We start from the raw sequence: 72,089 nt of genomic DNA on the forward strand, positions 1-72,089 counted from the left end.
CCATCCGGGACCGTGGTGCACAGCAGCAGCACGCAGCTGCTCTAACAACACTGCCTCTGCCATACTGAGCGAGCGCGGGCAACGGGGAGCTTGTCTCTCCCTGTGTTACTCCTCCCGCTGCTTCCGGCTCAATGCCGCAAACAGCGGGAAGCTCAGCAACGGCCCCCTGACTCCTCCTTGTCCCTCCTCCACCTCCTCCTAACTCTCCCTCCAACTCTCCCCTACCTATTAACCCTTTCCCTACCAGTGAGGTCATGGAGGCTTCCCCTTAAGCCCTGCAGGCTGCGTCCAGCCTCTTCTGTACAATACACTGCACTACTTCTGTATGTACTTGTGTAATGCAGTGTATTGTAACTGTCACTTTACAACTGACAGTTGAGCCTATTACATCCTGCCTTGGGCAGGACCTAATAGGCTCCCGTACCTGGCAACCAGGAAGCCGTTGCTAGTATCTCCCGTTTTGTCTTGGAATCTGAAGTCTGCTTCAAAATTTCCTGATGCGATTAGGAAAAAGGTTTATAAGGAGGTAGAGCTGGGCCGGATCGCCGGCCCATTTACTGAATTGCCATTCCCCAACCTTAGGGTTTCCCCCTAGGTGTTGTTCCTAAGAAGGAACCCGGTAAATTTCATCTTTCTTATCCTAGTGGGAGTTCGGTGAATTATGGCATCAGTAAGAATATTGCGGCTGTGTCCTATGTGTCTTTTGATCGGGCAGTTAATCTGGTGTGCCAGGCGGGACAAGGCGCTTTTTTTTAATCCGCAGCATGTCAATATATGCTGCGGGATCGCTGGTTTTCTTTTGCAGGTTTTCCCTATTGAATTCATTGGGGAGGTAAAACCTGCAACAATTAGCACATGTTGCTATTTTTGCAGCGGAAAAGCTGCATACCATTTGTGTATTGTATATATGTACTGCTATCAATGTATACATCTGTGATCCGTACAAGGATTTATTTTAGATTCTCTGTCTATGTCATTTAGTGTATTTTATGTTATCAATAAAGATGTTTAATTCTTTCATATGTTGATATGTATGGACTCTTTTTTCTTTTGTTTATCATAATTTGACCTGCGGTGCGTTTTTTTAATCCGCAGCATGTCAATATATGCTGCGGGATCGCTGGTTTTCTTTTGCAGGTTTTCCCTATTGAATTCACTGGGGAGGTAAAACCTGCAACAATTAGCACATGTTGCTATTTTTGCAGCGGAAAAGCTGCGTTATCCGGGGTGTCCGCACTAAAAGTGCCTAGGGCAGCACGAAATCCAAACATGGCCCTGCCTATGGGTCGTATTTTTTCTCTGCGTTTGTCTTTGGCTACGGCCGGGGTCTCTCTTCCGTCTCATTATGTGTGCATTACATCTTCCATTAAGGCTGACCTACGCGTCTGGAGGATTATAATGTGCTTGTGGCGGGCGATAGAATTCTTGGGGAGGATCCGGCATTGCGTACAACAATTACTCTTGAGTATTTGACAGTTTTGCGCGAACAGGGTGTTTCTAGCCTCGTCGCTCAGATGTGCCTTGCCGGTGTGGCCTTCTTTTCTAAGTTGCGGGGTTGGGCGGATGTTACAAAGTCCTTTTTTATTTTACAGGCTTTGAAGGGTTGAAAGAAATCTGCTAGAAGGCGGGAATCGTGGCGGCTGGTGTCTTATATTTCAGAATTGGTCCCCATGGATGCGTCTCGCCCCGCCTCCTACTCGAGGATGTGGTTGTTTCCACTGCGGGCATTCGCATTCGGATACATCGTTCCAAGATGGACATTTTTGGACAGAGATGCTGGGTTTCGCTTCGGCTGGTACCAGGGGTTGCTTGCCAGCTTACAACGGTGTCTTCCTTTTTCCTTTGCGACGGCCCGGCGGCCAGTTTTTGCCGCATTTGGATAGCAAATTGCTCAAGCGTTTTCAGTTTTCGTCGGCTTTAAGAAAATACTTGCGCATGCGGGTTTTCCCCGAGTGAATATGGTACTCATTCTTTTCGGATAGGTTAGGCCACCATGGCTAGCAAACTTGGTTTGTCCGACGCCGAAGTGCATCGTATTGGTCGGTGGTGCTCTGATTGTTCTGTTCGTCCCGATTTGATTTTACACTAATTTGTTTTATGTTTGCGCCCCGCTGTGTGGATTCTAGGGCATTCCTATGTGTTCTGGGTAGAGCACAGGGTGGCTATTGGAGCAGGAGGTCAGTCGTTGGGCTTCGCAGATGCCAAAGTTTATTGGAGAGGCCTCCGGGCCTGCGCTGGCTGCAGGCTTTGCCCAAAGTGGTCGAAATAAGCCGGCACCGGCTGGTGCCTGCAGAGTTGTTCGTGCACTTAGGTGAGAACGATCTGTGCTCGGTCCGTTTGGGGGAGTTTATTTCCCTTATTCACTCTGATCTGGAAAGGTTTTCCTCCTTTTTTCCCCGTATGGTGTTAGTTTGGTCCGAGGTTAGTTTGGCTAGGGATGTTGTCGTAATAGAAAGGGGCAGACGACTTTTGAATACAAGGATGTCTCGGTTCGTTAGAGCTAGGGGTGGAGTGGTAGTTCGTCATCGTCAGTTGGAGGGAGATAATAGGCGTTTGCTCTTTTATATATATAAAAGAGGAACGGTAATTGCAGTTGGTTTAACACAGTTATATATAATAAAAAAAAAACATTAAAAAATAAAACATGGTAAAGCTGGTGATGGTGAACATTTGGCATTTACTTGGCACTGCTGGTGCCTTTGGTTATTTTCAGTATTTACTTTATTTCTTTCTGTATATTTGTTGTTTTATTGTCACAGTTGGCGGGTGTTAGAAGGCGTTTACCTACATGCCCTTAGGCCTCATTCACACGACAGGGTCCGAGTGTCGGCCGGGAAAATCGGCCGTTTTTGGCCGATTTTCCCGGCCGGTTTGCATCCGATTTGCATCCGTTCCGATTCCGTTCCGGGCCGAGTTGCCGTTTTTACCGGCCGATTTGGACCCGATTTGCATCCGTTTTTTTCCCTGTCCGTTTTAAAATCGGATGAATTTCATTTAAATTTGTTGCCACACACAGCCCTTTGTAGATAATGCCACAGCCCCCCTGGTAGGTAATGCCACCCAGCCCCCTGTTGGTGATGCCACACAGCCCCCTGTAGGTAATGCCACCCAGCCCCCTGCAGGTAATGCCACCCAGCCCCCTGTAGGTGATGCCACACAGCCCCCTGTTGGTGATGCCACCCTGCCCCCTGTAGGCGATGCCACCCAGCCCCCTGTAGGAATACCACCCTGTCCCCTGTAGGTAATGCCACCCAGCTCCCTGTAGGTAATGCCACCCAGCCCCCTGTAGGTAATGCCACCCAGCCCCCTGTAGGTAATGCCACCCAGCCCCCTGTAGGTAATGCCATCCAGCCCCCTGTGGATAATGCCACCCAGCCCCCTGTAGGTAATGCCACCAAGTCCCCTGTAGGTAATGCCACCAAGCCCCCTGTAGGTGATACCACCAAGCCCCCTGTAGGCGATGCCACACAGCCACCTGTAGGCGATGCCACACAGCCCCCTGTAGGCGATGCCACACAGACCCTTGTAGGCGATGCCACACAGCCCCCTGTAGGCGATGCCACACAGCCCCCTGTAGGCGATGCCACCCTGCCCCCTGTAGGCGATGCCACCCTGCCCCCTGTAGGCGATGCCACCCACCAGCCCCCTGTAAGCGATGCCACCCACCAGCCCCCTGTAGGCGATGCCACCCACCAGCCCCCTGTAGGTGATGCCACCCACCAGCCCCCTGTAGGTGATGCCACCCACCAGCCCCCTGTAGGTGATGCCACCCACCAGCCCCCTGTAGGTGATGCCACCCACCAGCCCCCTGTAGGTGATGCCACCCACCCTGCCCCCTGTAGGTGATGCCACCCTGCCCCCTGTAGGTGATTCCACCCTGCCCCCTGTAGGTGATTCCACCCTGCCCCCTGTAGGTGATGCCACCCAGCCCCCTGTAGGTGATGCCACCCAGCCCCCTGTAGGTGATGCCACCAAGTCCCCTGTAGGTGATCCCACACAGCCCCCTGTAGGTTGCACCCATCCCCCCCCCCTTCCAGGAGAAGTCACTGACTTCAATGTCCATATATGGACAGTGTAGTCACTGACTTCTCCTGAAGAGGAATTCCCTGCCACAGGTCGGGAATTCCGCTTCAGAAGTGAGTGACGTCACTGTGTCCATATATGGACAGTGTAGTCACTGACTTCTCCTGAAGAGGAATTCCCTGCCACAGGTCGGGAATTCCGCTTCAGAAGTGAGTGACGTCACTGTGTCCATATATGGACAGTGTAGTCACTCACTTCTCCTGTAGCGGAATCCCCGGCCATAGAGTCGGGGATTCCGCTGCAGAAGTACGTGACTTTGCTGTGTCCATATATGGACAGTGTAGTCATGCACTTCTCCTGTAGCGGCATCCCCGGCCATAGAGTCGGGGATTCCGCTGCAGAAGTGCGTGACTTCGCTGTGTCCATATATGGACAGTGTAGTCACGCACTTCTCCTGTAGCGGCATCCCCGGCCATAGAGTCGGGGATTCCGCTGCAGAAGTGCGTGACTTCGCTGTGTCCATATATGGACAGTGTAGTCATGCACTTCTCCTGTAGCGGCATCCCCGGCCATAGAGTCGGGGATTCCGCTGCAGAAGTGCGTGACTTCGCTGTGTCCATATATGGACAGTGTAGTCACGCACTTCTCCTGTAGCGGCATCCCCGGCCATAGAGTTGGGGATTCCGCTGCAGAAGTGCGTGACTTCGCTGTGTCCATATACGGACAGTGTAGTCACGCACTTCTCCTGTAGCGGCATCCCCGGCCATAGAGTCGGGGATTCCGCTGCAGAAGTGCGTGACTTCGCTGTGTCCATATATGGACAGTGTAGTCACACACTTCTCCTGTAGCGGCATCCCCGGCCATAGAGTCGGGGATTCCGCTGCAGAAGTGCGTGACTTCGCTGTGTCCATATATGGACAGTGTAGTCATGCACTTCTCCTGTAGCGGCATCCCCGGCCATAGAGTCGGGGATTCCGCTGCAGAAGTGCGTGACTTCGCTGTGTCCATATATGGACAGTGTAGTCACGCACTTCTCCTGTAGCGGCATCCCCGGCCATAGAGTTGGGGATTCCGCTGCAGAAGTGCGTGACTTCGCTGTGTCCATATACGGACAGTGTAGTCACGCACTTCTCCTGTAGCGGCATCCCCGGCCATAGAGTCGGGGATTCCGCTGCAGAAGTGAGTGACTTCGCTGTGTCCATATCTGGACAGTGTAGTCACGCACTTCTCCTGTAGCGGAATCCCCAATCCCCGGCCGGGGATTGGGGATTCTGACTCCTACAGCGAGCAATAAAAGACCCTCCTCCTCCTCACATGCACTCTGCACTGTGAGGAGGAGGAGAGAGAGTGCGCGAGCGACGGTAGACCCGGCCATCACTCGGGACACATTCCGGTGATGGCCGGGTATTACCCGGCCCCATAGACTTCTATGGGGGCCGGGCGGCCGGGCACCCGGCCGAAAATAGAGCATGTCCTATTTTTTGACGGCCGGTTTTCCCGGCCGTCAAAAAATCGGTCGTGTGAATAACCCCATTAGGGGTCTATTATTCCTAATGCAGCCGGGTGCCGGCCGATTTATGAACGGCCGGCACCCGGCCGGGAAACCCTGTCGTGTGAATCCCGCCTTAGGAATAGACAGACATTGAGGTTCATTGACCTCTGGTTAAGGTCCTAAAAATGTAAGAAAGTTAATTTTATATTAAGAAAGGTTATTTATTTATTTATTTATTTCTGTTACTTATCTTATATAGCGCCAACATATTACGCAGCGCTGTACAGAGGTCCTCTTTTACTGTCCCCATTGGGGCTCACAATCTAAAAATATTTAAATATTTAATGATAAATAAAGCTGTGGCCGACCCCCGGGTCAACCGCACATTCAAAAATAAAGTAAGTGTTTCATTTTATTTTAAGGTATTTATTTCTAGCCTACTATTTGCTTTACCTAGTTATGTATATGCACAAAGTCATATTTATCCCAAATACAGATTTCCTCTTTTCTGTGCATAGATCAGCACTGACACAAGGTGGGTAATGTGTGCAGCATTATATGAGGAAAGACCAGTTATATGGGTGCAGCACGTGCAATCGTGATAAACTATTGTTGTGGCCATGACTGTGCAGGTTTTATCATATTATCTCGTCACATGAGAGTAGGTTACATACTGTTTGTCAATTCAAAGTCCTACAGATGAAAAGTGAGGCAACCAAATGACATGACCTGCCTAGGTAGAGTCGTGTGTTAACCTTAAACCATACTATCCCCCACCCCCATTTAGTAACGACACATGACACCGAGGTTGGATGTGAAATGGCCACAGCAGCCGTTTATTAATTTCACAGTTTTATAAAAACAATTTAAATCCGAAACATTCGGATAACTAGTTAGGAATCCACCAGAGAATTCCTCCTAATAATTCACATGACCCAACATGGGTCAGAATCATAAATAACAATTAAACGTTAACATTAACCCGAGCAGAGGAAGTCCTTGAAGCCCCTTCAGATGTTCCTTTCAAGAACACACCGAATTAGCCATCTGCAAACCACTAATTACCTCCAGCCGTAAACCAGCTCGGAAGCACCGTTCACCTCTGCAGATGGCTCCAACCACTAGAAGTCCACTTCGAGGGGATAACACCCGTTGAAGCCCTCAAGTGATATACCGACCACTAGAAGTCCACTTCAAAGGGATAACACCCGATGAAGCCTTCAAGTGACATACCTTCTACCAGAAGACCACTTCAAAGGGATAACACCCGATGAAGTCTTCAACCATGTACCTTTTTTGGGGGACGCATACCCCCGATGCGACCCCCCCACCATTTTGTACTGACTGGCCTCAAGGACTCCCCCCGCCAGCTGCCATGACAACAGAACCTACTCCGGAAAAAGAAAAACATGTTAAATAAACACACAAAATAAAACACAACGCTCATATACGGACGTACAGAAGACCTAAGGAGTAACAAAACAAGGGTGGGAGGGTGGGAGCTTTGCTTCTTGTGTATTACTCCTCCCGCTGCTTCCGGCTCAATGCCGAGAAACAGCGGGAAGCGCAGTAACGGCCCCCCCGTCCCCCCTAGCTCCTCCCCGTCCCTCCTTCAGCTCCTTCACCTTTCCCTCACCTCTTAACATTAACCCTTTCCCTACCAGGACGGTCATGTCGGCTTCCCTCAAGCCTGCAGCTGCGTCCAGCCTCTTCTTAACATGAGTTGTAATGTTGCAAATGGTTGCAATACATGAATCCACACCTAACAAATACATTCACAATTATGGACTGATTGAGATACCAGATTTGCTATATAAAATGTTAGCGGAAAAGCTGCGGAGTTTCCGCACGTAAAATCCGCAGCATATTAGTGCTTGTCCACATGTAACGGATTTGCTGGGGAAAATTTCCGCAGCATTTACGCATCAACTAGCAGACAATCCACTGCGGACAATCCGAAACCATTTGATGCGTTTTTTTACTGCAGAAAATAGCGCTGATTTTTACTGCGTTTTTTTGGTGCATTCTTTTCAAGGACTGTGTGATGGTGATATTTCTTCTTCCTGTCATGTAATTTCCTCCCCCTCTAAAAAATTCTGCAGCGTTTCCGCAGCAAATTGCACAGTACATCAGAAAAACTCAGGAAATCAGTCCACTTTCCCCAGCAATAATTGAAATGCTGCGGAACTAAAATTACACACCACAGGTGAATTTCTGGACTGAATTTTTCCTTAGCGTGTGGATGACATTTGTTAAATCACACCCACTTTGCTGCTACTGTATTCCTTTGCATATTTTCCGTCCGCAATTCCGGACGGAAAATATGCAGCATTTCCGTTACGTGTGGACAAGCCCTTAGAGTAGCAGCAAAGCGGATGAGATTTGAACAAATATTGTTTGATAATATTATATAATCTAATACAACCTGTTAGAGATTATCAAATGTTATAAAATCCCCCACATCGTCTCAAGAAATTGATGGGCTATTCTCAGTATAGGACATCAATATCTGATCGGTGAGGGTCTGACTCCTGGCACCCCCACTGATCAGTATTTTTGAAGAGGAAGCGGCGCTCATACGCCCTCCATTCCAGCCTCCATTGCTGTCTGGCTGTGCACCATGATAGCCTTTGAGAGCAGTGGCGTGTGGTCAATGAAATACCTGTAGCTGGACGTCTGGCTCTTAGCCCAATGTCGTGCTTGTGTCAACACTGGTTCTCGCTTAGGCTTGGGATGTGACGTCCAATTTCACTTGCAGTACAGAATGGACAACAATGCGCCATTTTTCCAATCAGACGATCCATCCATGTAGAGGTTTGCCTGCGCGCACCTCATACTGTCATTCCCGTTCGTTGTTGCTCTCCCAACCTCTGGGACACACAATGTTGAACGTTGCTAACATCTTGGCCTAGGCGCGTAGCGATCTGTCAGAGTGATAAACCAAGATCTCCCAGTTCAAGGATTCTGTCCATGTCAGTTTGCGACAAGTTGCCATAACTGTCAAGTCGACGAACAGGAGGCGTCGCACAATCATCCCACACCACTCGATCTGATTTTTGAGGTTTTATGTGGCTAAAATACTTTGCTCTCAATCTGGTTTTATGCCTCCCACATGCCACAGATTGGAGCTAGGTGCTTAAAAATGTGATTCTCTTGTTCCTTCTCTCTCCCGCACCCCCCTTTTTTCCTTTTCTCTTCCCTCATCCTTTATTTTCTTTGCTTCTTTTTCCATTTTCTTTTTTCATTTTCTTCAGTTCTCTTTTTTTCATTTTCTCTCTCCTCGTCTATCATCTTTCCCTTTTTCTTTTCCATTTTTTTCTTTCCTCGGTCCACATTGTATCTTAGGCAATACTTTATTATTGTTTGATACTTTTTGATCCGTCTAACAACTATATGCTCCATGTTGGATCATTTGTATTTATTTTTAATTTAATCTTTGTAATTGGATAGACAATTGTCTACCCTATTTATGTTCTTCTACACTATTTCATATTTATGCACATCATTTTATCGCCCACTATGTATAATATATCTTACACTTGTCACAAATGTTTTTTTAATGTTTCTCTAATGTTATTAGTTTTCTATTTGTGTATTTGAATATATATGATAGAACTGGGAGTACCAATTCAAAATCATGAAATAAAATGTATTAATTTGTTACTTTCACTTATTCACTTGTGTGTTTATTTCAGCACTATCACTTTTATTTGCGGCACATTATATATTATATATCTTATTCTATTTCAAATGTTGGGGATTTTGATCCTCTCCCCTTTCTAAACATGTAAATAATATATTCTAGGTTTCTATCATTTGTTCCTGCTACATACTGTGTGCTCGCACTATTCTGCTTCCAAATATCTAAGTGCCGACTGCTCCTCTCACTCTGTGACGTGTTTAACACGTCGCTTAGCCTCTATGCCCACCTCTAGTTATTACGATGCCTAGTTGGCGTCTCCTATTCTGTGACAGGCGTCTGGCACCTAGATGTCACAATGCCCGTTTTCTGCTCCTTTGATGCCTGTGCATTATTTATGTACGGCATCTCTCTGCACCCCTCCCATGTGCGTCTGCTAATACACGTCCACTGCGTCATGACGTTTCTCGTCATGACATACAGGTTACTATGGCATCCTCACATGGGCGGTCACTTGTTTTTGATTTCATCTCATGGCGGCCATTGCAGTATTATATTTCCACTCAAATGAGCACACACTACATGATCAGGTACTTTGTTTAAATCAGGTTGAATGGTCTTCTGTGACAGGCTGATTACTATTTAAATAGTATGTGATCCTCCATCTTGGTATCCCCCGGACGAAGCTTTGGGCGAAACATACGTTGCGGCCAGGTGGTAGGCTGTGCATGTTATTCATCTTCTTGTCTTATGATGTTGCTACATTATCCCTATTCTGATAGATATTTGTACTAAACCATGCATGCAGTTTGTAGCTGTTTACTCAGCATCAGCAGGGGTTGTGAGCACATGTATACTTAGGAAAAATTACGCACCGCAGGTGAATTTCTGGACTGAATTTTTCCGTAGCGTGTGGATGATATTTATTAAATCACACCTACTTTGCTGCTACTGTATTCCGTTGCATATTTTCCGTCTGCAATTCTGGACGGAAAATATGAAGCAATTCCGTTACGTGTGGATAAGCCCTTAGAGTAGCAGCAAGGTGGATGAGATTTGAACAAATCTCATTCACATGCTACGGAAATAATCCGCCGAAAACTGGTGCGGAAATTGACCTGCGGTGCACACTCTCAATCTCCATCATGTCAATTTATTTTGCGTAAACGCTGCAGAATTTCCACACCAAAATTTCGCAGCATTTCTGTCTTGTGTGCAGGAGGCCTAAATGGGTTTATGGGATTAGAAAAAAAGGGACTGTTATTTTTTCCAGAAACCGCACGACTCAAGTGAATGGGGCTGAGCTGCAATACCAGACATAGCACATGGACAAGCGTGCTGCCGTTTGATAATATGATATAATCTAATACAACTTGTTAGAGATGATCAAATTTTATAAATCCCCCACATCGTCTCTCCTGATCAATAAGCCAGACTGAAGCCTGCAGTCTGCAAATTCTGGATAATTTAAAGGGTTTTCCAGTTTTAAGAAATTGATGGCCTATTCTCAATATAGGGCATCAATTTCTGATCGGTGGGGGTCCGACTCCTGGCACCCCCATTGATCAGCTGTTTTGATGGGGTAGATCTCCATTCCAGCCTCCATTTCTGTCCTGCTGTGCACCATGATAGCCTTTGAGAGCAGTGGCGTGTGGTCAATGGAACACCTGTAGCTGGATGTCTGGCTCGTAGCCCAATGTCGTGCAAACGCCTTCTCATGGTTTGTGTCGAAACTGGTTGCCGTCCTAGGCTTGGGATGTGACGTCCAATTCTTCCAATCAGACGGTCCATCCGTGTAGAGGTTTGTCTCTGCGCACCTCTTGCTGTCATTCCCGTTCGTTGTTGTTCTCCCAACCTCCGGGACACACAATGTTGAACAGTGCTGACATCTCGGCCTATGCTCGTAGCGATCTGCCAGAGTGATAAACCAAGGTCTCCCAGTTCAAGTCCCTCTCAGTTTGCGACAAGTTGCAGTAACTAACTAGCAAGTCGACGAACAGGAGGCATCACACAATCATCCCACACCACTTGATCCGATTTTTGAGGTTACATGTGGCTAAAGAACTCTGCTTTCATTCTGGCTTTTATGCCTTTCACATGCCACAGATTGGAGCTCGGTGCTTAAAAATTTGATAATTTGCAGATCTTAGCGACATCTGCTACTTCCTCGATTTGCATAACCTTACGGTTGCAATTTCAATGTTGAGGAGTGTATACAGATGTAGCCAAGTTCATCTTGACATAGTTTGCTGCAGCGTGATATCATGCAACAAAAGCCATTGAAAAAGTCTAGTTAAAGTTTCTTTACGCTGTGTATTTAATGCGTTAAAGTCAAGATACAAATGGCTACATCTGTATGCCAATGTCTCGCTATTTGCATCAAAATATAGATTTATAACCAACAATAATAATTTTTTTTCAAAAGTTATTATTTTTTACACATGGGGAAGTTGAAGGTGAGGGAAATAGCATGACGAGGGATAATAGAGTGCGGTCTTGTCTTACCTTACCTCTCGCTACTGTACCAATTCACCCGTTTTTGCCATAAGCGCCCCCTTACCGTACTGCTTAACCCAATCAACTGCCGCATCAAATGAAGTGTAAACCACTGAACGACGATGCCATCATTCACAGAAGCCCCCTTTGGATGTGAAGGTGATGAATAAGCCGAAACTTGTTGGGTTCCTTCTTGGGGACCACCCCCAGTGGGAAAACCACCAAGTTCGAAAAGGGGGGGGGTGAAACAAAAGGCCCTGCCATTCTACCCAGCCCCACCTCCTTGCTCAATTTTCTGTCACTATAGATGGGAACTCCTGAGCCGACTTTAAGTTACGCAATGAAAATGGGAACTTAATGCTGCAGTGGAGGTATTCGAAACCCATTCCTAAAACCTGCCTCCAGCAACTTAGCCCCCTCCCTATCCGGATATCTACTTAGATACGGCAACATCTCTGCCAGCTTCACCGGTGTCTCCCCCATGGGCACCTGCACTGGTTTCCTTTCCCTTTCATTTTTTGAAGAAGCAGGATGACCCATGGGACGCCCCCCCCCCACGCAAACGGAGCAGGAGTGCTTGAATTGGCATCCTGCGCCGAACTTACATTGGCCATCATTAAACTGCCAGCACAAATCCGTTTTGCTGTTTGCAGCCCCGCCCGACTGAGCCCACCCCCCTGCAGTCCATACTGACCAGACCCCCGGCCCCCCCTGGAAAGGACTCCCTGCCAAACCTCACTGGTGCCATTACCCTCAGCCATAACCCAATGTCCTTCTGATCCCACCGTATACTCGGGCGGACCTCCTTACACTGTCTGAACTGCTCGTCATATCTGAGCCAGGTCATCCCCCCGTAAACCCTGTACGCCTCACCTATGGCATCTAAATAGCAGAAGAGGCCGGAGCAATTATCCGGCGCCTTCTCCCCTATGACACTTGCTAATATAGCAAACGCCTTTAACCAGTTGAGAAAAGTTTGGGGTATTGATCTATACCTATGCTTCTCCTCTTGCTCTTTCTTACTCTCCACCCGCTTTGGCTTATCCAAATTAAATTTCTCCAGTGCTAGCAGTAAAAAAATCTCCACATACTCGTCCTTCCATATCTTCTCCTTAACCTCTGGTTTTAAATGCGCTCCCAGAGGGCCCTCAAAGCAAACATAAACCTCCCCTGTGCCTTATCATCTAACCGTAATAGAAGTAACAAAGAAAAAGGCGGATATCTCTCTGGCGCAGCCGGTTCGTGTGTGGTCCACGGTTAGAATTGTTCGTTCATCCCAGTCACGTACACAAGGTAAGTACAAAAGGATTTTATTAAGTACAATATACAACAGCAAAGTGTTTCGAAACCAAACTAGCTTCTTCTTCAGGTAGTGTACAAATGATCGATGTATGTGGGGTACAGGTTATATAACCGAGAGTAAGGTCGGCTAGAATAACGACTACCGGGTCAGGGTTACAGGTCATGTTTACTGGTGAACACATAGACATAAATGAACTAAAAAATATATGAACGCATTAAGATCAATTTGTAGTATCCCAAATATCAGATGTTAATCTAGAAATACATTAATGACTTATGGTCTAAAATAGTATGATCTATGTCATCATAAAAAACATTTAAACTATATATATATATATATATATATATATATATATATATATATATATATATATATAATATATATATTTGTTTATTTATTTATCTATGATGTAATCAAATACATATGTAATTAAAGCTCGTATGTAATTAAAAACTGGAATAAGATAAATTTAAAAAGTAAAAAGGATTAAGAAGATGTAACTGTGAGTGCAAATCATATGATAAGAAGACAATGCAATCATCAATATAATATAATTAGAATGAAAGCCGCAAAAACAGATATTATAACAAAACTAATGATTAAAACCATACTCTTCTTATCATATGATTTGCACTCAGGTGTATTTTTTGACATGTCCTATAAAGATCTATATCAGAGGCTGATATAATGATAAGATCAATATTTTAAAAGATCGTGTTTTTATAAAGTTTTGTTGTAAAACTCTGTGCTCACAGTTTAGGACAAATACTAATGTCCAACCCCTGCTGACTACCAAAGTAATGACTTATATAGTTAAGTCTATTATTTATTTCACTGTGTTAAGAATAGTAAATGATTTCAAAACATAGCGCCATATCTGCCACGCCTAACTCTCGAACTGTAACCCCCTGCCCCCCAGTGCCTGACCCTGCGACCTCTGAGCCGCGCATGCGGCTCTTGCCCACGCATCAACCGGCGACGAACTCCCCCATAAACCGATATTCTCGCACCGCGACAATAATACCCGTATATATCCCCCCAACAAATCATGCAAACTATTGTCCTGCCCCGCCCTAACCCACCCGCACATTATTCCTTTCATAACCCCCCTTGTGACGCCCCGCCCTTGGATGCTAAGGCTAGCATGAGTTATAAACGGACGGGCTGCGTAAGAGCTGTAGGCCCACCAGCCGGGGAAACCGGATCATCCCGTTGTCCTCCTTCAAATGCTTCCTGTTCTCCCGCATGGTCCTCCACGTAGGTCTCGTAACCCGTCTCAGCCGTCCCTGGAGGGCCCCTCCTGTGATGTTCGCGCCCTTTTGTTCTCCATCACCGAGCCCTTGGGGCGCCGCCCACCGCCGTTGCCCTGCACGACCACAGACTGTGGTCGCCGAGCGATGTCGCCGTCAGCGATGTCATCACGGAGACAGGCAGGCTGCCCGACTGGAGCATCGCCAGGTCGGCCTGCCGCAGATCCTGGCACCATTATCCCCCGCCTTCTGGGGACCAGACCCCCTGGCCCCGCTGGCTCTGGCTGGGAGACTGGATTCCTGCCAGCCCGGGGCCTACGCCCAGAATAAGAAGGTTGAAGGCCTCCCGGGTCCCAGGTGGGGCTCCCAACCCTGCGCTGGGGCTGGTTGTTCCATCTGGGCTCAACCTTGCTGGCGGCCTGGCCCTCCAGGACCGCCGTGGATTCCCCTTCTGGGGATCACGGTCCTGCGATCCCCCATCCGCCTCCGCCTCTCCTAGCGATACCGTGCCATCTGTTATGGGCGCAGCTGCGCCGATTACCGGCGGTTCTCCCGCCTGGCCGGCCTGCAGGGACCTCAGCCAGTCCGTGCCCCACTCGGCCACCATTCTCCCGAGCTGCTCCATCAATGTATGTGCGTCCGTCATCACTGTTAAGGGGGGTGGCCGTTAGTTTTCTTATGCACGTGGGGAGAGCTAAGGGACACAACCTGCTTGGGTTACTTCCAAGTTAGACTGGCGCTCAGTACGGAGTGCCATCTAAACCCACCCTCGTGTCCCTTAGCTCCTCCCCTTCCTCTTCCCCTCGTCGTGGGGCCTCCCCCCTAGCCTGCGGCTTGGTACGGCCGTTCTTAATGCACTTTGCACCTGCGCCTGAAGAGACGAACATTCATCTAGTTGCATCTGAGGGGGCAGGTCTATAAGAAAGTAACCCATGCGATCGGCATATGGATCGTCATGCAGTTGCACTAAGTGCAGCATTTAGTTCCTGTCACGGGGAACAGAGCAGAGCACTCAAAAAGATTTAGAAAGTGACTCCTGTGAGTTACAAAAAAACCTGCTCATATAAACACTTGTATTTGGACTCGGGAAGATTTTTTTTCCCTAAGATGAGAAAAATTGGCTTCTGCTTCATGCGGGTTGAGATGGACTTATGTCTTTTTTCAAACTATGTAACTATATTACTCATTTTTATTGCTTACTTTTGTCAGATATTATATGGGTGTGTCCACGTAGCGTAAACACTGCAGACTTTCTGCAATGTATTTAATTGCGGAAAATTTGCAGTATAATACAGTAGTAGCAGAAAAACTGTTCATAAATTGACCCGCGGTGCGTTCTTTTAATCAGCAGCATGTCAATTTATGCTGTTGAATCGTTGGTTTTCTGTTGCGGGTTTTGCTCATTGCATTCAATGGGGAGGTAAAACCTGCAACAAATAGCAGATTTTGCGACTTTTGCGGCAGAAAAGCTGCAATTCCGCCGCAAAAATCGCAACTCAGAAAAAAAAAGTCTATATTTACCCAGATCTCTATACTCCTGCGTCTAGTCCGGCCTCCAGGTATAACAATTCATCCCATGTGATTACTGCAGCAATCACAGTTTGCAGTGGTCACATGGGATGAAACGTCATCCCACTAGGCCGGGCTGCAGTACGTCAGAGGGATGTGTCGAGGGATGTGTCGCCATGACTACGCGTAAGTATGGACATTTTTTTTTTTTTTCATCTGTCATTTTCTGCAGCGGACATTCCAGACACAATTTGGTGCAGTTTTTCAAGCAAAATTCTTTGCGGGCTCCAGGGAGGATACGCAGTGTGTGAACAAAGCCTATAGGTTCACAACTCCTCCACAAGGTACCATCTTTTTCTCCATAATGCTTCAGGCATAATGACCTCAGATCTACATACCCAGCAGAAATGTCTAAGTTTGTTGCATTGCTTTCCAAGAACCTTTAACTAGTTGCCTTGTACTTCTGTCCACTCCCTATGTTTATTTCATAAAAAGGGAAAAGGTGACAAATTCTCCTTAACACCACTGTGATTCAGAAGGTTGAGGGTTAAAAAAAAAATCTCATTTCGAGAGACCATTTGCTATAGATGGGAATTCCACTGAATAAGCAGAAAAGAGAAAATATTGGCTGCTTTACCTCAATTAAGAAGATGGAATGTGTTGGTTAACTGGTGACCTCAATCTCATGACATCGGTCCGTGCTGAGTGATGTCACTTTTTTGGATCAACACTTCTTTAATGGACTGGGTGCTGCGTTTCAGAAAATATTAGGAAAATAATTCAAAGCTGAGCTAACATAACTCATTTGGAAAATTTAGATCATTCAGCAGATTAGCTTTGAGCCTGAAATTAGCCGCGGAAGCAATGTGACTTAACTCATCAGCTTCTTTACCTGCATCTGGCAGAACCTGATACTTTTGGCACTGAATTCATGACGCCAATAACATTTATTGTAATCTGGCATTGCTTCTAAAAATGCCTTTTAGAAGTGGAGAGGCAGATACAATTGAATGTGGCAGCTGCTAGCACCAGGGGCCCCCTGGTGCTAGCGACACCACCGGGCATGAGGGAGCCCATGTCGCACAGCCCATAAATGTTTAGTGCCAGGCGGAACAGGCCCCCTCATGCCACAGGCCCCGTAGCAGACGCTACGGCTGCTATAGTGGTAGTTCCGCCACTGGGCCCTGGGAGAATGGAGGCCCGGGGCAATTGCCCAATTTCCCACCCTAACGCCAGCCCTGGCTGTCAATACATATAAATTTATGTACAACTATACTGAATAAAGAATTCATGTTTTTTTTTTTACTGTTTAAGTGATCATGTATCTGCATTGTATTTTTTGTTTTTGTATGCACATTGAACAACTTATACTGCGATATCACTCACAATAGAGGGTTATGATTAATGATCATGTGAAGTGGAAGAGGTTAAAGGTAACCTGCCATGTCAAACACGCAGTCCGATCAATGGGTTATAGAGAAGAAGGTGCTGAGCAGATTCATATATGGTTCTGTGTGAAAAGATACAGGATAACATGTCATTTATTTATTTAAGTCCCTTCGCACTGTGGTCTTAAGAGTTCAGTGGGCGCTCCAAACTGAGTGATTGACAGCTATTTCAGCATTTACACTCAAACTGGGAAGACTGTCAATCAATAAGTGAAACCGCCCACTGGACTCTTAAACCCACAGTGAGCAGAGATTGAATAAATTACAGGTTATCCTGAATCTTTTTGCACAAAACTACTCTACTCCAGTGGCGTAACTACCGCGGTAGCAGCAGTAGCGGCTGCTACGGGGCCCGGGGCTTGAGGGGGCCCGGTGGCGCCGCTAGCAGCCGTTATGGCTACTACAGCGGTAGCGTCGCTACTGTGGGGCCCGCGACGCCGAGACTTACACAGGCCCTCTCATGCCTGTAGGTGTCGCTAGCACCGGAGGGGGCCCCAGTGCTAGCGGCAGCCAAACACATGTATTAGCACTGAATGGCCGGGCATGTTCCGTGCCTGACCATCCAGTGCCTTACAATGACACTGATTGGCTAGCGGCGCGATGACATCATCGCGCCGCTTCCATGCTTAGAAGGTGCTGATTGGCGGGGCAAGTCATTCTGCCCCGCCAATCAGCGTCATTGGAGGACGCTCGTTCAGCTCCTGCAGACATGCTCAGAAGAGAGCATGTCTGCATCGCCAGTGAACAGCGTGGGAACCGGAGAATGTGAGTATGTCAAGTTTTTGTTTTTTCCCCCTCATAAAAATGTGAATGGCATTATCTATAGTGGGGGGGGGGGGGTCATCTTTATGTGGGCTATTATATATAGGGTTCTATATGTGGGGCAGTAGCTACAGGGGGGTCTATATGTGGGGCAGTAGCTACAGGGGGGGTCTATATGTGGGGCAGTAGCTACAGGGGGGGTCTATATGTGGGGGTGTGGGCCACTATATACAGGGGGCTCTATATGTGGGCCACTATATACAGGGGGGGTCTATATGTTGGCCACTATATACAGGGGGCTCTATATGTGAGCCATTATATACAGGGGGCTCTATATGTGGGCCACTATATACAGGGGGGGTCTATATGTGGGCCACTATATACAGGGGGGTCTATATGTGGGCCACTATATACAGGGGTGGGTTACCTGTGGGGCACTAGCAACAGGGTGGCTATATGTAGTGCACAGTCTACAGGGGTGGGCTATATGTGGGACACTATATACAGGGGGAGCTATATGTGAGACACTATGTACAGAGGTGGGCTATACGTGGAGCAAGAACTATAGGGGAAGCTATATGTAGGGCAGCACCGTGGCTCAGTGGTTAGCACTATTGCCTTGCAGCTCTGGAGTCCATATGTGGGCACTATCTACAGGGGCTTCTATGTAGGTCACTATCTACAGGGGGCACTATCTACAGGGGGCACGGTGTGTGTGTGTGTGACAGTTATATTTAGATGTGTTGAGAATTTTAACTTTGTTTACAGGTGCAGAAATGTTTTAAAAGTGAGAAGCTGAAGACATCTGAGCGGAAAACTGCAGAAATGGGTCATGGCCGGTAGAAATCCATCATAGATGTCTGAACCGGAGGGAGAAGAAAAGAACTAGAATCTGAGACGTCACCGGTGAGTCACTTAATGTAAATGTTTACTCTGCCTCTAATCAGTAATGTAGTCACTGTATGATCTGCAGCGAGATGATGGTGATAGGATTTTTTTTGTGAAACCGCATCTCCCAGCATATCCTTATCATTGTTCAGGCCATGCTGGGAGCTGTAGTTTTACGCCGTACAAACCTATACGCAGTGGCGTAACTACCGCTATAGCAGCCGTAGCGACTTCTACAGGGCCTGCAGCATGAGGGGGCCTGTGCCACCCGCCGGCACGGCCCCCTCCCATGGCAGCAGGCTCCGCTAGCAGCCGCTATGGCTGCTACAGCACGACGCCACTGAAGGGGTTGTTCCTACATAAGACATGTATCCCCTAATCACAGGATAGGGGATACATGTGTGATCGCTGGCAGCGATGAGGAGAACGGGGGACCGAAAGTCCCCCCTAAGTTCTCCATGACAAACCTCGGACTTCCGGGGTCTGTGTCGGCAGCTCCGTAGAAATGAATGGAGCGCCGGTCGCGCTTGTGCGCATGCATGACCAGCGCTCCTTTCATTTTTATTGAACTGCGCAGACGCCGGAAGTCCGAGGTTAGTCATGGAGAACTTCGGGGGACTTTCGGTCCCCCATTCTCCTTATCGCTGCCAGCGATCACACATGTATCCCCTAGCCTGCGGAGATCCTGTGGATAGGGGATGCATGTCTTTTGTAGGACAAACTATAGGCCGTTTTTTTTGGAGGGGGGGGTACATTGCGTTATCTACAGAGGGGTTCTGTATGGCATTTTCTAAAGGGGGGGATGTATGGCATTCTCTATAGGGGGGACTGTATGGCGTTATCTACAGGGGGGCTGTATGGCGTTATCTACAGAGGGGGTCTGTATGGCGTTATCTACAGGGGGGCTGTATGGCGTTATCTGCAGGGGGCTGTGTATGGTGCTATCTATAGGGGGGCGCTGTGTGGTGGAATCTATAGGGAGGCACTATCTACAAAGGGGGGGGGGGTTGCGTGATACCCAGCAGAGGGGGGGCCCTAGTCAAAAGTTTGCTATGGGGCCCAGTCTTTCCTAGTTACGCCCCTGCTCTACTCCTACTCTATAGCAAGCTGCTTGCAGATATGAGAGCATGTTCCATGTGACAGGTTCCCTTTAATGATCCTGCTGGACACTCAACATCAACTGTTGACAATTAGTAGGATTAGCATGGACGCCTATGGATAGCATTGACTTTAATGGGATTTGTCAAATTTCCCTGGGTGGATTAGCGTACTATTCTATTTTTCATGTAAAAAACAATGGAAACTTGATGAAATGTAGGCATTTTCAATCCGAAAAAAGAATTTCAAAAGAATACTTTCCTAAATATAGTTTAATCTTTTATAGTGGCAGCCAATGGTTTTATGGTGATTTTTGTTGTCTTTTTCAGTAAGACTGCCCGGGTCTTGCAGCCGTGATTAAAATACTGCCATGTTATGATCTTAGATTTTACAGGTAAAAATGGGGTCTTCCTGGGCTCTGATATTCTAGAATAAAGTTGAAGGGGTTATCCGGGAGCCAAAAATTGCATTGCAATAATATATTTATGTGAAACGAAGTAACTTACTAATATACTTTAATTTAAAATTCTGTACTAAACGGTGCAATTCAAACCTCTTGAATTGTTCCCAGAAGTGCTGGAGCTTTTCTAAAAATGATGACGCTCCGACACGGCCCCACGTGACTGAGGGCTTGCCTTATGTGCTGTTCGTGAACATGACTGCAAGGGGATGTCACATTGCCTATTGCTTGGGTCCCGTGCAGATCATCAGCTAGCACTTTGCTCGCGACTCCAGCCCTGCTGCCGACATTTGGTCAATTCACTATGCTGTTACTGAATAATATCACCACACAATAACCACATAGTGACTGATTAATACCACCATACTGTTACTAACTAATACCTCCACACCATGAGCACATATTACCACCACATATTGACTGAATAATACCACCATACTGTTACTGAATAATACCTCCACATCATTACCACATATTACCGCTACATAGTGACTGAATAATACCACAATACTGTTACTGAACAAAACACACTATACAAAGACCAATATTAGCACCACATAGTGACTGAATAATACCTTAACACCATGACCACATAGTGACTGCATAATACCACCATACTGTTACTGAATAATACCGCCACACCATAACCACATAGTGACTGAATAATACGCCCATACTGTTACTGAATAATACTGCCACATCATAACCACATAGTGACTGAACAATACCTCTATACTGTTACTGAATAATAGCACCACACCATAACCACATAGTGACTGAATAATACCCCCATACTGTTACTGAATAATACCACCACACCATAACCACATAGTGACTGAATAATACCCCCATACTGTTACTGAATAATACCACCACACCATAACCACATAGTGACTGAATAATACCACCATACTGTTACTGAATAAAAACCCCTATACAAAGACCAATATTACCACCATATAGTGACCATATAGTGGTAGATGCCAATTATACACAGGAGCTCTGAAGACGATATAAGTAATTACAGCATATTTATATCCAGTAACTCACAGGTTACTCTGATTAGAGTGGTTCACTTTCCCTTTTTTTCGCCATTCGGCCCAGATCACTGTGACGACTTATTCCCATTAGCCATGAGTCGTCTCTGCAGAATTTGACACAAAGACATGTTGGTTTCTCACTTTTCCAGCATCCTCCACACCTATACCCCATCATCTAAACTAATTCTTAATCCACAGTGCCCCATATGGTAATAATGAGCCCTCAGTGCACGACACAATAAAAGTGACCCCTTAGGACCTGTGCCCCCTTTGTGCCGCATGCAGTAATAATGCCCCCCTTTGTGACCACTGGATATAGAGCCACAGTGTACCCTGTAGATAGTGCCACACACACAGTCCCCTGTAGATAGCACCACACACACAGCCCCCTCTTGTAAATAGTACCACACACAGCCCACATTGTAGATAGCGCCACACACAGCCCAACTTGTAGACAGCGCCACACACAGCCCCCGTGTAGATAGCACAATACAAAGCCTCCCCTTGTAGGTAGTACCACACAGCCCCCTCCTTATAGATAGTGACACACTCACCCCCTGTATAGTGCCACACAGCCCCCTTAGTAGATAGTGCCCCACACACACCACTTGTAGATAGTGCCACATAGCTCTCCCCCTGTGTAGTGCAACACAGCCTTCCCCTTGTAGATTGCCACAGACCCCCTGTATATTGCCACACAGGCCTTCACCGTTATAGTGCCAAAAAAAACCCTAGTACATAGTGGCCTTCACTAAATTGCCAACAATAACCGTCTTGCTGTGTGCGCCGACGCCGACTGCCCAGTGGCAGAGTCTCCGCCCCTAAGCAAAAAGGGCTGAGGAGGCAGCCGAGGCCGCACCATCAGCCGCATCCATAAGCTGATGTCCTTATGGCCCCAGTTTATGGAATGGCACACAGCTTTTCTCTGACAAAATTGTTTATCATAGCACAGCCACGCAGTGCCCTCGTAAACCTGATAAGCTTCTCCAACAGAGTCCGGGTATCAGTAAAGGGATGAACAATCTTAGGGGACATACTCGCCAATAACGTTGGAGAGAATGGCGAAGGTATGGGGAATTATTCTATTCCTTCGTTTTTCATTATCTTCTATTTTGGAGTCAAGTGGTTTTATCTTATCTAGGTTAAATTTTTCAAGTGGAAGCATAAAAAATATTTCCACGTACTTATCTTACCATATTTTGTCTCTGACTTCCTGCTTTAAATGTGTGCTGAGGGGGCCATCGAAGCAAACATAGACTTCATGGCACCGTGTCATCTAGCCGAACTGTATCCATATGGGCATCGGGTGTAACTGCTGCGGTGACTTGTGTGGAGGGCAACTGAGCGGGTGTCAGCGGAACTGTAGTGGCACTAGCTGGAATAATGGGCGGATCTTGTGAACGATCACCTAACTAAGCATTAATTGGAGATTGCAAACTAGTGGGGACCCCTACACAGATGAAAGCAGGATAGACCCTAAAGATTCATCACCCGGCCTATCAGAAGAAAAGCTGAGCTGCTACTGTGTGAAGACCCGGAACCTTTTCATCAGACTCATATTCTAAAAAGATAATCATCTTTCTATGGGCTTCATATAGGACTCCATGTTGTTAGAGCCGCAGGTTAAAGAACACTGCACTATATAAAAAGCTCCACAGATTGCATAGATCACCTACCAATGTCATCATCTCTCCACAGTTTACTCATACTATTTTCTGACAATACACCTTATGATTACATGCCTGTTTAGGGCTTGGCTATAGACGTACCATATCACGAAATGTGTTTCTATGCATGGAAGTGATATCTTTAGACTTGTAAAGATAACTACTACTTTTCACAATAGCAAGTTACTTGAAATTGCATTATGTGTTGGGCTGTGATTTCTTGCCAAACCATGTATTGAAATGGGAATGAAGTGTTATTCTACTTGAAATGAAGAAACCCGCTTTCTGGGAGACTATTTCTCCTCTACCGCACTCTCCTTCTTCCTCCACCAACTAAAGCATTAAAAATAAATAAAACACATACGCACCATAGAGCCCAGACTCCAGCCGGGGATTCCAATGAAGTGCAGGGAGCAGAACTGCTGGTGGTGTGTATTCATTTTTCCCATCACCCTATCTGCTATATACTGAGTAGCAACTCTTGATCTCCACAGGAATATGGATATTGAGTGGTATAACCCACTGATAGAGTGCCTGTAGCAAGGCAGCCAACCAAATTTATTTTGGTTTTGCCTAGCAAGCATATCACTCGATGAAATAAATATTTAGAGACCTCTTAATAAAGAAATAACATGAAAAATTCTGGTTATCATCTTCATTTTTCTTTAAAGAGTTTAATGCCACAGCAACAAGATCTTGAACAAGATCTTGTTGGAATTTTATAGAACTAGTATTTTACAAAGCCATAATCGAGACAATTTAGAGAACCCAATCCAAGAGTAATTCAAACTGGCACAGGAACAAGCCAAACATCTGAAATTTATTGGGGGATAAGAGGAATATTCACATCGTGCAGACATACAGAGTTGTCACATTGACTCCATGACTAAATGGCGGCTTTGTGTCTCACATAACTCATTGTAAAGACTTAAAAGTTTTCAACCCTCTTATATATACTTCAGATGCAGTAAATGCATTACTTATAACAATTAAGTAGCAAATACATTGTAGCAATTCACAAACCACTAAAGGAAGATTACAGTAGTCACCCAATTTTATGAAGATGACCCCACTTCTACCACATGATAGAAATAGAAAACCAGTGATGAGAGAGCTCAGAAAATGTAGAGTTATTTCTCTGTCATACGAAACTTAAGATATATGTCACTTATAAGTAAGTAGCAGAGGCGTAACTTGAGGCCCCAATGCAAAATCTGTAAGAAGGCCCCCAACTATCATGTGCCATTTATATTACTGGCGCTTTTTTATGTGGCAGGGGAGCCTTTGCGGCCTCTGCAGACCCGGGTTTAAAGGGTACTGTATGTAAAATTTGGGCACCATGTTCCGGTTTATATATAGGTATATTCTACATTAAAAGTTGAGTAACTTTATAAATACATTGCAATACTTATCTTGTACTGACCCTGATTTATATATTTTATTATACTCCAGAGCTGCATTCACAATTCTGCTGATTGTCATTGGAAAATCCACGAGCCGGCTGTCATACATATTTTTTAAATCTTAGCTGAGTTTCTATAATGCAGCAAAGTTTATTTGTATTTAGTGCATTAGCTAACTGCACAGCTCTGTACTGGAATAGAGGCTGTAACTCAGTACCAAAACATAATAAGTATTGCAATAAACTGTAAAATGGTATTCCATGGTGGTGATACACATTTTCAATTGGTTAAACACAAAACAAGTGGCAGCTAGAAACCTTCTGATGAAATGTTCTGTGGATTTTATCTGGCCAAGAAAAAAATAAATTCAACCCATGTTCACACTGGGAAGTCTGCTCTATGCAGTCAATGGGAAGTTGAAGGTTGTAATATAACACCAGCAAATACCTCAAGCTTTTCTTCTGGGAGGGGGAATGTTCCTGGTTTACTTTGTCTATATGATATCTATTATACTCAATAAGCCAATTACCCACGTGGTTGGGAGGGACTGGAGGGTTCTTATAAATATGCTGGAACCACAGTACATGAAACCTCTTGCTTAGGCTTGAAAAAAAATATTGACTTTCCAGTAATCAGAGTGAGACAACAGAAGTGCGGGCATGATGGAGCTTGGAACAATTCTGTTGCTAGGACTTGTTGTTCTGATTTTTCTCAAGTGGAAAATGTCTGCACCAAAGAATTTCCCTCCTGGTCCTCAAGTCCTGCCTCTCTTGGGTAACATACTGCAGCTGGACTTCGCCCACCCCCTGAAGGACTTCGAAAAGGTAAGCATCGATGTGGAAGTGTCTATTGTTTTTTACCAATGTACAATTACTTACCCATAAAACAGTTATTACTAAACAGGTTTTCTGGAAAGGTAAAATCCCACTACACAGTCAATGACCATGCGGCTCTCATATAAACGATGGGGCAAATTTACTCAGACTGGCTTTTCATATGCTAGTCCAGGGCAGGGACGAGGTATTTTGAAGCCCTAGGCAAATAAGGAAAATGGCGCCCATGTAAATTAGATTGAAAACAACCTAAAAGCGAACCTGTCACCAGCATTTCACCTATTGAACTCTACTCACCCCTCGCTGGCCGCTGCTGTCAAAAGTTTGTTGCCGTTATCCCCTCTCCTAAACTCCTCCGATGACCGTAAATAACGGTCTGCAAACATTTTGTGCCTTTTATGGTAATAATCTGGCAGCCTGGTTCGTTCTACTTATGCCTACCCACCGCCAAAAACTAGCCCGCTCTGAATGCCGAAATCTCATCTGAGATAATGCGCATGAGCCCATCTTGAATGTTCCGACACCCTTCCCTGCTTCATCCGGGCCTCCAATCTAGTTAATGTGCATGTGCCGCTATGGTGTCTCCCGTTGTTCACACGCTCCAGAACAGGACATCGATGCGCAAGCCTAGTATTCCTTGTGTGCCGGGGGAGACGAGGAGCTGTCAATCAAAAGTATGGAAGCGGGGTTAACACAGAAAGACTTGAGGAATGAAGATATGACTCTTTTATGCTCATTAGCATAGGGCACAGGAACACTAAAAACTGAATACTGAAGTTAAAAGCTTCTTACAAGATAATTATAGGTTACATTAAAATGATTTTTCACCCGCTACCAGCAGAGAACTTTAATCTTCTCAACTTGACATTTTCTTTAAACCATAAATAAGGTCAGAGGGGGAAAACATGGGAGGACCTCTCCTACATCTGAACTACTTTTGGTCACTATTGCAACTGAGAATTTTAAGGTACGAACGAGACAAAAAAGCTTTATTTCAGGAAAAATAATGCACATTGCAGAGTCGAAGCTGGACTTTCCTTTACCCAGGGCAAAGATTCAGATCACCACCATAGCCCTAAACATAAGTACCCGGGCCAAGGAAAAGTGGCTTGTTTGTGCTATCCCTGGCACTCAGCACATGGGGCACATGCCCTGCCAGCCCCCTCCCTTGCTATGGCCCTGCACCAGGTAAAGTGAATTATGGGATACTTTATAAAGTCCTAGAGGGTTAAAGTTGGCGGGATGGTGCTAGGTAAATATTTCAGATTTTAGTTGTTGCGTTTTGTATCAGCTATTTGTGATTCCGATTACTTTATGTAATACTACTGTCAAAAGGTTAACAGGTCCAGCAGTCTACATACTAGGTAAGACCAATTATATGTGTGCAGCAAGTGTAAATAATTGTACAAGCAATGACTATGCACATACTGACATCTGATCCTGTCACATGACAATATGTAAAATACAGTCATTCCGCAGTTTTCTAATAAATCCTGTGCTGTACATTATAAACAGACAAATTATAGCAGATTCAAAAGGGGGCAATTGTCCTAGGACATCCACCAACTAGGGACGTCTACCACCCATACTATAATGTGCAACCCGGCTGCAAAAGATCCATTTAGGACAAGCAGTGGACCACAATGAAGAGCCAAACACTTCAGCTGTTATTTTCTATATGGCGGTATTATTTAGTCACTCTATGGCACTGATATTTGAGTACTGTATGGAGAAGTTATTTAGCTGTGTAATTTTCATATTTTTATGTATACAGCATAGCTATTATTTTGTCAACAATACAACATATTCAAGAGAAGATACAAGGCTTGTGAAGTTAATGCCAGACTAATAGTCAAGCCATCTTTAAAACTGTTGTTTGTTTTTTTCTAATGTGAGAGTAACACCGTGATACTGTTGTATCCATTTTAAAGGCTAAGTAAATCTTTGTTCTCAATTATTAATTTTTTTTAATGTGATTTTAAGCAAGTTTTAGATTGTTTTTTTTTTAAATTAAAACTGTGTCAGACACGCAGGAATAGATTTCTGCCGAGCTTTCTGCCGAGCTTTCTGCCGAGCTTTCTGCCGAGCCGTCAGTTCGGCTGACATGACGGATTCGGCTTTGACAGCAATTTAATAAAAAAAACTATTTAAAACTTGCTTAAAGGCTATGTAAACCTTTAAAAGCCAAACTTTTTTGGAATAAAAATAATTTGTACTTTTTTAGCTACAGCTGCTCTGTATCCTCTATACAGAGCAGCAGTTTCCGTCGCTATTCACTGAATCCATCAGTCCTGCGGACCTGACGCGTTCAGTGTCGGTGGATCCTGCATGTCTCTGACACACACGATCCTCCTGTAAGCTATCAAATTTGTAACATTTACAGGGATACCAGACATGTTTGTATTTTTTTTTACAGTTATTAAAATTAAAAAAAAAATGAACACAGATTTTATAGTATGCATTAGATTTGGGTATCAAGCATCTAGATCTATTGGTAGAGCATATGTTTGTAAACAAATGAAAAAAGTAATGTCTGTATATGGGAGAAGTTGCTATTATAAGTTTTAACATGGGCATTTCTATGTCAGCTCTCCAAGGTGTACGGTCCAGTGTTCAGCATCTACCTAGGATTCACTCCAACTGTGGTGGTTCGGGGCCTCAAACATCTTAAAGAAGTTTTGGTGACTAGAGGTGTTGATTTTGCCGACAGGCCTCATGACAGACTCAGTGAATCCATCACAGGAGGCAGAGGTAATTGTTTTACACCCCAAAATTATCTTTATGGACTAATCTTGTTCTTAAAAATTCTATTCAGCTCTGCTTTAGGTCTTTCTGTATCTCGGAAAGCTCAATGATAGACTATATGACTAGCACGATGGCTCTTACAGATCCCAAAAGACAGCAGCCCTGTGTAAATGAATACATGTGATGGGTGCAAACCACATAGATCCTGGATCCAGATCTCATCGAATATCCAAATCACAAAAAAAGACTGGCAGCACTCTAAAATGGCAAGTTCAAAATAAGGCTTCATTCACATCTGCACCAGGGTCCCATTCCGACGTTCCGTCTCAGTTTTCCGTCGGAATGGGAGCCTGACTGACACAAACGGAAACCATAGGTTTCTGTTTCCATCACCATTAATTTCAAGGGTGAGGGATCCGGTGCCAATGGTTTCTGTTTGTCTCAGTTGTGTACGGGTTACATCATTTTGACGGAATCAATATTGTAGTAGACAACAGAACGTCGGAACGGAGCACTGACGCAGATGTGAACGAAGCCTAAGCCCCTTTCATGGGCCCCGTGTGTGAATATGATTTATTTTTTACTTGACATATTGTAGTGATGCAAGCCTTACTTGTTGCTTCAACTCTTATAGGGGTTTTAACCCAGCTTTCCTTGACTCCAGAATGGGAAATTTGCCTGCTGTAGTTAAAGAGGACATGTCAATAGGTCATATATGTTGAACTTGTTTACTGATCTGAATAGTGCTCTCTCCCTTATTCCAGCGCTGTTTTTCTTTTTTTCCTCGACCCCCCCCCCCCTGTTCCAGAGATATGGCCCACTGTTGTGTTGACTCCTTGATGTAGCCAACAATGTGTGAACTACCCTCAAGCGGCCTTGTGCTAATTGGTCAGCATCAGAGGCAGGGAAGCTAGCTCCACCCTGTTGGCTAACTACAGCATATAGGGAGCTAACACAACAGTGGGCCACATCTCTGGAACAGGGGTGTCCAGGAAAAAAGAAAAGCAGTGCTGGAATCAGCGAGACAGCGCTGTTCAGGTCAGTTAACCAGTTCAACTAATATGACTTACTGACAGGTCATCTTTAAGCAGTAACATCTTCCTGGACATGCCCGCCTACGGTTTTGAAACTTAGTATACAATGAGGCATACTTATTAATTACTGTCTTAAACTAGACCGAGCATGCAGAAGATGCACCAAATTTATCACAGGGGTGATAACATGCTGATGATAAATTTAAAAAATCATGCTAGAAATGTTAGAAACTTTTCTCATCCTTACGCCACCTTTTGGTTAGCTTACTTTAGACCAATATTATGTGGCAAAAATTTGGTGCAACTTTGATGCACTTTGGTGCATTTAAGCCACAACCCTTTAGCTAAGTCACACACCCCTTTTCTGGACACCTTAAAGACTGTCTAGTGGGGTGCAAAAAGTGACTAAAATACCTAATAAATCTGGGGCAAGACATGTGAACCAGTTTTTGGCATAATTTAAGCAAGAATTCTGGAGCTTTTTGTTTAGTAAAACTCACACAATGTTTTCCTCCTCATTATTACACCCACACTTAGCCTTACCATATATGTTTTGTCCCCTCCATCCTTCCTTCCACATACCTCTACTACCACCGTAACACACTTCTTTGTATCACAGTTCTTTGTATTCATCGTAAATGAAAATCTTTCTTACCTGTGGTGCATATCCTGAGATTAGAGAGGATAATTTCTCATAAGAACTCCCCAGAAGTCCTTCTGGATTTTCATGTAATCAATGATTTTATTACTCTTAAATTATATAGCCAGTTTCAGCTGAGTTTTCCATTTAGGTATAATAGCTGTAAAATATGGGCCAGCATGGAAGGAGCACAGACGCTTCACATTGTCCACTTTACGGAACTTTGGCCTTGGGAAGAAGTCCATGGAAGAAAGAATATTTGAAGAGAGTCAATACCTAATCCAGGAATTAAAGAAGAATAAAGGTAAATTTTACATAATATAAATCCAGACCAACCCACATTCAAAACAATCTATGATCAATTTCTAAATACTTCATATTATCATATTATGGCCTCCATCGGGTGACACTGGTGGCAACAATGTTGAATGTTCTCCGGTAACAGATGACTTCAACATTAGAAAAACCGCTAATGTCATAACGTATGTATTAAGCATAGATAAAAGGCGAGAGAAGGATAACTAGTAACATAAGACTATATTATTAACCTGCGCCTTATATAATGATATGAGTTGGATGATGCCCATTCCAAATTTTTCTTGGAAACTCCTATTTACTAGTTACTAGTCACATACCTGTAGATATATTAAATTGTCATGCAGGCCTCAGCACAGGAACGTGGATCCACTATGTCATTATTGGTTTGGTTAGGGCTAAACTGTGAGGCGGAATATAAGGGATTTTGCATGACTACGGTAATGGAGATTAAGTCCGGTTACACCACTTAGCAAGTTTTTTCCTTGAAACCAAACAAAACTCACAAACACGTGACAGAAAATAGTGGCCACAGCAGCATCTGTAGTAACGGATTTACAACGTTATAAATAGCATTCAATTAAAATAACTCTTAAATATAATATATCACAGACTATTACAAAAAAAACAAATAAATATTCTGTATAACCCAGGAAGGGAGCCTTGGTAGGTCGTTATCCAGTCAGTACCCAAATTCATATTCCCAAGTCGCACCGCGCCATTTCGGGACTGACAAATTTGTCAAGGGTTCTGCACCTCCACTTTATGTAACACCCTTGTTCCCTGGATTGACAACCAGCGGGAACAACACATTTCCTCCATATTCAATTACTCCACTTAAAAAAGAGTCACCACACCTCCAATGGAACCCCTTATATCCCGTTTAATAACTGCTGATCAAGACCTCCTTCCCGCTGGCTCCTCCGACAATGTTGAACTCCAAATCAATAAAACCCTCACCCCGGGTATTGCCAATAATAAGGGCGTTTGGGTAAGCTGCTTGCTGGTCCAGACAATGTTGGACCCACTGACTCTTCACCTTTCTACCAACTAGGACCCACTGACTCTTCACCTCCCACCCCTCACAATCAATTTCCTACTTTTTTTTTAATACAACCCTTCCTACTGACCTAAAACTAACCCGCTAACCCCTCACAATCTACTCCTCCTAACATGCCCCTCACGTGAGTATGGTAATTCTCACGTTGCTTCTCATGAATAGTCTCCAATAGCTACCGCTTACGCTTGCAGATGGTATTTCTGAAGCAAGGTACCTAATTCCATAAACAGGAATGTGGTTTTACAAATCTGAAGTCAGGACAGGCAACACTATAAGACAAATGCAGGCAGGGGCGTAACTAGAACCCCATAGCAAACTTTTTACTGGGCCCCTCCCCTCCCCTGGGTCCACACACATCCCCCCTGTAGATAGTGCCCCCCGTAGGTTCTGCCATACAGCCCCCTGTAGACAGTGCTATACAGCCCCCCTGTAGACAGTGTAACACCCCCTTGTAGATAGTGCCCCCCTTGTAGACAGTGCCATGCAGCCGCCTTGTAGATAGTGCCCCCAACTCCCCCCTGTAGATAGCGCCATACAGCCACCCTGTAGATAGCGCCCCCACCTCCCCTTTTTAGATAATGCCATACTGCCTCCCCAGTAGATAGCACCACACAGCCCCCCTGTAGAAAGTGTCATACAGCCCCCCCTGTAGATAGCGCCATACAGCCCCCCTGTAGACAGCGCCATACAGCCTCCCAGTAGATAAAGCCATACAGCCCCCCTGTAGATAACGACATACAGACTCCCCTGTAGATAGCGCCATACAGCCCCCTGTAGATATCGCCATATAGCCCCCTGTAGATAGCGCCATACAGCCCTCCTTTAGATAGCGCCATACAGCCCCCCTGTAGATAGCTCCATACAGCCGCCCTTTGCAGATAGTACCATACTGCCTCCCCTGTATATAGCGCCATAAATCCCCCTGTAGATATGGCCATATATCCCCCCTGTAGATAGCGCCATACAGCCCCCCTGTAGATAGCGCCATATAGCCCCCTGTAGATAGCACCATACAGCACCCACACTGTAGATGGCGCCATACATCCCCCCTGTAGATAACGCCATACATCCCCCCTGTAGATAGCGCCATACAGACCCCCTTGTAGATACTGCCATAACCCCCACCTCCCCCTGTAGATAGTGCCATACAGCCCCCTGTAGATAGTGCCCCAACCTCCCTTTTGTAGATAGCGCCATACTGCCTCCCCTTTAGATAACACCATACATTCCTCCTGTAGATAGCACCATACAGCCCCCCTGTAGATAGCGCCATACAGCCTCCCCCTGTAGATAGTGCCATACAGCCCCCTGTAGATAGTGCCATCCAGCCCCCTGTAGATACCGCCATACAGCCCCACTTCTGTACATAGCCCCCCCCCAAACAAATAAAAGAAAAAAAAACATTATACTCACCTAGATCCCATTCCCACGACAAACTGAGCTTCTACACAAGCCCCCTCAATGCTGACGGGACCCTAAATATGTAGACCCAATAAACTATAAGTAATAATTCTATAAGTCAATTACCTGTGGCTGACATGGTGGCAATAGGAGAAATCCCCCCAGGAAATACCTTGACGTGCGATTTGCCACCTTCCTCGAGAGTTGAGCTTGCTAGTCTCAGCAGAGTTTAAATATTCTGCCTCAAAAGCAGTGTCCAATGGCCCATGATGCATCCGGGTTCTGCCCAGTGCCGACCATTTGCGTCATTGGTGTCAGCACCGATGAGTATGACTTGTCCAAACAGGAGCTTCTGCCAATTCTCTTACAACTTCCGGTACAACACACTTCCTGGGGTTCTGTCTACCAGAGATCCATCCGCCGCCAATATGACCTTTATGACATGTTTGATTGGCGAGACATAAAGGACTATTGTCGGAATATCATGTCACTAGACACAATGTCTAAGTCTTTTTGCTCCTTATAAATTATTGCTGGTGTTTCTTTCAGACTCTCTCTATGATCCACATTTCGTCCTTGATAACACCGTATCCAACATAATTTGTTCCATTGTGTTTGGAAGACGATATAACTATGATGAGTCAACATTTAGGAATGTTCTCAACCTGGTCCATGAACATTTGAAATTGGCAACTGGGTTTTGGGCCCAGGTAAGTTATTATGTCATTTGTGATGCTTTTTAATATTAAATACTCTTTAATAACAATACGTTTTGCAATGCTGTACCTAAATTATTCTGTGAACTAAACCACATCCTCAGGTTGTAAGCAATCCCAATCATGCAATACTCACAATTACATAATTTTCTCTAATTTGAGACATTAAGGGGTTATCCGGGGACCAAAAATTGCATTGCAATAATATATTTATGTGAAAAGAAGTAACGTACTAATGTACTTTAATTTAAAATTCTGTACTAAAATCATGCAGGTCTAACCTTCTGAATTGTTCCCGGAAGTCCTGGAGCTATTCTAATAATGATGTCGCACCGACACAGCTCCACATGACTGAGGGCCCATGCTGTTCGTGTTGGTGTGTTATGAAGAACATGACCTCAAGGGGCAGTCACATTGCCTATTGCTTGAGTCCCCAAGCAGAGCATAAGCTTGCGCTTTGCTTGGGACTCCAGCCCTGCTCCCGATGTCCATATATGGTCAGTGAATTCAGGGGTTTTCTATCGCTGGAGTTCCTGAGCAGCGCTAGTCCACCTGTGTTATATTCATTTGGTTTGACGTGATTTGGAAAGACACACCCCTGTCTATATAAGGTCTCACAGCTTACAATGCATATCAGAGCAAAAACCAAGCCATGAGGAAGAAATAACTACCTGAAGAACTCAGAGACAGGATTGTGTTAAGGCACAGATCAGGGGAAGGGTACAAAAAAATGTCTGCTGCACTGAAAGTTCCCAAGAGCACAGTGGCCTCCATAATTCTTAAATGGAAGAAATGTGGAACAACCAGGACTCTTCCTAGCGCTGGCCTGCCCCACCAAATTAAGTAGTCAGGGGAGAAGGGCCATGGTAAGAGAGGTGACCAATGGTCACTCTGGCTGAGCTCCAAAGATTCTGTGTGTAGATGGGAGAAACTTCCAGAAGGTCAACCATCACTGCAGCACTCCACCAATGTGGGCTTTATGGCGGATTGGCCAGAAAGAAGTATCTCCTCAATAGAAGACACTGAAAGCCTGCCTGGAGTCTACAAAAAAGCACCTAAAAGACTCCGAGATTGTGAGAAACTAGATTGTGTGGTTTGATAAAACCAAGATTGACCAAGGTGTGCAAACCTTGTGGCATCATACCCAAGAAGACTGGTGGCTGTTATCGCTGCCAAAGGTGCTTCATTTAAGTACTGAGTAAAGCGTCTGAATACTTATGTCAATGCAAGATTTTAGTTTTTCCTTTTCAATAAATTAGCAAAGATTACTAACATTCTGTTTTTACTTTGTCATTATGGGGTATAGAGTGCAGAATGATGGGGGAAAAAAAAACAACAAAAAAAAATAACAAAATGTGAAAAAATTTAAAGGGTCTTAAGACTTTCCGAATGCATTGTAGGTACATTTCAGGTATGATAAAATATTTATCACAGGGTTGACCACTACTGTCAAATGTGCTACTTGGAAAACTATTACTGAAAACTCTTCTGTCTCTTGTTCTACACAATAATAAAGTAATCTTTCCACACAGCTCTACAATGCATTTGGATTTGTCAAATATCTTCCTCTACCACACCAGAGGATGTTCAGAAATGTTAAGACTGTTTTTGGATTTCTTGGTGAAGTTTTAGAGGAGCACAAGAGAAGCAGGGTGTCTGGGCAGCCTCGAGACTACATTGATTACTATCTAGAAGAAATGGATAAGGTAAAGTATTTTCAATTCTGATAATGCCTAGACATTGCAGTGATCCTATTAGCCTTATAAATACCTTTGAAGTCATCTCAAGAACTGGTAAAAGTTCATGTAACATGAGGTTGCAGGAAGCTTTGAGGTTCTTGATACACCTTTGACATAGTTTTTTTTTTAAATAAAATTAAATTGTGCACCAGTGTGATTGGTGCAGCTTCCTAAATACATTTTATTAAAAATTATTTTTACTTTTTGAGATACAGCTCCTTTGCATACTGTATACAGAGCAGCTGTATCTTGTACTGAATCCTGTATCCATCTGTTCAGCGGCACTGACGGGTTCAGTGTCAGTGTATGCTGCATTTCTCTGACATGCAGGATCGAGCTGTTATGATCACATCTAAGTTCATAACTTAGATGTGATCGATAACAGGTGGATCCTGCGTGTCAGGGACACCCAGGAACCACTGTGACTGAACCAGTCAGTCCCGCGGACCTGACGGATTAAGGTCTTACCGAATGATACAGCTGCTCTGTATACTGGATACAAAGCAGCTGTATCTCAAAAAGTTAAAATTATTTGTAATAAAAATTTGCGCTGGTGGACCTGTCCTGTCCTGCATTACACAGACAACAAATTGATTTGAATGGGCACTGTGTAATGCTTAATTTACCATTTGGTAGCGCTGCAGAAAAATGTAACATTACTGCCAATGGATAAGAGTGGCACAGTTTTTGAGGGGAAGCAGCCATGTTTTTTCTAATCTCATACAACCCCTTTAAAGTGCATTGCAACAGCATTCATAGTGCATATCATACCAACGAGCCTAAGGCAAGCCCTATGTATAGCTAATGTAACAATTACAAAAAATGTATTCACCATTACCCGATATAGTAAGCAAGTCTCAGAATATGTTGTAGGATATTCTATTAGGAATCCATGACGAAGCCAGGTGTGAGGCAGTGTTGTGTGACTTCTTTATTAGACATTACTTCCAGCCAGGACGCGATGTCTTTTCACACTCCCGACACTTCGGTAAAATTTGTGGGGGACTTACTCACACAGCACAGCGAGATCACGCTGTGCAGTGATTAAGTCCCACACAAACTTTACCGAAGTGTCGGGAGTGTGAATAGATATCGCGTCCTGGCTGGAGGCAAAGTCTATTCACTCTCAAGACACTTCAGTAAAGTTAATGTGGGTGTATGTGACAGCACAGCGAGATCACGCTGTTCTGAGTACAAATGGACATGAATGAATAGAAGTGTATGACGCTGATTGCTAACTGATTGGTCAGCGTCATACACTTCTCTTTACAACGCCCACTTGGTCAAAAGTTAAAAAACGCCCAGCTGGGCATTAAGAAACCAATTAGCATAAATCTAAAATTGCTCATAACTTGCTCAAAAATGATCATTTTTCAAAATAAAAAAACAGCGCCGAGTGTGAGATTAATAAATGCTAAGCTTTAAGGGGTCTCCTTTCTCTTGGTCAGGTAGGAGATGGACCAAAATTAAGCTTTAATACAGAGAATCTCTTCATGTGCATGGTAGATCTGTTTGTTGCCGGAACAGAGACCACTTCATCTACTTTGGAGTGGAGTCTTCTTTATATGATGACGTTTCCGGACATTCAAGGTAAATTTGTTATAACATGGTCAGTCCTATTCAATAAGTTTGACTTTGTGTGGTTATAATAAAGCAAAATGGAGACAATAGTTAACTCTTGAAGGTGCTCGGCAGCCCGTCTGATCTAATAGTGTGGACTATAAGCCTATAGAAGCCTTATCTGTGTGCAATTGCAATACTAAGCAGCCACACCCTCATAAGTAGTATATGTGTAAAGGCCCTTTTACAATAAGAACTCTATAGCAGGTTTTGCAGCTTCAAGTTATGCCACTGGAAATTATCATTACTACAAGATGGTTAATCTGTGAAATCCAAGCTGTGCTATAGTTTAATATAACTCCTCAAAATAATTTGAGGACAAAATCATTTAAGTAACATTTTTCTAGAGAATAATTGTGGAAAGCCCTATGGTGTAGGAGATATAGCGGGTGTAACTTCATGGCAATTGTTTTATGTCTCAAGGCCCTATTACATGCACCAATGATCGGACAAACAAGCATTCATATGAAAGCTCATTCCCGATCATTGCCCTGTGTAATCAGGGCAACGATCAGCCGAGGAACGAGCAAATTATGCAGAATTAAAAATCATCTTTGTCGGCAGCACTTCTCCCTGTGTAATCAGGGTAATGCGCTGCCGACATGATTTTAAAATATATGGGGATGAGCGATCATTGCTCCATTTGAAAGGAGCAAACGATCGCCGATCAACAAGCTGTCTCGTTGATTAGCCCTCGTTTACACGGCCCACGTCTGGCCATGTAATAGGACCCTTAGTTTAGGTTGTAAATTACAATTGTGAATAATTTTATAATTTCAGAGAAGTGTCATGAAGAAATAGATAAAATTAGAGGAGACAGGGACCACCTTGACTATGAGGATAGACTGAGGATGCCGTACACACAGGCTGTACTGCAAGAAGTCCAACGCTTTACTTCAATTGTGCCGCTGGGAATCGCACATGCACCTATAAAAGACATGGAGCTAAACGGCTATACCATACCCAAGGTAAGGAAAAGCAGTAGGAAGAATATAGCATCCCATTTGCACATTGAGCAGTACAAAATAAATGTTGTCACATTCAGCAAACAGGCTTAAATTTGAACAGTCTATATAATTCAAAGACATACATGGCCCATATCTTAAAGGGGTTATCTGGCTTGGAAAACTCACTTTCAAATACTATGTTAGGGAGTTATGAGTAAATTGTTCCCCATTCGGGCCCCTAATCTATTAGCCAGAGAGTAGAGCGGCTATAAAGAAGGTCCCTTGCTCTGGAGGACCCAGCAAGTTAATGCATTATACAGACAGCCCATTGATTTCAATAGTATACTTCATTTCTCCTGTGGTGGTGCTGCAGGGGAATTGAACACTTCCTGCCAGGTTTCCCTACTAGTTACAGCTGATCGCGCCAGCACTGGGATACTTTGTGATCAGCTTATGGTCAGGAGACCCTACAAACTAAAAGAGATTGTTCAAAGCAGATAAACCCTTTATAGAACAGAAAATATTTCACTAAATGCTCTAAAAGTAGATTGCAATTTATTATTTCAACCATTTTAGTATGGGGAGAGACTGAATTCTTTGATCTTTTGGGGTTTATAGGCTAGGAAGCTTGCTGTGTGTAGGGCAATATTCTACAGATGTATCACTGACATAGTTATAACGGGGATGATCACTGATCCTTATATGTTTCTATTCTGTTCAGGGAACATTGATTATCACAGATCTGTCCTCAGTGCACTATGACGAAAGTCAATGGAAGTATCCGCATGAGTTTAATCCTGAGAACTTCCTCAACAAGGATGGAGAGCTGGAGAAAGTAGATTCCTTCCTACCATTCTCTGCAGGTAAAGAGGGCAAAAGCAGAGGGTTGAAGGAATTACATACATTTCATTATAATAGCATTTCCTAGATCTATAAGTTTATACTACATATTGTAGAAATGTGATTAGTAATATTGGTTATAAGACCTCATGCACATGAGGTGCAGGAGTGTACAGACTTCAATTCAGGGTTGAATATGAATCCATATTGCACTATTGTGTGCTACAGTATTCTCCTTAAAATCAATGCTGCTAGGTGAGAATACAGTCTATGAAGCAGCATGGTCCGGAGCATGACCTCCTGAGTGATGGCAGCCCGTCACGGTCACAGGGTATGTGGACCCACTAGGCCGCTCCGCCGTAGTGGGGAGGCAGCTGACCAGGTCACAGTCTACACGAAAGTCAATAGCAGATAGCAACGCTTGGGTACCTGAACTAGTCCAGACGGTGGCTGTGGCTTCAGCACGGATGGAGGCCGGTGCGGCAGGTAGCGCCAGATGTGACGGGCAGTATCCGATGTTGCAGAAGACACTGGATGTGGCAGAAGACACTGGACGTGGCAGAAGACACTGGATGTGGCAGAAGACACTGGACGTGGCAGAAGACACTGGACATGGCAAACGACAGCAGGTGCAGTAGACACGACTCCAACACTGGTAGGCACAGGAGCAAGAACAATACGGGATACAGGAACGGGTAACAGGCCACGGGTAACAACTGGAATGGCGAAATACTAAGGGACCATTTGCAAGACAGACTGGGATAGACTAACAACACTCAGGCAAGGATCAGAAGGCCTGGGGCCTTCTTATAGACCAGGAAATCATGGCCGTTGATGACGATTTCCTTTGTGTGCACGCTGGCCCTTTAAGGCCGGGCACGAGCGTGCGCGCGCACCCTACGGGACACAGCAGAATGGAGCGGAAGTGAGCGCTGGCGTCTCCTAGGAAGGAAATGGGAACCAGCGCTCACGAATCCATGGCTGCGGGCGTGGGGAGGTGAGTAAACCCGACGGCTTGCGGCCATGGACGCTACACAGCCTTTCTATACATTCTAATAAAGAGGTTGCTATCACTCATCAGGACATGCAAAGGCAGAGGAAAGCTGGGATCTGTACTCTACATATAAGTCTGCTGTATTACATTTAATAATAATTTACAAAAAAGATTTGACTCACCAGACCAGCGGACCTCTACCTATAATATGCTGCCCTCAAAGGTGTTACACAAGATTAAAGGGGTTGTCCAGTTTCAGCAAATAATGTTATTTCTTGTATAATGAGAAGTTATACAATTTTCCAATATACTTTCTGTAGTAATTCCTCACATTTTCCAAGATCTGTGCTTGTTGTTATTCAGTAGGAACATTCATTGCTTACTTCCAGTGTATAAAATTCTGTCCATGGTCATGTGATGAACTGACAGGTGCTGGGATCAATAGAAAACACAGCTCTGATACATATACCTTATCCTGTTGTAAATCAGTGGGATTCGTCAGTAAAATGCATCCTGCATAGCTGTCATGGCTCTGTTATGGACAGAATATAAATGTTGCTTCATCAGTGTGCCTGTTTTGATCATCTACTATTTTTTTTAGGACCACGAGTTTGTCTTGGGGAGAATCTTGCCCGCATGGAAATTTTTCTGTTCTTCACTACTATGCTAACACACTTTGAATTCCACTGGCCGGACCCCAAGTCTTCTCCCGACCTTACCCCAATTTTCGGGATTTCTCAAGCTCCGAAACGTTTTAATATGAGGCTGGTGTCCCGTACATAGAACTTGTCTTTTTATAATGGAATCAGAACTCTTATCATATTTTAAGTTTTCAATCATGCCTCTCTTAATACATGTTGTGAAATTGATTAAAATGTTTATGTGACTCCATTTTGTGGCATCCATCTTGTATGTGTCTGTGTCTCTTCTCTCCGATATATCGATAGAACTTATGGATTTGGATCTGGTTAAATTTCCTGAGTGAGTGTCAGTTGATACACTCATCTAAAACTTCAGTCTAATATATTTTGGCCATGATTTCTTCAACAGTCTTTGGTGCCAAAACCCGGGAGATTAATCGTCTGATAGCTGTCACTGGAGGTCGGGCATTGCATCAGTGAAATTTTCAAAACTGGCCAGTAAGTAAGAAGCTTATTCTTACACAAACCTTAGGCTTAGATACAGGGTTCAACAAACAGTATCACACATGTATCTAAGTCTACCATATGTGTTAGGCTGTGTTCACATCATGGTTGCCCTTCCGTTAAGGCGTTCCGTCTGAGGTTTCTGTAGGGTAACCTCTCAACGGAATGGCAAACTGAAACCTCAGCTTCCATTTCCTCACCATTGATCTCCATGGTGACGGAAACGTTGCTAAAGGTTTCCGTTTGTCACCGTTGTGACAGGGTTCCGTTGTTCTTGACGCAACCAATAGCGCAGTCAACTGCACTATTGATTTCGTCAAAACCTGATTGACAGCATCCAATACTAAGGTGGGGCTTAGTGTTAGCCGGTGCAGAGGCTAACACTAACCCCCCATTATTACCCCGGTACCCACCGCCACAAGGGGTGCCAGGTACAATCTAGAACCCGACCATCACTACAGATGGACTGGGGCGGCCACAGGTTGGTATTATTAGGCTGGGAAAGGCCAAACACAGTGGCCCTTCCCACCCTGGTAATGCTAGGCTGCTGCTGCTGTGTTGTATCTGGCTGGTTGGGGGGGGACACACCACATCATTTAAAAAAAAAATATATATAATAATAATAATCTGAAAGATCTATGTGGGGTTCCCCCATTTTTATAACCAGCCAGATACAACATAGCAGCAGCAGGCTAGCATTACCAGGATGTGAAGGGCCACTGTTTTTGGGCTTTCCCAGCCCAATAATACCAGCCTGCGGCCGTGCCAGTGCCCAACCATCACTGCAGATGGTCGGGTACTGGATCATACCCGGCTCTTACCGGTATCCCTGGTGACAGTGGGTACCGGGGTAATAATGGGGGTTAGTGTTAGCCTCCTCATGTCTAACATTAAGCCCCGCCTTAGTAATGGACGTTGTCAATCAGCCAGCATCTATTACTAAGGCAGTATGATTGATTGATTTTATTAAAAAATATTTTCACTTTTTGAGATACAGCTGCTTTGTATCCTGTATCCGTCAGGTCAGCAGGACTGACAGGATCAGTGACACGCAGGATCCACCTCAAATCTATCACATCTAAGATTATAATTTAGCGCAGGGCCCGTTTCACTGATCCCGTCAGTCCTGCTGACCTGACGGATACAGGATACAAAGCAGCTGTATCTCAAAAAGTGAAAATATTTTTTAATAAAACGTATTTACAAAGTTGCACCAAACACACATTTTTATAAAAAATAAATAAAAACGACGTGATTTTTGCGACGTTTTTTCCGTAGACAATGCAGGTTTTGTTTTTTATCGTTTTTATGCACACCTTTTTTGCTATTTTAGAATTTTTATTCATAAAGTTTGAAAATAATAGTAAAAAAATAAGCTTTTTTAAGTTTCAGCTATTTTTTTGGGTAATAACATAGTTTTACCCTAAAATAGACCTTTTATTTGTGATCGTCATTGTCTACCGGAAATTTTTATATATTACATGTCTATATTAGGGTAATTGGGTCAGCGCTAGCGTTACAACAATGATTGGCGGGGGGAACGTTTTTTTTGGGGTGGGTATTTTATGTGTATTTATTATTTAATTTTTTTTTGCACTTTACTTTATTATTTTTTTATTACTGTGGTCTGATCCTCAAAGGTCAAAAAAGACCTTTGGGGAACTTTATATATTTATTTTCTTTCTTTTACACCATGTTTTTCCACTGTAACTGGAGTTGCACAGCAGCCCCAGTTACAGGGGAAATCAGCCCTCTCATAGTGACGATTGTCACTAATAGGGCTGTGCTGGGTCTAGTTAGACCCAGCAACAGTCTGCCACTAACGGCACCCGGCGATCATGTGACCAGTCACATGATCACTGGGAGGAATAGAGACAGCGCCGCTGCTGCTGTCTCTATTCCTATACACAGCGTTCATTGAACGCTGTGTAAGAAGACATCGGAGAAGACAGAAGCAGAATAGCTGCTTCTGTCTTCTCCTCGGGGTCCCCGGCAGTCACTGACAGCCGGAGACCCGACATTCAGCTGCCCGATCGCGCGGGCAGCAAGTTAAAACCCGAGCCGTAGAAAGTCTATGGCTCGGGTTTTAAGGACCCGTCCCTGACCGCTGGCCGTAAAAATACAGCCAGCGGTCGGGAACCAGTTGGGCAGGAGGATAAGCCAACTAACCTCAGCGCCGGTGACCGCCCGCCCGGCTCTTCTTGCAGCTTTGGAGTAACAGAACAGCCGTCCGTCGCTGTTCTGTTACTCAATGGCGGCGCTCGCACTTCTCAGGGAGGCGTGTCCTACCCCTGGATCCCGGCCAATTCCCTGCTCCTCCCCTTCTCATCTTCGCCAATATGATAATCCGCCACTGGATAGGTACTATAAGTGTCTGTCGGTAGCACAACTGCCCGGTGTAGACAGACTGTCCGTTGGTGGCAGGGAGTCGGCGCAGAGAACTGTGCGGATATACAGACTGCACATTTATAGCAGAGAGTCGTGAACATCGTCAGACTGCGCGTTTGTAGCAGAGAGTCTTGGACAGAGAAGTTGGATATTCATCGGTAATATCCTGTAGGTAGTACCTGTAGTACCACAAGGACTTCTGCGATTAAGTCCTGATTATGGGGGATCTCAGAGAGTAGAGCGACATGCATTAAAATATTGCTTCTACTGTTAGTTTGTTATTGTATCTCTACTTTGTAGATGCATATATTTATTGGGCTTATAGGGGGGGGGCTCTATCTACACTGCACAGATACATTATATTTCCAGGTGGGGAAAAAAAACAGGTATGTATCCCTGTAAATTCGGAGTAGTTAGCAACCATGAAGCATTCCTTTATGGCTTATCTGCCTTCGCTGCTTCCTGCTTTCTTATCTTATCCCCTAGGCTGAGAGAGAAACAGCTGGTCCTTCATTTACAAGGTTTTATATATCAGTCATAAACTTGTAAGAAAAAAGAGACTGTGTTTGTATGAATCTCTTTAAAGAGGCTCTGTCACCAGTTTATAATTGCCCTATCTTCTACCTAATCTAATAGGCGCTTTAATGATAACAAACGTTTTTTTGTTTTTTTGGAGAAACGTTTATTTTTGACCAAGTTATGATCATTTTTATTTTTATGCTAATTTGTTCTAAATTCCCAACTGGGCGTTTTTTTACTTTTCACCCAGTGGGCGTTGTAAAGAAAAGTGTATAACGCTGACCAATCAGCGTCATACACTTCTCCTCATTCATGCCCAGCTTGTTTCACTGCACAGCGTGATCTTGCAACATCACGCTGTGACGGGACTTCCTCCCACAGGTCCTTCACTGGTGCCATGGAAGACTGAACAGACATCGCTTCCAGCCACTGCAGATTCGGATAAACGTCTTGGCATGAATGAGGAGAAGTGTATGACGCTGATTGGTCAGCGTCATACACTTTTTCTTTACAACGCCCACTTGGTGAAAAGTAAAAAAAAAACCCAGTTGGGCATTTAGAACAAATTAGCATAAAACTAAAAATGATCATAACTTGGTCAAAAATAAACGTTTTTATCTACATTAAAGTGCCTATTAGATTAGGTAGGAGACAGGGCAGTTGTAAACTGGTGACAGAGCCTATTTAACTTCTTCATTATCCAGGCTGTACCCGAGTATGTTCAGGCTACTGCCTAAAGCTCATCAATACCTGTAAAGTCCAGGCCAGACAGAAAACCTGTTTCAGCAATAACATCCATGTACGTCAATACTGGATATAGAATAACTATGAAGACATATATAGACAACAATACTAGAAGTGTAAATAACCATAGTACAAGTAAAGCACTAACCAATATCAAAAAAAATATCTTTATTTGGACAATATTTAAAAACATACATAGACCATCACATACAATATAAAACTACACATAATAAAAATGTGGTAGTGGTATCTAGGATCAACAAATGTATCATATTATACATTCATACAGTGTATTGTCAAGGTATTGACAATACTGTACAAGAATACCTCAAAAGTTAACGGTATACTAAATATGACCCCTTGAAAAAGCTGACGGCGAAACGTACGTCGGGTTGTCTTGGTGTGGTTGACTCATTTAGGGGCAGACATGCAGAATATGGGTTGGTATTTGACATGGATCTGATCCTGACTTTATATATTTTTTATATCTTGGATCAGTCTCTCTGACACTGTCATTTGTATTTTTTGTCCAGTGTGTACACATTTAGTATACCGTTAACTGTTGAGGTATTCTTGTACAGTATTGTCACTACCTTGACAATACACTGTTTGATTCCATGGATGTATAATATGATACATTTGTTGCTCCTAGATACCACTATCAAATTTTTATTATGTGTTGTTTTATATTGTATGTGATGGTCTATGTATGTTTTTAAATATTTTCCAAATAAAGATATTTTTTTGATATTGGTTAGTGCTTTACTTGTACTATGGTTATTTACACTTCTAGTATTGTTGTCTATATATGTCTTCATAGGTATTCTACTGCCTAATGCTGCCCATACACTTTCAATAGCTGCCGACTGACAGCTATTCCTTATGACTCGACTATATACATGCACACTCAGGCCGGCAAAGTGTGTATATATTTTCATTTGGGAGAGGGGTATAAGCCGCTGCCAGAAGTTATCTCCCAGGGGAACAAAGGATTTTGCATGTTGAAATACAACAGACCCGATCATTCTTTCCACTGCCATCTGCCATCGAGGGAGAGTTGGGATACCGACATACACATTAGATTGGCCGCCGTTCCCTCCTAAATCAGTAGGTACAGCCGACCTAATGAGTATGGGAAACTGGACAGCTGGCTCTCTCAGGCAATAGGAGGCATCACAGAGTATTCTGGAAATGAGTCACCAAGTAATGGAATATTATGCATGGGGAAGCAGAGTTCAGAAAATAAAATATCCCATGATCACAAGAAAAATAATTGAGGTACATATAAAGGCTGCAGAAACATAAGGTTTTCAATGATTTTAGGAAAAGAGAAGATAATGTCAAAATGTTCAAATCAGAAAAGTTTACAGTATTATAATATGTGTGTTCAGTGATCTTCCAACACATGACTGTGGCATGACAGGAGTGCTGACCTGTCAATAACACTGCAGTCCCTCCCACAATTAACTGTCCACATTGTAAACAGTAGGGACAACACAGCAATGGTCAGTGCACAATCACTATTTTTTACTTGCTCGGTGTTCCTTCTTGCATTACAGTATACCATAATACAAAATTTTTCACTTGTTATACTGTACTTTTTTAGCTGTACGTCATAGTCGGTAGGGGGGAGTATGTAGGAGGCACAAGGGCCGAGCTCACATCCTACGATGCAGGTATTACAGCTGACTCCCATCTTTGACAGCTAGGATCGGAGATAACTCTGATACCTGATGTTTAACTGCTTAAATACCACTGTCAATAGCGACCGCGACATCTAAGCCATTAGACAGACAGGGGTGGCCCACTTTATCTTTCAATCGTGCGGGGTGCCGATGGTTCTCATGGCAGTCTGGGGTCTTATGGAAGCCCCCAGGCCTGCCATCCTTGTGCTCCTTTTAAGTCCAAGAAGCAGGGCTTAACAGAAGCCAGTAAAAATCACAATAAACTGCAATACATTGCAGAGTATTGTGCCAGTGATCGAACGATTGCTTCTTCAAGTCCCTGAGGTGGACTAAAAAAAATATTACAAATTATGAATGTTTTGTAAAGTATGAAAATACCTTTTTACATTTTCCCCTTAAGTAATGTAAAAAAATAAATAAATATAATTAGTATCCCCCGTCAGTAAAAGACTGAACTATTCTAATATAAACAAAAAAAACACACGAATTGCTATTTTTGGTCACCTTACCTCCTACAAAAAAATGGAATAAAAAGTGATCAAAAAGTCATATGTACCCCAAAAAACGTAGTAATGAAAACTACAGTAAAAATATTTTTTCATCCAGAACACTTGTTTTGTGCTACCAAGCTGTTTATGCCAGGTCTTGCCTACGCAAATTATTCCACAGTCCTGTGCCAAGGTCACCACCTGATATAAGATAGATGTGTTCCATTGTACATGCCTCACTGCCATCATGAGACGCTGGGTATTCCTGACTTTGCTTCTAGCCGGTAAGCCATCTGAGAAAAAAAAAAAACAACTTAATGTAGCATTAGTGTAACGTTCCAACCTTTTGAGTCCCCCAGAGGGGAGGACGCTTTTTATTTTCTAAGCCAGAAAACTCCATTCTGCAATTCCCTAATATATTCCTTAAGGGGGATGACTAGTTTAGCAAATCCATTTTTAAATACCATATTAAGGCATTAAGTCAATGGAGGGGGATACGCCATTTGGGACCTGCATCTATTACCCAAAGCGAAGAGCAGCTACCAAAAGTATATCTCTTTCTCTAGAGGACAGGGCATGTCCTTGGATTACACTAACATCCTATTGACCTTGCAATGCTCTTATTCTCTTGTGGTGGTGCTGTTGCCGGGGAAGTGAACGCTTGCTGGCAGGTTCCCTCAAGGAGTACAGGTGATTGTTGAGGATCCCAGCGGCAGGACATCCAGTGATCAGCTTACAGTCAGGAGACCTTTCTCACAAAAAGGATTGTCCAAAGTAGACAACCCCTTTAAAATAGTTTTAGGCATGGAACTTCTGTTGAACTATCGTCACTATGCAGAATATTAGATTTGTAGTAACTAGCAGCAAATTCATTAGTTTAGGTTTAAGGCTTGTTCATATAACTATTTGACTTTGACAAAAGCTTTACATTACTATTCTACTTTTGGGGAATTTCTTCTTTTCTAATGTGTCTTATCTGTCCACTTAATGGTGACATTCAGTCACCTTCGGATTTGGTGACATTGCCATAACACATTCATCTGTATTTAGTGGACAAGTGATCCCCAAAAATTAACTTTGAGAAATGAAGATCCACATAAACTAATTGGCCACAGGTTGCCCTATCCTCACCAACATGTTGACATGCCGAATGAGTGAATATTATACAAGATATTGGTAAAATTGGCATAAACATCTAAGGACATGACTCTCATTTTTCCATGCGCAATTTCCACATGATGCAGTTAAGATGCACATGGTAATGTCTAATATTAACATATAAGCACATACTGTAAGTGCACTATTGGTAAAGCATGAAGGTGGCCGCCTGGTGGCATTGTAGAACCTTCTCCTAGTAGATAAGAAGATGGTTTCTTGTATATATTTGTATCACTAAAAATGTATGAAAGAGTAATATTCACCCGTCAGAAACTTCTGCTCCTGTTGACTATCTTGTCTACGTTAGATATGTCTGGATGCAGGACATATCTAAAGCAGAACAGGTAGTTTGAGTCTGGCTGTGTGTCATGAAGCCACCAAATATGAAGTATCCCTGTCAATATAATTCCCTTTAAATATATTTACTCACATTTCAATTGCTCAGGAAAAATAAAGATCAGATTACTAAATGCAAATAGTAAATAATGGAAGACTATTATGAGATGAGCCAAAGCGTTAGATCAGACTGCGACATTCCTTATACTGTTGGCAGGTTTACCATCTCAATGTTGATTCTGAACAAATGACTCTTCTGAACTGAGCAAATAAACTACGGCCATTATTACATAGCTATAGGGGGAATTTATTAAGACTAGCGTTTTATATGCCAGTCTTAATATGAAGAGCGTTGGAGTAAAATGCGCCTAAATTATTAGGAGTTACACACCTCCTGATAAATTAGGCGCATCGCTGGCTGTCCGTGCCCCATAGAGTGACATCTATGCCAGCTAGGAGCTGGTGTAGATTTCCGCTATAATTTACGCCGGTTTCCGGCTTTAATTATAGTAAATGAATAGGGCAGCCCCTTCTGCTAAGCACCGCCTACTTTTTAGAAAAGCAAATGTTGAGCCATTCGAGACTTAGAAAAGTTCATAAATTCCCCCCAAAGACTTTAATAGTAGATTGGCCACGTTTTCAGCAACAAAGTATAGACAACTTTCTTCCACTCCAATATTCCTTCATGATAGATCCATTCAGGGAAGAAACTGAGAGATGTTTGGGTGAAAATGCTACAGTCCTCATATAATAGGATATTATTGCTCAGTGATAATATAAACATTGACTATGACAAGTTCTCATTTTAAGGGAAAAAAATGAATTGATCAATTTTCCTTGACATCATTGTGCCCCAATGTATCTTCTCTATGATCCTTATAATATCATAGAGATATTGTTGGTGCCACCCGTATTGTAACCATACGTTTCTCCACAGTGACCTTGGTCTCTGCTCGACCTCAACCAAGGAATCTCCTGCAGTTCAGAAAAATAATAAAATGCATTATACCTGGCAGTCGTCCCCTGGAGGAATACAATGACTATGGATGCTACTGCGGATTTGGAGGCTCTGGAACTCCAGTAGATGAGCTTGACAAGTAGGTTCCTAATATGAGTTATAGCTTGAGGCTCTCGAGTGCCAGTTTAAAATGCATACCTGGGCCCACACCTTAATAAGAACTACTAGTTCCACTCATTGAATTACATCACAGGATCTATATACAATATAAAACTCATGTATTCATTTGTATAGTGAGATAGCGTTGTATAGCATGATGACGTCACTGTGTAATTATCATAAGACCTTGTGCCTCCACAAGACACACATATAGATCTGCATCGAGGGGCTTATGGGACCCTAAAAGTATTGCCACCTTTCTGACTGTTAGTTCAGTACCTCCTATAGCCACGGTTCTAAAGGCAAGCATAAAGCAGAAGCATAACCATATAAATCACAATATTTTTATACTTCATATTTTCATAAAAGACTTTTATGAGCAAACTCAAAATTGATTATTGACAGTGCAAGATAATTTGAATTTGCAAAAACATTTTAAACAGAACTTTTTTTGATACTTTTACATAGGGTAGTTTAATATGCAACATAATATAATCTAAGCAAATTGGAACTATCTTAATTGAACTACAAGGTAGTAGACTACACTCTGGACTGGAGATTGTCCTTATTCTGCAGTTAATACACACACAAAAGACAATTATTCTTAAAGAAATAAAATGTCAGGACTGAATTTTATTTCAGTTTCATGACTTAAAACCTTGGATATCGACCAAACATATATCTTTAATACTTGAATTGCTGTATATTGCATGTATTGTCAAACACATGATGCAGGTGCTTCAGGCTGGAACGAAGCAGACTGTATCGTTCTTCAATTTAATTGCTGACAGGAAGTGAAGGAAATCCCTGCTCCTGTGATGGGAGTACAAGAGGAAACTCCTGTGCGCCTAGGTTCTGGCACTATAATGGGCCCATAGTACTAAAGTCCCTTAAAAGTTTAGCAAAAGACAACCCGATCTGACTCTGGAGCCAATCGCTTACCACTAGGGTCTTATGGGATAATTTATAAATACCCTTTTAGGGGCAGTTCACACTGAGTTTTTTTGGCGCTGATTTTGATGCAGAAACCACTTTGGAAGCAGCGCCAAGAAGCAGCCAGAATCGCAGCCCACATTGATTTCAATGGGAGGCAGAGGCGTTTTTTTATAGGGCGGCTTTTGGCCGTTGACTGGAAAAATAATTCCTGCAGGAATTCTAAGGCAGATGTTTTTCTGCCTGCAAAAAAACTCTGTGTGTACAGGGCCTTAGAACTTATTCATTTTATCTCCTGTCTGTACAATGATAACAACAAATATTTAATAAAAAACTAAAAGTGGATGTGCACATGTTCTATATACTGTAGATCAGGGGTCTCAAGCACGCGGCCCCTGAGGCTGTCATCTGTGGCCTGTGGGGCACCGTAGCTCCCTCGGGAAAAGAGAGAGCAGGCCGAAGGAGGAATGCGTCGGCATATATGGACAGTGATGTCAGGGGATTCCCCAGAGTTCCGGAGCAGAGCCTATACTAGTGTTCTGCTCTGGGACTCCGGCTCTGGGGTTGTCTCTGACATCACATTCTGATCCATTCTGAAAAAAAAAGGGCTGCCCAATCTTCATATACTTGTGTCTGCCCACCGCTGCCAACTGAGCTGCCAGACTGCATTTAGTGACACTTAAACTGGAATGGAAAACTGGATTTTAAAATAAGCACGTGGAGTAAATTCGCAAATTTCCTTTAAGTTTAAACCTAGCGGTATTATTATAGTAATGTAGTATTATTATAGTAATGTAGTATTATAGTAATGTAGTATTATAGTAATGTAGTATTATTATTATAGTATTGTAGTATTATAGTAATGTAGTATTGTTATAGTAATGTAGTATTATAGTAATGTAGTATTATTATTATAGTAATGTAGTATTATAGTAATGTAGTATTCTTATAGTAATGTAATATAATAGTAATGTAGTATTATTATAGTAATGTAGTATTATAGTAATGTAGTATTGTTATAGTAATGTAGTATTATTATTATAGTAATGTAGTATTATAATAATGTAGTATTATTATAGTAATGTAGTATTGTTATAGTAATGTAGTAATGTAGTATTATAGTAATGTAGTATTATTTTTATAGTAATGTAGTATAATTATAGTAATGTAGTATTCTAGTAATGTAGTATTGTTATAGTAATGTAGTATTATAGTAATGTAGTATTATAGTAATGTAGTATTATAGTAATGTAGTATGGTTATAGTAATGTAGTATTATTTTTATAGTAATGTAGTATAATTATAGTAATGTAGTATTATAGTAATGTAGTATTGTTATAGTAATGTAATGTAGTATTATAGTAATGTAGTATTATAGTAATGTAGTATGGTTATAGTAATGTAGTATTATTTTTATAGTAATGTAGTATAATTATAGTAATGTAGTATTATAGTAATGTAGTATTGTTATAGTAATGTAGTATTGTTATAGTAATGTAGTATTATTATAGTAATGTAGTATTATAGTAATGTAGTATTATAGTAATGTAGTATTATAGTAATGTAGTATTGTTATAGGAGCAGAGCCTATACTAGTGTTCTGCTCTGGGACTCCGGCTCTGGGGTTGTCTCTGACATCACATTCTGATCCATTCTGAAAAAAAAGGGCTGCCCAATCTTCATATACTTGTGTCTGCCCACCGCTGCCAACTGAGCTGCCAGACTGCATTTAGTGACACTTAAACTGGAATGGAAAATTGGATTGTTAAAATAAGCACGTGGAGTAAATTTGCAAATTTCCTTTAAGTTTAAACCTAGCGGTATTATTATAGTAATGTAGTATTATTATAGTAATGTAGTATTATAGTAATGTAGTATTATAGTAATGTAGTATTATTATTATAGTATTGTAGTATTATAGTAATGTAGTATTGTTATAGTAATGTAGTATTATAGTAATGTAGTATTATTATTATAGTAATGTAGTATTATAGTAATGTAGTATTCTTATAGTAATGTAATATAATAGTAATGTAGTATTATTATAGTAATGTAGTATTATAGTAATGTAGTATTGTTATAGTAATGTAGTATTATTATTATAGTAATGTAGTATTATAATAATGTAGTATTATTATAGTAATGTAGTATTGTTATAGTAATGTAGTAATGTAGTATTATAGTAATGTAGTATTATTTTTATAGTAATGTAGTATAATTATAGTAATGTAGTATTCTAGTAATGTAGTATTGTTATAGTAATGTAGTATTATAGTAATGTAGTATTATAGTAATGTAGTATTATAGTAATGTAGTATGGTTATAGTAATGTAGTATTATTTTTATAGTAATGTAGTATAATTATAGTAATGTAGTATTATAGTAATGTAGTATTGTTATAGTAATGTAATGTAGTATTATAGTAATGTAGTATTATAGTAATGTAGTATGGTTATAGTAATGTAGTATTATTTTTATAGTAATGTAGTATAATTATAGTAATGTAGTATTATAGTAATGTAGTATTGTTATAGTAATGTAGTATTGTTATAGTAATGTAGTATTATTATAGTAATGTAGTATTATAGTAATGTAGTATTATAGTAATGTAGTATTATAGTAATGTAGTATTGTTATAGGAGCAGAGCCTATACTAGTGTTCTGCTCTGGGACTCCGGCTCTGGGGTTGTCTCTGACATCACATTCTGATCCATTCTGAAAAAAAAGGGCTGCCCAATCTTCATATACTTGTGTCTGCCCACCGCTGCCAACTGAGCTGCCAGACTGCATTTAGTGACACTTAAACTGGAATGGAAAATTGGATTGTTAAAATAAGCACGTGGAGTAAATTTGCAAATTTCCTTTAAGTTTAAACCTAGCGGTATTATTATAGTAATGTAGTATTATTATAGTAACATAGTATGGTTATAGTAACATAGTATGGTTATAGTAATGTAGTATTATTATAGTAATGTAGTATTATAGTAATGTAGTATGTTATAGTAATGTAGTATTATTATTATAGTAATGTAGTATGTTATAGTAATTCAGTATTATTATAGTAATGTAGTATTATAGTAATGTAGTATTATAGTAATGTAGTATGTTATAGTAATGTAGTATTATTATTATAGTAATGTAGTATTGTTATAGTAATGTAGTATTGTTATAGTAATTCAGTATTATTATAGTAATGTAGTATTATAGTAATGTAGTATTATTATTATAGTAATGTAGTATTGTTATAGTAATGTAGTATTATTATTATAGTAATGTAGTATTGTTATAGTAATGTAGTATTGTTATAGTAATGTAGTATTATTTTTATAGTAATGTAGTATAATTATAGTAATGTAGTATTATAGTAATGTAGTATTATAGTAATGTAGTATGTTATAGTAATGTAGTATTATAGTAATGTAGTATTGTTATAATAATGTAGTATGTTATAGTAATGTAGTATTGTTATAGTAGTTCAAATAACTAATTGATTAACAATAATTTTGTATTGTATCAAATTTGAAAGTAATGTGGGCCGTCAACTTCACATTTTTCCTATGTGCGGCCCATTTACCCGGCCGAGTTTGAGACCCCTGCTGTAGATGAAGTATTATGGACATGAGGAATTCCAGTCCAACACTGCCCGTGATCATTAATTTATCACACATATCCCCAGTTCTAAATGTACACACTTAAAGGCTATAGACCTATGATTTTTTTATTTATTTAATACATCAATGTTTTTTTGTGAATTTAAGCACATTTTTTAAATTTATTTTTATAAAAAAAAGAAATTTAATTTTTACAATAAAGCTTCAATGTATCCTGTATACAAATAAGCTGTATTGTTCACTTTCAGTCCATTCCGTCAGATCAACTGAACTGACGAATCGGCTGAGAGCGGGTCTCTGGCACACAGGACCCACCTAATATCGATCACATCAACTTAGATGTGATCAATATTAGTTAGATCCTGGGTGTCAGAGATATGCAGGACCCACTCTCAGCCGAGCCGTCAGTTCAGTTGAAGTAACGCATCGGTTGAGAGAGAATGATACAGGATATATAGAAGCTGTATTGTAGAAAGTAAAAAAAAAATTAAGAACAGTTAATTCAAAAAGTGCTTAAAATCACAAAAAACATAGATTTAATTAAAAAAACAAACAATCAGAGGTGTACATACCCGTGTTCATTGACGTTAGGATTTTTTTTTCAGAAGATTTACTTTATAAGCACAGATGTCCTTAACATAACTCAGTAAGCACCAAGGTCCAAGAAAGCACAATATTCCCACTGTTTCCATATCCTGGGAGATGGCAGAACATGTGAAAAGCGAACGCGAAATGGATTTGTGTTTTCCTATATGAAGAAAAAAAATAAAAAACCTGTACATTATTTTACCAATAAGTATTCTCTTGCAAAAAAAAGAACACTAGGGATTAGTGGGAAAAAGTTCAACCTGGAACAATTAAAGAAACGCTCCAGGCAAAACTCATACACCGTGTTATGAATAGTTGCCAACAGTCCTGATTTTGGTGGGAGAATCCCGGGAACCGGTCCACAAAAGGGGCAAAGTTTATGTAAATTCACCTGAAAATTTGTGCATGGCCTGAGGGGGCGGTAAAGAACACCAATGACAGAATCCCTGTGTCATGCACCGCCCCCTCAGGCCCTGTATAAAGAACAACACAGTGTATGAGGTTTGCCTGGAGTATTCCTTTAAAAATATGCTTGTCTATCCAACTTAAGGGATCATTGTTGGTAGGGCGTATTCTGAAACCACTGTCTTGGGCATCAAGAGAGCCTGTGTCGCCCCTGAGATTCACAGTTACTTGTAAGTTTTTGTAGGGGGATTTAGGCAAAGCTTGGGAGAGGGGGGAACGTAATAATTTTCTAGCTTTAATATAGTTTTTACTATACTGAGGGGAAACAGAAAATGCCAACTCAAACAAGGGACTTCTACCAATATGGAAGGTCCTGGGTTTATCAAGTAACAGTAAGGCTATCATAACTTCAGTTCCCGGCCCATATTATTATTAAAAACCTATAGCCGTTTTGTTCATTAATTTTCAGTTCACAGGAACCAGTGACATCATTAAAGGTAAAGCTGTCAAACATCTTCTGATATGTCATAGATACATGTGACAAGATGACATGTGGAGTCTGTGATCTTTGACCATCCCAGATTTCCAGAATGAAATGCGCTATAGAGGCTTAAAGAGGCTCTGTCACCAGATTTTGCAAGCCCTATCTGCTATTGCAGCAGATCGGCGCTGCAATGTAGATTACAGTAACGTTTTTATTTTTAAAAAACGAGCATTTTTGGTCAAGTTATGACCATTTTTGTAGTTATGCAAATGAGGCTTGCAAAAGTCCAAGTGGGTGTGTTTAAAAGTAAAAGTCCAAGTGGGCGTGTATTAGGTGCGTACATCGGGGCGTTTTTAATACTTTTACTAGCTGGGCGCTCTGATGAGAAGTATCATCCACTTCTCTTCAGAACGCCCAGCTTCTGGCAGTGCAGACACAGCCGTGTTCTCCAGAGATCACGCTGTGTCGTCACTCACAGGTCCTGCATCGTGTCAGACGAGCGAGGACACCGGCACCAGAGGCTACAGATGATTCTGCAGCAGCATCGGCGTTTGCAGGTAAGTAGCTACATCGACTTACCTGCAAATGCCGATGCTGCTGCAGAATCATCTGTAGCCTCTGGTGCCGATGTGTCCTCGCTCGTCCGACACGATGCAGGACCTGTGAGTGACGACACAGCGTGATCTTTCGAGAACACTGCTGTGTCTGCACTGCCAGAAGCTGGGCGTTCTGAAGAGAAGTGGATGATACTTCTCATCAGAGCGCCCAGCTAGTAAAAGTATTAAAAACGCCCCGATGTACGCACATAATACACGCCCACTTGGACTTTTACTTTTAAACACACCCACTTGGACTTTTGCAAGCCTCATTTGCATAACTACAAAAATGGTCATAACTTGGCCAAAAATGCTCGTTTTTTAAAAATAAAAACGTTACTGTAATCTACATTGCAGCGCCGATCTGCTGCAATAGCAGATAGGGCTTGCAAAATCTGGTGACAGAGCCTCTTTAACCCCTTTGGCTCTGCTAAGAGGACATTCAAATCAATACACCCTTGCATAGAATTCTCTGTCAGATTATTAGTAACTGAAATCTCTGGATAGTCCCAAAGGGGTCTGAGGGTTCTATAGTCCTTTTTGATTCTGTAAATTAGTTGCGGTCTGAGATCGTAGACTACACCAATGATGTCATCTTCTCACATGTAAAAAGATCCTATTGACTAAATTTCTCAATCAAGATACCGACATATCAAGAATTGAAAACCGACAATAGTCCCACAGGTATGTGTAGAGCTTGTAATGTAGATCTCAGACTTGTTGTTCTCGTTCTGTCACACACAGGTGCTGCCAAATTCATGATAACTGCTATGAACAATACAAGTCATTGAAGAACTGTGATGTAATATTTGACAATCCTTACACCGAGTTTTACTCTTACAGCTGTACTGATAACACTGTGACCTGTAAAAGTAAGTATTGTGTAGAAAAACAAACTCACACGTGTTAGGGTGGTCATAGATGGCTGATACGGAGCAATTTTTATGTACCAGCTTCAGTGGCAATGTCACATGCCACGTCACTATGGTATTCATTCCGTCAAAACGACGAAACCCTTGCACAACTGAGACAAACGGAAACCATTTGAAGCGCATTTGTCACCCATGGTTTCAGTCCGGGTTCCGTTCTGACGGGAAGCTCTGATGGAACGCCAGAACGGAGCCCTGATACAGATGTGAACGAAGCCTTAGTATGGTGAAGTGCTTTTATACTATAATAATTTTCTTCAGTCTATTCATTGATTGTGTTTCCCCCGCTGTATAGGTAGCAATAACCCCTGTGAGATGCACATATGTGAGTGTGACAAGAATGCCGCTCTCTGCTTTTCTCAAGCCTCGTATAATGAGCCATACAAGAACCTGGATAAGAACAAGTACTGTCAGTGACTCGACGCCCAGCACTAGCTGCATTTACATACAATATTGTCTTCTCCTTAATTCCGAATATGCTCATGCTAGCAATTGCCACATTGTCAGTGTACGGCAGCCATAGACACCTCAGCTATACTACTGAGAAAACGCAGCGTATCAATACCCGCAAGCAAACATTAAATTCTCTCATTTGTAATAAATGCTTTTTTAAGCTCTTCTGCTCTTTTGATCATTATTAATTGCACCTACAGTATATGTATGAACGTGTTACATACACAAATTTTGCAATGATAAAACCGACAAATTTGGATGGATCAGATCATTATATGATCTACGCAAAAATGGCTGATCTACTATGTAAATAATAGTAAATGGTGATTAGACGGGGTCTTCATTATGGAGAGTAATTGCCTGCACATCTTTCTGATTAAGGGGGTTTAATAACGCAGACATTTATAAAAAATATATATTTATGAACCACCACAGGTCCCCCTGCTTGCTTGTTTGGCTTTTCCCATAATGCCCATAGAACTGCATGAAGAGAGCCGCGCACAAGTGCAGCCACCTCTCCATTCATTCTCTAAACTCTGAATAGATGCAACTGCCTAACCAGGCAGGACAGGAGTCAGGGGACCCCATAGGGATGTGCATATGCTATACTAGTAAATATGTTAGTTGGGAATACCTATTTAAAGCCGCTATTTCCATTTGAATTTTATCATTATTGTTCAGGCGGGATGGAGAACAAGGCCTCATGCACAGGGCAGAGCTGAGTGCACAGCTGAGTCTATATGGAGACACATAGTGTCCCTGCAGCTTCATAGTACAGAACCGTAGGCAGTGCTTTTATTGCTGTATAGTGCCTCTAATTTTACACAATGTCCCTACGCATCACGTCCCTACCCATCACACCTCCACCTCTGATGTCATCACCTGTACTGGCACCCTAAGGGGGACATGTCTGGGAAATTGCTCAATATAGCGTCATCATCCCAGTGACATCACGAACCCTTTGATGTCACCAGCCCTGTCGTCATCACTCTTGTGACATCATAACCTGTACCCACCATCTCATGCCTCTGACAAACCTCCTGATGGCATCAACAGCAGTGATGTCACCATGGAGCCTTAAAGAGGCTTTGTCACCACATTATAAGTGCCCTATATTGTACATGATGTGATTGGCGCTGTAATGTAGATTACAGCAGCGTTTTTTTATTTAGAAAAACGATCATTTTTGACGGCGTTATGACCTATATTAGCTTTATGCTAATGAGTTTCTCAATGGACAACTGGGCGTGTTTTATTATATGACCAAGTGGGCGTTGTACAGAGGAGTGTATGACGCTGACCAATCAGTGACCAATCAGCGTCATACACTTCTCCCCATTCATTTACTCTGCAGATAGCGATATAGCTATATCGCTATGTGCAGTCACATAAACACACTATAACGCTACTCATGTGTCATGACAATGAATATACATTACCTCCAGCCAGGACGTCATGTGTATTCATTCTCCTGACCACTTCTGTAGCGTCTCTATGAGTTACAGCATAGCAGGCGTAGACTCGCGAGATTACGCTGTAAGCTGTCATTCACAGCGAGATGTCGCTGTGCTGTAACTCACAGAGACGCTTCAGAAGTGGTCAGGATAATGAGTACACATGACGTCCTGGCTGGAGGTAATGTATTTTCATTGTCATGACACATGAGTAGCGTTATAGTGTGTTTATGTGACTGCACATAGCGATATAGCTATATCGCTATCTGCAGGGTAAATGAATGAGAAGAAGTGTATGACGCTGATTGGTCACTGATTGGTCAGCGTCATACACTCCTCTGTACAACGCCCACTTGGTCATATAGTAAAACACGCCCAGTTGTTCATTAAGAAACTCATTAGCATAGAGCTAATATAGGTTATAAATCCGTCAAAAATGATTGTTTTTCTAAATAAAGAACACTACTGTAATCTACATTACAGCGCCGATCACATCATGTACAATATAGGCCACTTATAATGTGGTGACAGAGCCTCTTTAAATAGGAAGCAGAACACCTCAGGAATGGTCTACCTCTACTCCCACGTGCAGTCTCTGTGGTTGTCTGGCTGTTGTGGGTCCCAGCGATCAATTCATTGGGCCTTTGGGATGTCACCACCAAACAAGCCCACACCTGTGATGTCACCACCTGTTTTGGTGTCAGAAAGGGAACACATCAAGCAATGTCAATGACATTGCCCATTTTGATTACATAAACTCTGTGACCTCATCACCTCAGAGAAGTCCCTATTTCTATGTTTTCACTACTCCATTAGCCTATGTCCCTGTTAACATCCCAATGAAATCCGCAGTGGTGATGCTATAAAGGGGGTGACATTGGCCAATATGACATCACACCATTGCATCATCACTCATTATGGAACCTGAAAATGGGATAAATCACCCCTTTTTCATAAGCCACCCCTTTTTCTGTGAACAGCCACCTCAGCTGTCTGGCATCTGCAGGTCCTGGTATTCAATTTATAGGGCTGGCACCCATTATTATGTCATTGTGAAGTAACTACATTCAGGGGACATCAGACAATGACACTAATACGACACCACCACACCTGTGACATCGCCAACGAATGTCCTTGGCAACCCCTGATGACATCATCAGTGGTGATGTTACCAACACAGTGACGTCCCCCCTCTGACTTAATTTCTGCGGAGTCATCAACTGAAATGTAATCTTGAAGAGCAAATACTGCCACTCCATTATAGGCCACCTTGTCAGTCTTGCAGCTGCTGGTCCACCGCCTCAAACACCTGACACGCATTTCACCTGCTGCTGCTTCTATCACATGACCAAGACAGATTTTTATTCACTTGTAGTAAACCATGAAGGTTTCTATTGAATGACGGAAAGCAGAGATCTTGGAAATCATGAGGAATTAAAACAGAAAAAATATTGGAAAATTGTATAACTTTCCATTACAGATGAATGAATAAGCTTTATTTTCTGAAACCATATGGCGGGTTCCCACGGGTCGGATACACTGCGTAAAAATCATACCTGGAACCCGCAGTACATTCCATCCGAAAAATCGCATAAATTGTGGCGTGTTCTTTCGGATGGATTTTCCGCTGCAGAAAGCAGCGGTAAGAACGCTCAAACATACCTAGGCCGTTGTTGTGGTGACGCGTCTTACTGTGCACTCCGGTCCGGCCTGCCTCCCTGGATGACGCTGCAGCCTGTGATTGGCTACAGCGGCAGTCACATGAGATGTAACGTCATCCCAAGACGCCGGCCCTCTGTCGTCATCCAGGCCGGCCTCCTGGAATGACGTTTCATCCCATGTGACCGCTGCTACAGGCTGCAGTATGTTTTATTCGGTTTTTTCCTAGTTACAATTTTTGCCGCGTAACCGCTGTGAATACGTCGCAAAATTCGCAACACTTGGCTTTCTGGATTTGCATCTCCATTGAATTCAACGGGGAAAATCTGCAACGAAAAATCAACTAAAATGCAGCATGAATTGACATGCTGCGGATTTAAATCCTGCACCGCAGGTCAATTTATTAACATTTACGCTGCATATTTTTTCCGCAGCGTGGGCATGAGATTTTCAAAATCTCATCCACTTTGCTGCTACTGTAAATCCTGCGGAATTTCCACACAGAATTCCGTTGCGGAAATTCCGCAGCATTTACGCTACGTGGGAACTCGACCTAATACCAATAATTGATGAGACCTATCAGAAGCATTACTGGACATGATTGTTTCTAACAGTCTCATCTCTAATTCTTCTATTACATTCAAAAAAACACAATGGAGCAGTCATTAAACATCAGATTTACTAAGATCTCATTTTGAAAATCAGGCTCCCAGAAAAGCACAGGAACAGGGAGCAACATCATTAGCGGGAGCAGCTTTTTGTTCATTTATGTTCTGCTTTCCTGCAAAATCAAGATCTTAACTTTTTTAGAAGCCAATATGATTATTGAGAGGATAGGCAAGATGCCTTTGTGGATCATACATTTTATTATCACATATAATGGGACGCCGGCCGGCCACTTACCTACTCCCTGCAGCCGCTGCTGCCATCTCTCTCTCTAGCGGTGTCTTTTAAAGTGCCAGCACGTTCCAATTGAAGTTTGTACACCCTATGGCTGAGCATCCCAGCATTTATTAATCTGCCTCTGACATCACATCCTTGCGTGAGCAATAAAGTTCATTTGATTCATGTCATTCTGTGAAGGTTTACTTGTTTCTGACTCGGCTTATTCCTGACTACACCATGTGATCGCTGCCTGCCCTGCCCCCACTTACCCGTGTAGCAAGTACTCTGCCAACTGATAGTCCATTAGAGCTCTAAGCCAAATTTGTAAGCAGCCCAGTGGCAGAGGTGTAAGATGTAGCAGCTAGGCCCCAATGAAAAATCCGTAAAAGGCCCCCCCACCTACTGTACCATATGCCATTTATATTACTGGTGTCTTCTGCTACCTCTGCACCCCCTATAGCTACGACTCTGCCCAGTGAGTCCACTCTCCGTCTACTGGTCACTCCGTGATCTCACTCTCAACCCTATGAAGAACGATAGAGCTCACGGAAAAAGCGTTACCAGTCTATATAGATCTTAGTGGTTCAGGCCCCAACATGCGGTGTGGGCAGCTACATGCAGTTTACTATAATAGCCGCACCATTACCACCAAGTGTGAGGTTAGCCTATCAGAACATGACTTAAAGTGAGTCTCCACCTTTTAACGCAATGTTGCTTTAAAGGTCAGTTCACACGTTGTGTAAACACTGCAGATTTTCTGCAACGAAATTAGTTGCGGAAAATCCGCAGCAAATACAGTAGCAGCAAAGTGAATGAGATAGAACAAATCTCAGCCACGCGCTGCGTAAATACTGGGCGGAAAGAACACTTAGAAGATTGATATGCGATGCAGAATTTTATTCCGCAGCATGTCAATTGTATTTGTGTAAACGCTGCTTATTTGTTGCAGGTTTTCCTCATTGAACTCAATGGTAGGTAAAACCTGCAACAAATAGCAGTTGTTTGACGGTTCTTTGGTGGAATCGCAGCGATTCCGTGGCAAAAAAACGCAACCCACAAAAATATAACCTTATACTTACACAGAAGTCTGTGTTTCTTCCTCCAGGCCGGCCTCCTGGGATGCCGTATCATCGCATGTGACCGCCGCTGCAGCCAATCACAGGCTGCAGCGGTCTCCTGGGATAAATCGTCATCCCAGGAGGCCGGCCTGCGAGCAGGCCTCCTAAGTGCTGCAGTTTTCCGCAGCGGACATTCCGGGCGAAAAACTGCACCACAACTAACTTTATGCAGCGAATCCGCCCCGTGTGAACTCAGCTTTATAGCGATCAGAGCTCCATTTTTATGATAAAGAGCTCCAGATCCCTTGTCCTATGCTTAATGGGGACTTTAATAAGAAAAACACACAGTTGCGGTATCCATTAGAAGAATGTCTAGGAACATTTCCAGAAGCGTCTAGCATAGATGATTGCACGAAAGCTGTGAATGTCTCAACCCGGCCATATTAAGCTACGTATGCCTGCACCTATCAGAAGCAGTACATGTTAACAATTGCACCAGTTGTCTTTTTTATATTTCAACACTAGGGGGCAGTAGAGTCTGCAGATTGGTATTTTTGATGCCATATTTCTGTGAACTAAACATGAAGTTTTAGTGAAATAGAGATTTTATGCCATCATTTTAAATACTCACTACACATAGATTAATTTAGAAAAAGCTGTGCTTTTAATCCACTGGAAACCATTGCAAAATAAATGCTTGATCCCAAAATAAAACAAAGGGGTGTTCCGGTTTTATGTAAATTGTAGTCAAAGTAGAATTCTGTAACTTTCTAACATACCTTGTTTCAATCCATCACAATTTACAAGATCTATGTTTACTTTCAGTGAATAAATTTAATTTAACCAGAGTAAAAACAGACCAAAGGCGCTGCCATCAATGTAAAGTCTTAGGACAAGCATAAATTTAGGAAGTGTTTAATAACAAAAGAGAGGCTACGCGTTTCAACGCCGGACCGGCGTCTTCATCAGGCTAATACAGATTATGCGGTTAACACACGTTTAAATACACATAGGGAATGACAATTAACTGCCAAAACAGAAAAAAAAACGCCAAAGGGGCGGGTCAAAGGTCAAAGGAAAAAAATCTGTTTACACATACAATGTTTAACGGCAAAATACTTAAATGGAAATAATAATAGTTAGTAAAATACAACGAAAGTATTACATTGGGGTAATGTGCAACTAAAAAACAGCGTGAGTAGGAGAAATCAGATAGGATAAAGGAATTGCGTAATAATAATAGTAGTAAAACGAAAAAAAATTATTTATAGTTACTCGCATTAACCAATAAAGAAACCAAAAAGGGGAAACCAAAATAAACTAAAGGAATTCCAAAAATAGGCTAAATAACGTGAGGCGGCGCTCGGCGAGCGTCTCTGGTCGTACGTAACATCTAGTACGGTGGCCGAAACAGGTCAAAAGAGCTGTTGGAACGCATGGTGGAACTCAACATGCAGAGAAGGGAAAAATTGCAACACAAGAAGGAGTACAACAGTGAAACGATTGCAAGAAATTAGTTACTCACGTAAAACAGTGCGAAGGACGAAACGAGGTGGAGCACGGTACGAACAGAGAAGGCTTCCAAAAAATTACACTGAATGAGTATGCGGCGCTCGAAAAGCGTCCCTGGTCGCTAAGTAACATCAAAATACGGTTGCCGAATGGGGCCAAAGGGATATTGAAACGCATGGTGGAACGCAGACCTTCAGAATGAAAGGGAATACAAAGGTGGAACGCAATAAACAGAGAAACTATTACAGGTAAATGACCATAATAAAAAGGATAGAGCAATTACTAAGATATAAAAACATTATTCAAAAAAATAATTTCTAGTAAGATATAAAGGATACATTTTTTTTAGGAGGCCCCGTTCTAGAGATAGGTGTGGATCCCGGAGGTGGGACCACATCTATCTGACATTTATGGCATATACTGCGGATATGCCATAAATGTCCCTGATGGGAAAACTCCTTTAAAACTAGACCAGGCAGAAAAATGTATCTCACTGTAGGTGGAGCATCTCTGTTGGTTGTCCTTGGAAACAGACAGCAATTCAGCTCTACTCTGTTGACTGTCATGTGACCGAACAGCTGAGTGTTAAAGGGGTTTTCCCAGAGTTATAAATGATCACATATCCACGAGATAGGAGATAATTTTTGATAGCTAGGATCCCAACCGCTGAAACCCCCACCGGTCGTAGAAAAATCCTCCCGAATCCCCTGTTCCTTCTCACTGCTCAACTGCAGTGAGGTGGACAGTGAATCGAGCACCAGTTGCATGCTCGACCACCGCTCCATTCAAGCTCCTCCTCACTACAGAGTCCAGTGAGGAGGATCTGCGGGTTCGAGACCCCGTTCTCATGATTAGCGGTCCCAGCAGTGGGTTTCTCAGCGATCAGAAAATTATTGCCTATCCTGTGGATAGGAGATATTTTATGATTCTGAGAAATCCCCTTTGTCATTCCACACGGTTTCCATTTAACTATTATCAACTTTTGTATTGTTTGTTATTTCTTTTCCTTAAAGGGAATGTGTTGCCAGAAAAACATGTTTTTTTTTTTTTTAATTAAACATTTAGTGTGTAGGTGATTAAACATTGCTCAAATTTTATTTTATTTTTTTCACGAGTCAGGAAATATTATAAATTAATTCTAATTTATAATATTTCCCATTGCTGGTCACTAGATGGAGCTATTCCCAAAATTGCAGCATTGCAAAATTGGGTAAAAAACCCTCGCTCTAGTGAGCTCTCAGCATCCCCCCCTCCTTTATTTGGCTAGTGCCGGGATAAACGAGGGGTTTGAACGGTCTAACCTCCTACACTGTGTGTCGCCATTTTTTGAGCTAACACACAGTGTAGTAGGTTTACATACAGTAGTAAACGTACACAAACACGAACATACATAGAAATCTCTTACCTGCTCCTGCCGCCGCGGCTCCCTCCGGCCTGTCCGCTCCGTCTGCTGCCGCTGGTCCAAGTGCACAAGTCCGGAAGCCGCGACCGGAAGTAGTAATCTTACTGTCCGGCCGCGACTTCCGGTCCACAGGAAAATGGCGCCGGACGGCGCGCATTTCAAATTGGACTGTGTGGGAGCGGCGCATGTGCAGTTCCCACACAGATGGCGTACATGTTAGTGGATGGAACGGGCCCCGTTCGCAGTCCCTATGGGACTGTGGCTGCCGTATTCCATGTCTGTATGTGTCGTTAATCGACACATACAGAAATGGAAAAAAAAATGGCAGCCCCCATAGGGAAGAAAAAGTGTAAAAATAAGAAAAAGTAAAACACAAACACACAAATAAATATAAAAGTTTTTAATAAAGCACTAACATCTTTAACATATTAAAAAAAAAATTGTGATGACACTGTTCCTTTAAGACTTGATCCTGCTTGGTCACAAACTGTACTGCAGTGGTATTTATTTATTTTTTTTACTTCTTCTATAATAGTGCCACGAAAATACCTGCATTAATAGTCATAATTGTCTCACATTAATGGTTCCATCAGAAAACCCTTATTAACAATGTCATCAGAGTGCCCCATTGAAGGAAATATACCACCCATATTGATTCTACATTATTTTATTCTTTGTTATGGGGTCAGTCATCCTGCCAGAGCTGCGGTTGACAGCATTTAGAGCTATTCTTTACAGTAGCGACATGAACCATAGGAAACAATAGTCTGGAACTGACCCATTGACTTCCATGGGAGAGTGTTGTGAGCATGCTCTAGGACCTGTGCGGTGGTCATTGTGCAGGAACAGGGGGAGGGGAGCTGTGTCCATCAACTATTGTCAATGGTGGATTCTGTGTGATCTATATAAAGATGTCACCTATCAGTGTGATGATAATAAGATGACTGCTCAGACGTGATCTCTACAGAACTGGAAGGGTTAGTCTATTATGAATGGTGGATCCTGTGATCTATATAGAGGTGTTACCTTTCTTTGTAATTTTGCCTGTGTCGATAATGAAATGACCGCTGAGAAGTGATCTCTACAGAACAGGAAGTGTCTGTCTATTATGAGGCTCAGTGGCCGGAGTGAAAACTACAAGATTTAAGGATCATTTCCTAATATATAAAGTGCCAAAAATTAAAATTTCGAAAAAAAAATTCATAACTGACAATTCTTCCAAAAATATGATTAACCTAAAAACTTGATTTAAACAATAGATCATATTCTGATGACACATTTCCTTTAAAATTGCTATCATGTTGCCCCAATTAATGGTACGATCACAGTATTCCCATTAATAGCGCTATCTGGGTAACAGTGACAGGACCGCTAATAGCAGTGAGAGCCACAGATGTGCATTAACAGTAACAGCCACAGACTCCCAACAACAGTGACAGCCACAGACTCCCCAATAACAGTGGCAGTCATAAGATCCCAGTAAAAAGAATACCTTAAGGGGCCCCCAGCATGCTGGACATTAGTTCAACACTGTGGACTGAAATTCCAATCTGGAATTGACTCTACCAGTAGATTGCAATCTGTATGTTTTTGGAGTGTGGGAGGAAAACCGGAGTATCGGAAGGATACCCACCCAATACGGGAAGAACAGGCAAACTACATGAAGATGTTGCCTTTGGTCGGATTCAAATCCAGGACTACAGCGCTGTAAGGCAACAGTGCTAAGCACTGAGCCAAAGTGCTGCCACATGATGTCATCGACAGGTATTTGGTAAGCACAGGTACTGTTTTTGCAGTAGGACTCGTGGGCATCAAGCCATCTAACTGATGATCACAGAACTTGTTTACTGTTCTATTAAGTGTCAGCCCAAGTCGGCGGATCAAAACAATGTTGCAAATGTGTCATTTTATTGGTTTGGTATCATGCTTAAGCATGATACCAAACCAATAAAATGACACATTTGCAACATTGTTTTGATAACAGACTTCGGCATCCTGGAAGGAATTTCATTAACAAGCTGTATTGCATTTCATCCTCCCAGTAAGGGCGGGTTCACACATGGCGGAATTTCACTTAAATTCCGCTGCGGACACTCCGCAGCGTTATTCCGCAGCGGAGCCGTTTCTCCATTGACTTTCACTTTAATTTAGCAGTGTTCGTTTACACGATGCGTACAATTCCGCTGCGGAGCATAGGCTGCGGAGCGGAATTTGGTGTCCGCAGCATGCTCTGTCTGTTGCGGAGCAGTGGCGGACTCATGGCGGAATTTCTCCATTGACTTCAATGGAGATTCAAAGTTCCGCAATGAAGTCCGCAGCTGTCATGCACATGTCATGTGTGCTGCGGATGCGTCTTGCTTTTTTAACTTGACATTTCTTCATTCTGGCTGGACCTATGTATTTCTAGGTCTACAGCCAGACTGAGGAAGTCAATGGGGCTCCCGTAATGACGGGAGCGTTGCTAGGAGACGTCAGTAAATAGTCACTGTCCAGGGTGCTGAAAGAGTTAAGCGATCGGCAGTAACTGTTTCTGCACCCGGGACAGTGACTACCGATCTCAATATACATGTATCTGTAAAAAAACATATAAGTTCATACTTACCGAGAACTCCCTGTTTCTGTCTCCAGTCCGGCCTCCCAGGATGACGTTTCAGTGGAAGTGACGGCTGCAGCCAATCACAGGCCAAGCACAGGCTGCAGCGGTCACATGGACTGGCGCGTCATCCAGGGAGGTCGGGCTGGATGCCGAAGGAGGGACGCGTCATCAAGACAACGGGCGGTAAGTATGAATTTCTTTTACTTTCACTAGGGAAAGTGCTGTCCCTTCTCTCTATCCTGCACTGATAGGGAGAAGGGAAGCACTTTTCCTGCAGTCCGCAGCGGCCAGTCCGCATCAATTTTCTGCACATTTTGTGCAGATCCGCAGCCGTAATCCGCAACCCGGATTAGGTGCGGCATTGATGCGGACAGTTGCGGAGGAATTCCGCCATGTGTGGTCATGCCCTAATAGACAAATAAATAACAGGAGATTTCCTCTCTGATTTCTGGCTTTAGACTTACCCGAAAACAAAAGCAGACTGCAGGTGTATGGGTTCAGAATTAGTAACAGATTCAACGTTCATTATAATGTGATTAAGGAGGAAGATTTGCTAGCTGACTATTTAATAAACCTCATAGATAAAGTGCAGTGAAGATTTTTGACTTGCAATTTTACTGGGTCTTAAGACAACTTCCAAAATGCCTCATCAATGGGAAAAACTTTCTGCATAGCCACATGTAAATTAATAGGCAAGGTACCGATCCTGCTCGGAGTTCCTATTAGGGGTACAAGGAATAGCCAGGTATTTACACAGCTGACATATACGTTCCAAGAGGTCTCTTTTTTTTCCTGATAAAAAGCATTTGCATGGAAACACAGTTGTACAGATAACTGGGGTTTGCCCTCTTTCCAGGGTAAATTATAGATTTCCAATTATTAATAGCAATCAGCTATCGAAAGAAATTACTTACCAATGTTTCCAGTTAGTGGAGAAGAGAAAAGACTTAGTGGGGCTGGTAAGAATTATAAAATAAGGGTCTCCTTTTTTTTATCCAAAAACAGCACCACGCTTGTCCTTAGGCTGTGTCTGGAATTGCAGCTCCAGATGAAGCTTTTGGACACAGCCCATCGACAACAGTGGCTATGTTACTGGAAAAAGACTAAACCTTTTTTTCCAATCCTGGGCAACACCTTAAAGAGAACCTGTATGTCCTGACATGTCTGTTTTAGTAAATCATTTTATGCCCCATGAAATCACAATTCTAAAGCATCTTTTCTTAAAATTGTGCCGTTCCTTCTAGAAATGTATGAAATAATTCACAACTGGGCGTTACCAGTTTGGGGCGTGTCCCTGCTGATATTGTCCAGACTGATACAGACTCATATTGTCCAATCAGTACTGACAGAGTGAAACTGTGTATGGAGACGCCCCTTTGACATGGGGAATGGCAACACCCAGTTGTCAATTTATTAATACATTTCTATGCGGAATAATAGAGGAAAGGCACAACCCGGAGTTCTAAAAAAAAATACTCTATGTTCCAGAATTGTTATTTTATGGCGAATACAAGTATTTACTAAAATAGAAAAGTCAGGAGAGGTGACTGGTTCTCTTTAAAATTAAGTAAACCCTGCATAACATGGATTGAACACTACTAACCATATAGGGCCACTCAGGGGCGTTGCTAGGGTCTTAAAAGATCAGGGGCACAAGCCCCAAGACATATGCCCTCCTTCAAATATATATAGAAATATAGATGATAGATACTGAATAATACCTCCACACCATGACCACATATTACCACCACATAGTGACTCAATAATACCACCATACCATTATTTAATAAAAACCACACATCATGACCACATACTACCACCACATAGTGACTGAAAAATACCACCACACCATTACTGAATAATACCTCCACATCATTACCACGTGTCACCACCACATAGTAATAACCCTCCCTCTTTGCCGCCTGTATATAGTGCCACAGTGTGCCCTGTTGATAGAGCCACACACACACACAACCCCCTGTAGATAGCGCCACACACACAGCCCCCCTTTGTAGAAAGCACTACACACACATTCCCCCTTATAGATAGTGCCACACACAGCCCACTTGTAGATAGTGCCACACACAGTCCCCCTTGTAGATAGTGCCGCACACAGCCACCTCTTGTAGATAGTACTAGACAGCCCTCCCCCTTGTAGATAACACCACACAGCCCCCTCCTTATAGATAGTGGCACACATCCCCCTTTGTAGATAGTGCCATAGTGCCACACAGCCCGCCCCCTGTATAGTGCCACACAGCCCCCCTAGTAGATAGTGTCACACACCCCCTTGTAGGTAGTGACACACAGCCCTCCCCACTTTATAGTGCCACACAGCCCCCCTTTATATTGCCACACACCCCCTACATAGTGCCACACAGCCCTACCTCCTGCATAGTCCCACATAGCCCTTCCCCTGTATAGTGCCACACAGTCCTCCCTAGTAGATAGTGCTACACAGCCACCCTTGTAGATAGTGCCACACAGCCCCCCTGGTAGGTAGCGCCACACAGTCACCCCCCCCCCTATTTTAGATACAAAGCCCCCCCTCCCCAAAAAAAAAATATAACATTTTTTTTGCTTACCTGGCTCCGTTCCTGCGACAGACGAAACGCTCTACTGCCTCTAGAAGGGACCGTTGCGTAGGCCAGCGTGATGCAGTGGCGTTATCACGCAACTCTGTCCCAGACTCTTATTGGCTGCAGGCCTAACGTATCCTGCAGCCTATAGTATTCAATTATATCTGCGTGCTGAGGACGCAGATACAATTGAATGTGGCTGTTGCTAGCACCACCCCTCCCGGTGCTAGTGATGCCACCAAGCATGAGGGGGCCTGTGCCTTATGCCGCGGGCCCCGTAGCAGCCACTATGGCTGCTATAGTGGGCAGTAGACCCTGGGCAATTGCCTAGTTTGCCCCCTAACGCCAACCCTGGCTGGAGATCTGGGGCACGTGGCAAAAAATCCGGAGCATGAGCCCCAAGTGCCTGCTGCTAACGACACCCCTGGGGTCACTTCTCACTGGGTCACCATAGACTAGACACTAAACCACAGGACCAAACAGGATTGTTGACTGTCACCACATCAGGAAGGACTAGATATCTACCCACTTAATCTCCAAGTAAGTAACCACTGGGTCACTTATTGGAATCTTAAGGTGGCCGTACACATTAGACCAAAATTGATGAAAATGGACGATTTTAACCTTAATAAATGATTGTTTAAGCCGACGAATGACAGACCGTCAGACCGTCACTAAACCTAAATTTTCGTCTCTAGTAGTGTCATTCGGTCGATAAACTTACAATCGTCCATGAAAGACCAACCCACAGGGAAGGAGAGTAGTAGTGTGTAGATGTCATATTCATTTGCTAACCCATGGGGGAGGGGCGTTGAATTCAGCCTCATTATCATAATTTCACTCCCGGCAATACATCGACCGTCACGCGCCTAGTATAATCCAACACATATGGCCAACAACTTTGACAGCTAATTTAATCTAAAATGCAACAGCGCGACAATCGTTTACCAATTGAACATTCGTTTAACCATCAACCAACGTCTATCTAATGTATAAGGCCCCCATTAGCCACTAAAATACCTGAGACTGGACATTTATCACGAGGTAAACAGAAATTGGGCACGGTACGATTAAAATGAACAGCAGCTCAAAAGGTAAACAGAAATTGGACAATATCTAGATCGCCAGGGACTAGACACTGTGCCAATGGGCCTGGATACTTACTGGGGCAATAGGGATTGGGCCCAATGCCAGTCAGTCAACAAGGACTGGGGTGAGCGCTCTATAGAATAATGGGGAATGTGTACATCACCACTGTTTAGTGTAATATATAGGGGTAAATGTAAAATGTGTTGCTTAGTTCTTGAAAGGTATAATGGGACTAATAATTAAATGAGAAGTTGTCTCAATTGATTTGAAGATGCGCAAACGTGGAGGGGGAGGGGGGTTTCCTTGTAACTGGAAACCTTCCTCTAAGCAGTTTAGGAGAAAACATTAAATTAAATTAAATAAGTCCCTAGGGGAAGCTCACTAATTTATTATTGAGCTCAATGGGAGCTCTATAGATCCCTATGTAGTAAGTTCCCTACAGTGACAGCTGCAGGTAAACAAAATGTTATCATTTAACCCCTTAGTGACTAAGCCTGTTTTGGCCTTAAGGACCAGGCCATTTTTTTCAAATGTGTCAATTGAAGTGGTAATAACCTTGGGATGCTTTTATTTTCTCAAGCGATTCTGAGATTGTTTTCTCGTGACACATTGGACTTTAAGTTAGTGGTAAAATTTGGTCGACACATTCAGTGTTTATTTGTAACAAATACCAAAATTTAGAGAATGTGCATTTTTTTTATTTTTGTTTAAATTTAAATGTATCTGCTTGTAAGACAGATAGTAATACCACACAAAATAGCTACTATTTCACATTTCCTATATGTCTACTTTATCTTTGCATTGTTTTTTAAACGTCCTTTTATTTTTCTAGGACGTTACAAGGCTTAGAACTTTAGCAGCAATTTCTCACATATTCAAGAAAATTTCAAAAGCCTTATTTTAGGGACGGTTC

The 72,089-nt window shown here is 42.8% G+C and overlaps 1 protein-coding gene across 2 annotated transcripts; it reads left to right on the plus strand.

Annotated features, from left to right (window-relative positions):
• Positions 1-9,657: 9,657 nt before the first annotated feature.
• Positions 9,658-57,106, plus strand: LOC142660332 (cytochrome P450 2J6-like). Of its 2 annotated transcripts, XM_075836933.1 has the most exons (11): positions 25,032-25,303; positions 27,901-28,063; positions 29,883-30,035; positions 33,057-33,217; positions 34,756-34,929; positions 36,411-36,552; positions 37,363-37,550; positions 38,251-38,392; positions 48,764-48,923; positions 56,305-56,432; positions 56,785-57,106. In XM_075836933.1, exons 1-11 carry the CDS (start codon positions 25,139-25,141, stop codon positions 56,904-56,906), a joined length of 1,698 nt encoding a protein of 565 aa, XP_075693048.1. In that variant the 5' UTR covers positions 25,032-25,138; the 3' UTR covers positions 56,907-57,106. The 2 variants fall into 2 exon arrangements, with proteins under 2 accessions (XP_075693047.1, XP_075693048.1); XM_075836932.1 differs by lacking the exons at positions 25,032-25,303; positions 48,764-48,923; positions 56,305-56,432; positions 56,785-57,106 and adding exons at positions 9,658-9,745; positions 39,965-40,214.
• Positions 57,107-72,089: the final 14,983 nt, after the last annotated feature.

The sequence above is a fragment of the Rhinoderma darwinii genome, chromosome 9, assembly GCF_050947455.1.
Source record: "Rhinoderma darwinii isolate aRhiDar2 chromosome 9, aRhiDar2.hap1, whole genome shotgun sequence".
Taxonomy (NCBI): domain Eukaryota; kingdom Metazoa; phylum Chordata; class Amphibia; order Anura; family Rhinodermatidae; genus Rhinoderma; species Rhinoderma darwinii.

Bases quoted from the DNA above. Each gene is read 5' to 3' on its own strand.
- LOC142660332 (XM_075836933.1), top strand. From the start codon at position 25,139: ATGATGGAGCTTGGAACAATTCTGTTGCTAGGACTTGTTGTTCTGATT. The intron at 30,036-33,056 runs GTAAATTTTACA...TGTTTCTTTCAG, and splicing joins GGAATTAAAGAAGAATAAAG to ACTCTCTCTATGATCCACAT. The intron at 56,433-56,784 runs GTAAGTATTGTG...CCCGCTGTATAG, and splicing joins TAACACTGTGACCTGTAAAA to GTAGCAATAACCCCTGTGAG.